The sequence below is a fragment of the Panthera uncia genome, chromosome A2, assembly GCF_023721935.1.
Source record: "Panthera uncia isolate 11264 chromosome A2, Puncia_PCG_1.0, whole genome shotgun sequence".
NCBI classification, from domain to species: domain Eukaryota; kingdom Metazoa; phylum Chordata; class Mammalia; order Carnivora; family Felidae; genus Panthera; species Panthera uncia.
This window is the reverse complement of record NC_064816.1, coordinates 17,832,079-17,897,164: the sequence shown is the minus strand read 5'-3', so window position 1 is coordinate 17,897,164 and position 65,086 is coordinate 17,832,079. Positions and strand designations below refer to the sequence as shown.

Here is a 65,086-nt window from a genome sequence, read left to right as displayed (position 1 = left end):
GCAGGCTCCAGGCTCTGAGCTGTCAGCACAGAGCCCAATGTAGGGCTGGAACCCACAAACTGTGGGATTGTGGCTTGAGCTGAAGTCAAACGCTTAACCAACTGAGCCATCCAGGAGCCCCAGAGTTTTACGAAATTTAGATCAAGGGGCCAGGTCCTTGTACTGGACATTAATAAGTCAGTGGTCATAGTGTGAGCTTGGGGGAGGCAGTTACTTTCTGTCTGGGGTAATTCCTAGGGAGGGCTTTAGCCAAGGGTCAGCAGCACCCACTGGGAGGATGAAGGGGGATCTGGGTGGACCATCACAGCATCCACTAGACCAGACCAAGTCTCTTTTCCACTTGAGGCCTCAGTTTCCTTATCTGTAAAGTTTGGATGATGACAGTACCACCCTCAGAGTCTGAGAATTATGAGATTATTGTGTGAAGGGCACTTAGTGTCATTTAAGGCAGAGGCAGCATTTCCAAGATGAAGAGGCATGTGTTGGGGCCCACCAGGTAAACCCACAGAAACAATGGCTGGGCATCCCACATGTCCATGTCTCAGGACTTTTAATCTCCATTTCACTGGACATGGGCTTCCTTCCTAGAAGACCTAAGATGATAACTGATAGCCTGTGAGCTGTGCCTTAAGCTAAGTAAGCGCTTCACAGGCATCCTCCCACCCTATGCCGCCACAGCTCTGTGATCAGAAGAGGATCCAGAGACACAGAGAGGTTAAGAATCTTGCCCAAGATCACACTGCTCAGGTCACACCGGGGCTCAGGAGTCCAAACTCTTAATCCCTGGGGCAATTCAACCTCTGCCACGGTGGGGAGGCAAGACTGGAACAGCAATCACAATGCTGAGAAGAGCTGCCTCTGACTGGGCAATGCTCTGCACTAGGCCCTGTTACCTGTTCTCATTCCTGTGCGGCCTGCCAGAGGATTAAGAGCAGGTGGGAAGCCCGGGATCTCTGGGTGGGGATGTGCCCTGCCTCTGACATGCCCCTCTCCCCACAGGTACGCAGTGATGCAGCGCTGCTGGGCTGCGGACCCTGCAGGGAGACCCACCTTCTCAGCGCTGGTGGAGGAAGTGGAGCACGTGGCGGCCAGGCTGCTTGGGGACCACTACGTCCAGCTGCCTGCAGCCTACGTGAACCTGGGTCCTGGTGCCTCGGATGAGGCGAACATGCACCCAGAACAGTCGCAGACCCCACCTGTGCACAGGATCGCACGTCGGCCCTGGCCTTCCTCAGAGCCACCACAGCCCACGTGACCTCCGCCCTAGGCAGGCCCCAGGGATTGGACCTGCCTAGCAGCCAGGGAGTTAATCCCAAACTGCCTCTAGTCCATGCCAGGCCAGGGGCAGCCTGAGCTGGCTTCTGCCCTGTCCCTGCCCCCTTAACTTTCAGGGGTGACAGGAGGGAGCAAGGCACTTGTCCCTTCACTCCAGAGAGGGAGCAGTGAGAATGATCCTTGATGCGAGGAGTATTTACGGCATACCTGGTGTGTGCTTGACCTTCTGGGCACAGGGGACTTAACAGTGACCGCACAGACACTGGCCCTTGAACTAGTAAATGAACCAACGAATCATCAAGTGCAAATTGTGGTCAATGCTATGAAAGAAAGACAGGCTGCTTTGAGGGAATGGAGGTCAGCTTTAGAGAGAGAATAGAGGTGAAAGAAGCCTCCCCAGGAGGTGACATTTCTGCTATAACCCTGTCAGGTAGGAACTGTGCCAGAAGCAGAGGTGGGGGAAGACAGTTTTGGGCAAAGTGAGCAGCACATGCAAAGACTCTGAGGCTGGAAAGGGGTTGGATCAGTAAGAAGGCTCCAGAGAACAGGAAGGGTAGGGCAAGGTGCTAATTCAGGTTACAGGGCCCTGGGGACTTCTTGATGGAACCAAGAGGGGTGGGTTGAGTACTCAGGCATGCCGTAGTCAGAATGGCTTCTCCCACTGCCCAGCCCATGTCTGTCCCTTTCCCCAGGCCCCAGCTGCTCTCAGGGCTCCCTGCTCTGCCTGCAGCCCCCCCCCCCCCCCACACACACACTGTCAGGACATAGAGACGGGCTCCCCTACCTCAAAGCCTACCAGCATTGCCCTTACAGCCTTGAGAGAGATGAGCCAGCAGCAAGGCCTCACCACACTTTTAAGGCACCAGCTTCAAGATGCTAGACTGCCCAGGCTATTTATACTCATCAAGACCACTGCACAATAGCCACTAGAGGGGCAGACTCCACTGGAGAGCGAGAACAGTTTCCTCCTTGTACCACTCTTCTCCCACACCCTTGATGCTAAGGGCACAGCTTGGATGTCAGTGACTGGGCCCAGGGCATGCATCATGGTGGTTCTTCTCTCTTACACAGGACCCCTATAGCCTCCCTCCCACCAGTTGGGAGACCCCAGCTCATCCTAAGGGGAGCAAGCTCCCTCTCCTGTGAGTTGCCAACTTTTTGCCCTGTCATACATGTAACACTGGGTTTGAAGCAAGAGCTCCCTGGTAAATAGAGTGGGGGTTTCCTTGGGACTGGAGCTGTCCAACTGTTCTCTACCCATAGGAGGCCCTGCCATGGGGAGACTAAGGACCCTGAGGACATGTGGGTAAAGCTTAAAAGGGGATCTTCTGCTCAAGTGCAGGGTTCCAAAGATCAGGGGTCTATGATCTGGAGAGATGGACTCTATCTGCCTGTTTACCACTGTACCTCTGATCCCTACTCAGTCATGGAGGATGTCTTATAGCCTTGCATGTTCAGCCAGAGACCCCTGGTCCCTGTGTGTGCGTGTTGTGTGTGTGTGGTGGGGGGAATCAATTGTGTCACCCTGAGGCTACAAGAGAGATGAGTGAAATGTCCTAGAGTACCCCTGACAGCCAGAGTCGCCATACTAGTTGGAAAGGTCTGTCTCCATCCCTCCAACTGGCAGTCCTCCTGCTTTGACCTCATGCTGGGGATCTGAAGGTCACCCAGAGCTCCCCGCCCTGGGTGGGGAGTGAGGAGAAGGCCCAGGGGCCTCTCTGAAGCTGGACTGAGGCTCCTTCTCCACTGAGCCCTTGAAACTCATGTACCACTGTCTCATCTCATAAGAGAGGGGCTTGGAGAAGAAGGGGTCTCTGCTTGGGAGGGGAGCTTAGCAGGAGAGGACTTTCAGAGAAGGCAGATGGAGGATAGCTCCAGGTATCAGCTCTCCCGTGCAGCCAGAATGTGGGGCTTTGGACATATTTCTGAGCCAAGGGCCTCTGGGCCTCTAGGCTTCCCAGGATTCTCCAGGGAAGGGGCCTAGTTAAGCAGGTGCTTGGGCTCCTGGATCATGGCACAGCTGCACCCCCTCCCAGTGCTGCAGCCCCCAAGCTCTGAGCTCCATTCTCAGAGCCACCCGAATAGTCACAATTTCAGCTGGAGTGTCAGAAACTGGAACTGTTTCAGGGTTTCAAATTCCTGACTGGGCCACCAGGGAGAAGAGGAAGGGAGGGTTAGTTCTAGGCCCCAGATGGGCTGGGGGAACTAGAACGTTTCTGAGTGGCTTCCAAGCCAGTGAAGGCTGAGCTGCCTTTCCCCTGGGGGAGGCCTGACTAGTATCTCAGGCATGGTGGCTGGCTGGTGCAAGGGGAAGTTTATTGGTGGCCATGGTGGGCCTAGGCCCGCCACTAGGATGGAATGGGGTGAGCAGAGGCTTCTTCTGGGGCTTTGGGAGTCCAGTCTTTCCACCATGAGCTGTGGAAAGAAGGTACCAGCTCCCCTGCCTCATCTCCCCCTATCACAGCCCAGGGGGGGCTGGGGGCAACAGGTGCCAGTAAAGGCTGGAGGGAGGCTAGGATGGGAGCTGGGGCTGAGGAAGCTGCAGATGACTCACAGCCTCTTGACTGCCCATTGGTGTCACTGTTGTCTGGCACCTGGAGAGCATGCATGGGGTAGACCGACCTGCTTTGATGGGGGACCATGAGTCTGGTCTAATGCCTCAGTCCCAGCCTTTCAGAGAATTTTCCCAGGGACCCAAAGGCCCTCTGGGGTCACACACAGGGGCCCCAGATATTGCCCCATTCCAAACTTTGGGATCTTCCTGGGACACTGGCCTCACCAGTCACTCCCTCAATGCAGCTCATGAGGCCACAGCTCCACCTACTTCAGAAATTAACTCCCTTTACCTGTAGAGTGGGTTGGGGGAAACATGGGCACTGCTGGGAGTGTCTGAGGCTCCGAGAGGCCCAGGCTGCATCTTACACTTACTGCCTCTGCCTGGGGATAAGCAGTCCCAGGAATCAGTAGCTGAGCACTGAGCCTTATCTCCCAGGCCCTAACAAGAAACACCTTTTACTCCATGTGGCGTTGGAAAACTCCCCTCTGTGAAGTCCCCAGGAACTGAGCGTCTCTTCACTCAGAGCCTCTGCTCTGCCCAGATGAGGGTCCTAGCCGAGAGGTAGGGCTACGCCAGCCCAGAGGAGTGGGGATGACTCCGTGAAGGGCCCCCGGTGTTCCCCATCTGGCACAGGGGCCTGCTGAGCCTCGTTCTCTCCTGCTACTCCTTTGGGGTTTGCTCTAGCTAGAGTTTCTAACCCAATGAGTGTAGATGCCAGGAGATCCTGGGCAGCTGTGACATTCACATCTGACTGAGGTGGCCTCCTGGCTGGGCCTGGGTTCTTCAGGTTTGAGGATGGTGACCTGGAGCATGAGCATGGCCTTCACAGTTGGTCCTCCCCTGGTGGGAGTCCTTGGCCCAAAACTTGGCAGGTGGTGCCCATCAGCTGGCGGAGCTTGCCTGACCCAGCTCAGAACATAGGTGTGGCACCTGGATCCCAGCCACCTCACACTGATATCCTCAGACCCCCTTAAAAATGACTGTTTCTCCTGAATCCTGCTCCCCACCCACCCAATCAGTCCGTCTCTGATAGGAACTCTCGGCTCCTGAGCCTCCCCGACAGCCTCTGCATCTTGTTCTCTATCCCCTCGGTGCCCCGAACATCTTCTGCCTCCAGTTCCAGGATATTCATGCTAGGTCTAGCAGGGATGGCAGTGCTGCCTGGAGAGGGAGGCAACACCACCACACTCTCCTCTTGTAGGATGAGGATCCCAGCACCTGTGTCTGCCCTACCATTGCTACTCATTCCCCTGCAACTTCTGCTCCTCCCATCTGGCAGCCCTGACCTTGTCAGGAAAGCAGAGGTACTTGTGGCCCTGACAGCCCAGACAGAGGGTCCTGACAGGAGGCCCTTATATTTAGCCCTCACCAGTCTCACTGTTGCTCAGTGGAAGCTCAGAGGCAAGGCCCGCGGTAGTGCCTATTTTGAACTCAGGTGGTGGGAGCTGAGGGAAGTTGCTCAGGAGAGGGAGCACCAGAGGCTCTCAATGCCGGGGGCATCCTTGCCTTCTCTCCTCTCTACTCCGTTTTAGGTTGGTTTAGCCACCTGCACACTTGTGGAATGTCTTGGACTGGGCACTTGGGATCTGGGAACATATCAGGAAAGGCAGGGGACTCAAAGCAGCTGGCAGCCAAGAGCACAGGATTCGGTCTGCTTGGAAGCCAGTGCTCACTTTCCCATGTCACAAGTCCCACCAGTGCAGCCTGGTCCCAAAGGTACCAAAGGAGTCAGCTTCACTCCTGGACTCTGTGCTAGTGCCAGCTCCAGCCAGGCATCGATTATGCTGACATTTCCTCCAAGCTGGGGAGCTCCCTCTTCAAAGGGGGGAAGGAATCCTTTGGGCAGCCCCAGTCACCCTTCCCACATGGCTCCTTGCCCATGGGCTCTGACCCAGCCATCTGTTCTTAAAGTTGCCCCCACCCTCCACTGGGCCCGGGTTCTCCAAGGACCCTGAGGGAGGGCAGATCTCACCTCCCCTCTGCAGATGTGGTTGGAGGTCTCTTCTCAATAGTCATGAAGTTATGCATGCTTCTGGCAGCACTTCCTCTGCCCCCACCTATGCTGGCTCCTGGCTGGGGGGCTGCTCCCAGGGACGGTGAGGAGCTTGCCCTGGCCCCGAAGCAGTCAGGGTGTCTCTGCCGTTGCCCTCCCTCCAGGCTGGTGCGGCTGGCCATCTTTCACGCAGAGTTACGTAAGCTTGAGTCAATTGGAGCTCAAGCAGTTCATTGTGGGCTATTTTTAAGCTGTAACACATCACAGCAGAGGGGTCACTGCACCGAGGCTTGCAGGGAAGGTTGTTTAAACATCTGTTATTTAAATTTCCCTGTGCCTTAGAGCTCAAAAGCCACATCCTCCCGGCACTCTTGGATCTGCATTCCACATCCCAGATTAGGAGTGGATTATCACCCCTCACCCCACCATTGGTTCCCCTAGGGCTGTTCTCTGAACCCTTGGCTGTCTCCCTTTGGGGTCAGGCATGGGGACCAGGGAGGAGGAGGGGTCAGCTATCTCTAGGGAATGGGTGAATTCTGGCCAGGAGAGACTTCAGGGAAGCCGGAAGTTAGTGCTCATGGGTCACTCGGACAGCTCCAGAGCAGAGGGTCAGGAGAGGAAAATACAGAGAAAGCACTGTGGAGCTGTTTGTGGAGCCAGGAGACCAAGAATGTCTCCTTCCTTTGTGGGGGTCTCGGTTTCCCATCACTACCCAGAGAGGGTTGGGTCAAAACATCCTTTTAGGTCTTTTCGGAAGCCTTCCTGTACCTGGGCTGTGCTCCTATGTGGAATGCCCTCCCTTCACAGGTCTAAATGCTACCTAGCTGCACCCTCTGGGGCAGAAGGGCTGGAGTATGAGACCCTGGACAGTGGGCATAAATCTCTCAGGAAACACGCCTTGCTTTTTACTCTATTTACCAAGTGGTTGCCTCCACTGGGAGCTCTCTAAGATTCCTTCTGATCCTAGATTTTCTGGTGATATCCAGAGTCTTCCCTGGGCACATGGAGGGGGAAGACAGGTAGACTGGAGGAGTGCAGGGCCAAGGATTTGACAGAGCTGTTTCCTGAGAGTACAAAGAAGCCAAAAATACATCTGCATTGGAGAATCAGGTCTGGGAGACCTGGCTAGTCCTGAAACCCTCCCTCTCCTCTTGGTGCCCTTTCTGCCCTCCACCCTCAAGACCTCCTAGGTGGGAGGGTTCTAGCCTGATCCACAAGAAAGAATGGTTTCTCAGAGCGTCCTGACTCCATCTCCTGAAATCTGACCCTGTCCACGGGAGTTGGGGCCTTTTCCCCAAAGTCTGCCCAGAGGGGGTCAGGTGAGGTGTGAGAAGAGGTAATGTCAGGACCTGCCCTCCAGAGGAGACTCCTTATGGCCTTGCCCTCAGACTAGGCTCCTTCCAGTTCTTTCTTGGCCCCTCCATCCTAGAGAGCCTTCAGCCTGGGGAATGGGCTCAGCCTCGAGGAGGGGCTCTCTAGTTTGCCATGGCAACATGTTGGCCCTCCTCACTTTCCAGAATCAGAAATAGAATTGGATGCCCTTCTTCGTGGGGAGAGACTGTTTAAAAACATGTAGGGGGGAGGGGTACAGTGGCAATGTCCCTGCCTGAACCCTGGGGGCTGGGCAGAAGGGGTCCAGCCTGGGAGCCTCTCTGGCTGCCCTGCTGCCCCTCCCTTTACCTGGATGAAATGCACTGGGCTTTGACCAGCCCAGAATTCTGAGTACAAAGGACTCAGCCTGCTTCAGCAGGGTGTGTAGCTGGCCCCTCTTCAGCACTGCCAGGCTCCTAGGAGGCCACTGGCTTAGAGGTGCCATTAGGGAAAACGGTCCTCCCAGGCTTAAGCCACCTGCTAAGCTATTGGGAGGAGGAGAAGGTTCATGTGGGACACAGCTTAGGTGGGGGCTTGGGGCTGCCGCACTCAGAAGGGAGGCATGTTGACTGCTTTCCAGCAGGGTCCATGCGTACAAGTCCTAGGTGTGGTAACCAGCGGTGGTACATAGATTTCTGAAGTGGGGGGCCAGAGCCTGGTGGTCTGGCTTCAGATTCTGGCTCTACTAATTAGCTAAGACCTCTGTGAATTCTTTCTCCTCTCTGTGCCTTGATTTCTTCATTCGTCAAATAGGGATGATAGTGCCCGGCTCATCAAATTATCATGAGGCTGGGTTACATGCGTTCAGCACCGCCTGGCTCGGAAGAAGAGCCCAATCGGTATCAGTCGTCGTTATTGTTGCTATAAGGGGGTGTTTGCTTCCCAGGAGGGGAAGAGCTTTCTCCTCTCTCAGGACTGCTTTCTTTGGGCCTTCCTTCATGGGCCCACATCCTTCAGCTGGCTCTGCTCCCTTCCCCAGGATACCTCAGAACAACCCCAGGTCAGTTGTTCGCAAAGCTCCCAGCCCTGGAAAGGAGGATTATGCCTCACTTCTGCAGGAGAAGAGGGATGGCTCTCAGGGCCTCCCTCCATGCCTCCCCAGCCCTCCCAGGTTCAGCCCAGCTCAAGGCCTGCACATGCGCCAGAGGCTGCTACCAGCATCTCTGTTGTTGGGGAAAAAGCAGTTTGCTCAGGGCAAGAGATGAATGAAGTTGATAGTGTTCAGCACGTATGTGTGTGTGCATGTATACACACGCAGGCCACAGACCCTTCGGCTCTGCCACCTTCCTGGGCCACAGTGTGTGGTGACACAGTAGTGTTCAGAGAAATCTGTCCCCATTCTTAACTGAAGGCAGCATCTGGGGAGAGGGGAGGGGGCCTGGGGGGCCTGAACGTGGCTGAGTCAGGCTTTGCCCCCTGCTGCGTCAAGAAGGTGTGGATGCAGCACAGTGCTAGCCTTAGTCCCCGGTCACATCGTTTCACACCCCACTGCCAACTGTAAGTACTATTTTTAACCTTTGTGAAAACACTGCTTCAGAGGACGAGCCTACAGCTGTATTCTCCACAAACCTGTTTCCTGGGCAGAAAGACTGAGGCCTGAAAGGACATAGCCCTGGGGCCCAGACAGAAGAGGTTCAGAGTTGACGGCTGGCAGGAGGAAGGAGAACTGACGCGGCCTCAGGTCAGAACCTCCAGACTAGGCCTGTGGTTAACAGGTGGTTCCCCAAACTGCTGCCTAGGCCTGTCTCATGTCGTAGTAGGTCACGTCTGGTGCTGGTGGTCCTGGCAGGTCCCACTCCTCCCTGCCTTATGTTTGCCCATCTAAGAAATGAAGGGTGAAAGTGCCCACCCAGTCTAATAGCTTACATTTCCTATGTGCCTACCCTATGTCCAGTCCTTTATCCAGCTTGTCCTCATTGTATATACAGCTGTGCCCACTGCATGCCCAGTCCTGCACCAACCATACCTCCACTCTGTAGCCAGCCCTGTGCCCCCTGTGTCCCTACTGTGCCCCATCTGTAATTGCCACTTGGCTGGCCTTGTGTCCACTGTGGCCTAGCCCTATGCCAAGTGCCCTGCCCCCTCATGGCCAAGGAGAAGTTGACACAATGTGACAAGAGCTAGAACATTCTGACTTGAGGATTCTGAACAAAGGCCCCACCCCACCCCTGTGGCTCCCATAGTCACCTCTGTGGGATACTGACTGGTTCTAGGCTTCAAAGACATGTGGCTCTGGGGAGGGGGCTCTGTGAGGCACAGGCAGAGGAGAACCATCTGGAGCAGAAAGACTGCCAAGGAGCTGCTGTCCCTGGAGTGGGAGCCAGGGAACATGGGGGAGAGGAGCATGGGCCTGAGCTGGGCCCCTCACCCTCTTCTGTCTCCCAGGACTGAGTGGTAAAGGGGCTTTGATCCACCAAAGTCCCTTGAGTCACATACTTGGAACTCATCCCTGGGTCAGGCCTTAAGCCTCAAGTTGACACCTGAGAAGTGAGGAGAAAGAACCAAGTCTGGCATCTGAGGTACACTAGGAATCCAGAGTCTCCCCTGCCTACCTTTCTCTGTTGGCTTTACACTGCCACTCCTAGGCCCTGCCGCAAGGGGCACTGTCCTCACTCTATGGCAGGCCTGGGTAGAGTAGTCACCTGGCTGGTAAGGGGAGAGGAGGGTGGCCTAGGGTTGGTGAAGAACTTCACTAAGGTTCCTGGGCCTTTCTGTTTCCCAAGGTTCCCTGGGCAGGCCGCATTCCTCAGGGGGGTGGGGCCCCTGGTTTCCCACACTCTGTCACCGCCCCCCCCGCCCCCAGGTCACTGGGGGCTGTGATGTGTGGGGTCGCCATGACAACGAAGTGGGGGCAGGGCACCTAGGGCATGGAGCAGGACTATGGAAGTCACCAAGAAGGTGGGGGGCCCTGATACATCCGGCCCCCAAGACCACTCCTTGGCCAGCAGCCAGCAGCCGGGGGGTGGCCTCAGAGGGTCCCAGGGACCATGGATAAACTCGGGATCTGCATACTTCAGGCAGGGGTTGTCATTGTCCCCCGAGGCCATCATTGATGGGACCTGTGGCCCTGCCTCCCAGGCCCATGCCCCTGAGCCCATTCACCAGCTACACCGGGACCCTGCTGAGGTTAGCTCCCAGTGTGGCTGTGAGCAGGCCTCCCAAGATACTCTGAGGCTCCCTTCTACTAGTCCGTTTCCAAGCTCCATCGTGGGAACCCAAACGCATCTCATCGTGGAGAACAGGACCCTGGCCCTACCCTTGTGCACACGCAGTGACAGCACCAGTGACATGGCCCAGGATGGATTCTGCCGCTCCCGGCTTCAGGTTCAGGTTGCAGAGCAGGGCAAGGCTCCAGCTAAAGTCCTGGTAGGCTGGGGCAAAGGCCCTTGCAGTCCTGACCAGAGAGCCCCTGTGGGCAGCAGAAAGAGCTGGTGGCTACCCTATTTCCTGTCAGGGGAGGATGGCTCAGTTGTAGCCCAAGATCCTCCTCTGGCTCCAACTCAAGGTCAGGGCCAGGGCAAGTGCCCGTGTCCAGCCCAGGCTCCTCCAACTCCATCTCAGGCAAATACTTCAGCTGTGGATACAACCCCAATGCCAGCAGCATCTGAACCTTACACCTCCAACCCTGACCACTCGACAGATACCCTTGCCATCACCAATGGCCTGTCCCAAGACCTTCTGCTCAGGGAGTGTGGCAATCGATGGTCAGTTGTCTTGGAGTCTTCCAAAGTGGTCACACCCTGCCAGGACAAAGTGGATTTTCATTTTCGGGAGGAGACTCCTGCCCCAGCTCCCACTCCAGAGGAGTCCTCAGACCATGTCCAGGAGCTTGAGGTTGCCAGAATGCTGGTGTTACCCAACCAGCCTGAGAACCCAGCAGAGAAGCCCCTGGTCTACACCTCCAGGCCAGGCAGCCCAACACCAGGCTCAGGACTCCCAGGGTCCCCCAAGTCCCAGAGGAGTAGCCATGAGATCTGCAGCTCTCAGCCAGACCAGCAGCCTCTCAATGTTTGCAACAATACCTGCTCCAATGTGCCAGCGTCTGCCTACCAAGTATCCTGCCACGAGCAGTCCCCAGTCCAGTCTCCCAGGGAAGCCATACAGATTCCCCCTTCCAGTGCCCCTACCTGCCAGCTCCGGGATGCTGTGGAAGACCATGTGCTGGTGTTTGATATAGCCACAGGCAACACCAGGATGGGGCTACTGTGCCATGACCCCATGGGTTCACGGGCAGTGCTCGTGGGCCTCATGCCCAGCCACCCATCCATCTATGTCCCTGAAAATGTGTTGTCCACTCGACCATTACCCGTGCCAATCCTTTCCCCTGACAACAATCGTTCCAGATTCTGGTCCACTTCACCCGTACTGTCCAGCCCTGTGCCCTCTAGCCTCTCGTCGGGAAGCTATAGAGAGGTGGCCCTGGTTCCCAAGGAGGGGAGTATCAACTTGGAGTCACGGGACTCCCCTGGTACTGAGACACCCATCAGACTGTTCACTGGGCCCATTCCACTGGGGATGCCCCTCCAATTTGGTGAGAGGATGTTGAGCCATGTTCATGAGTCTGGCTGGTCTAAACCTGATGCTGAAAAAAATGAAGCTAGTCACACCATCTGGATGCTGAATACAGCCAGGATGCAGGACACTTCCATGGTCCAGCCCAAGAAACTGCAGTGGGTGAACTCAGAGCTGATCCCCGAGCCTACGCCACAAGCGAAACCCCAGGTGATGCCCAGATCCCTACTCCAGGTGGATACAGGCAACCACAACCAGAAAGCGGTCCTTACTGCTCACCCTGACAACCTTAGGGCCGAAGGTGCTGGGCAGGCCTCCCTCAGTGGTCAGCCCCCACTAGCTGAGCAGTGTCCCCTGGCTGGACAGCCCCCTCCAACTGCTCAGCCTCCCTCTGCCGACCAGTGTCCCCTCACCAGGCAGACCCCCCTTTCTGGTCAGCCACTCCTGGCTGAGCAAGTCCCTTCTACCAAGCAGCTCCCCCTTCCTGGTCAGCCCCCTCTCACTGGAACCCCTCTTGCCAGGCAGCTTTCTCTCACCGGGAAGCATCCCTTTTCTCAAGAACCCCCCATTTCCAAAGAGCCCATCATCTCAGGAGGGACCCCCATCCCCAGGGAGCCTGGCCAGGCCTCCACCTTGCATCAGGAAGGAGAGCCCTTGGGCTTGCCGGCCCACGTAGGGCTACTTCAGGTGCCCCTGGCCCCTAAGGAGACCCGTGTCTACATGAGTAGAGAAAAGGTCGGTGTTGGTGCCACTCAAAGCTCCAGCACACATCAGCTCTCATCCTGGCAACCTGGCAGCTCCCCTGGGACCCAAGAGGAGCAGTTTTCCCTGGTCACATTATCTACACCTGGCACTGGGTGCAAGGTCTTGCCCGTGGCTATGGTGGGCAGTGACCCCCAGGGTCCCCGGTTCAAGCTGATGGCTGAGGACATTACACACTCACCAGTGGTTGCACACCTTGGCCTGCTCCGTGGGGCCTGCTATGAACTGGTGCCCGCCACGGATGCTCTGCCAGTGCAGTCCCCGGTGCTCTGCCGCCACTCACTGGGTCCCTACCAGGACATGGCGGCTGTGGTGATTGACACAGGCACGGGCTTCACCAAATGTGGACTGGCTGGAGAGGACCACGTCCTCAGTGTGGTGTCCTCACGTGTCCAACTGCTACAGCACCCAGCCCAGGACGAGCCTCGGTATGTGGTGCCCGAGGACCAAGAGGGCTCCTGTTCGTTGCTGAATCGAGGAGTGGTCTCTGACTGGGATGCATTGGAGGTGCTGTGGCAGCACTTGTTTTATTGCAGGCTGGGCGTGCGGCCGGAGGAGCTGGCTGTCCTCGTGGCTGACTCACCCATTTCACCGCGCACCAACCGAGAAAAGGTGGCTGAAATACTCTTTGAGCGTTTCCACGTGCCAGCCATGCAGACGGCGCATCAGGCCCTCCTGGCACTCTATGCTTACGGGCGCACCACTGGGCTGGTGCTGGGCAGTGGCCATGGTACCTCCTATGTGGCGCCTATCCTCACGGGGGATCTGGCCCCCCTCGACACCTACTGGCTGGACGTGGCTGGTGCTGACCTCACTGAATACCTGGCTCAGCTATTGCTGGCAGGTGGCCACTCGCCACCCAAGGCAGGGTTGCTCAACCAGATTAAAGAGGCCTGCTGCTATGTGGCCATGGACATGACAGCTGAGATGGCCCGCGCCCAGGCTCAGGCCCGAGTGGACTTCATGCTTCCAGACAAACAGGTCATCACACTGGGCTCTGAGCGTTTCTGCTGCCCTGAGGCCCTCTTCCAGCCCAATCTGCTAGGCCTCAACCACCCTGGCCTCCCACAACTAGCCCTCCTTAGCATTGGCCGGCTGGATGCCAAGCAGCAGGAGCAGCTACTGGCCAACGTGGTGCTGGAAGGTGGCACCACCCTGGTGAACGGCTTTCCTGAGCGCCTAAGTCAGGAGCTGGGCCCCCGAGCCACTGTGCTGGGCTCTTCCCACCGTGCTGTTGCTGCTTGGCTTGGAGGCTCCATCATGGCATCCCGGGACTCCTTCCAGAGTCTGTGGCTCAGCCGCCGTGAGTACGAGGAGGAAGGCCCTTGGGCCATCTACAAGTACCATCTGTGAGCATATAAAAGTTCTGGTTCTGCTTACTTCGAGCACTGTGGCATGTTTTAGACACAGAGTGGTGTGGGGAAGGACAGAGGTCCAGGCATGGAGTTAGAGATGGGGACCCTGGCACTCCCAAGGCACACCCTGCCTCTGCACAATGGAACTCCATGGGCCCTGGCAATCCTATCCTTTCCAGAGAACATCAGAGTCCCTTGGCTGGCATTGGCTCTGGTCTAGTCTGACCTTTACTGAACCCCAAGGGCAATCATAGACAGTGGCTGCTGTGGGTTTTGCCCCGTTGCCCTGGCGACAAGTGCAATTACCCTTGATTGCCAGCTGGTTGTCATGGCAATTTCAAACATAATGTAATAACCCACACAGCCTGGAGTGAGTCATGGGGGGGGGGGACAGCCCCCTCCCCTAGCTCCAGAGGAAAAGATGGCTTGCCCTCCTCCCTCCTCCATCTTGGGCCCTCTACGGGGGGCTAAGGACAGCAACATGGACAACAGCCTAACAGTTCCAAAGATGGCTGGGGACCTGGAACATTTGTTGCTTCCAAGAGAGGGTACCTATAAAAGTCTGGACTTCTTGGGGTAGCTGGCCTGGTGAAAAGTCTGAACTTTGCCTAAAGCTCTATGCTTCTGTGGCCAGTCAGAGTATGAGGGTATGGGAGTGCTGGCCTTTGGTGCCCTGGGGCAGGAAGTCAGGGTCATGCAGGTGTCAGATAAGTCCTGGATCTTGGGTGGGAGATACAACCTGAACTGGGCAATGAGGATCTGACTTGCTTTGTGGGCTCTGTGGATAGGTAGGCTCACACTTTATCCTGCCTCTCTGACTGTCTATCTCTGGTGAGAGCCAGAGCTGTCAACCTTGGGCTCCTTTCCCCTCCTCAGCCTCCCAACCTGGGCTTCCCTGCCCACTGGCCTAGGGTACTGGTTTCTTTAGGATATCTTCATAGAGGCTACTGGACAATGTCAATGCCAACTGCCCCTGCTCTTTTCCCAAACTCTGCCCTGTCCTAAAGGGCTTTCCACCATTCCTCTGGCCAGGGGGGTGGCTAGAAGCCATGGCCCCTGACCTTGTCTAGCTCTAAATAGTAGAGGTGGGAATAAAGTTCCACGTGGGCCCAGTCCATGGCCTGGCAGAGTTGAGAGGATGGCATTCAGTTGGTATTGCTACCTCCTGCCCGGAGGGTGGCTAGAGATTGAAGCCAAAACACTGAAGCCCTACCCTGTCTGTGTCTCCCTGGCTGGGGGCTGAGGGACAAGTGTGCTCCCATCCCAACACTGTGTTCTCATCTTTAGGTTGCTCTATCCACAAAGGGCAAAGACCTGGCTACCCGCCCCACCCCCCTGTGCCCCCCACCAAATGCCTGACAGTGAGGGGCTGTCCTGGGTGGGGAGACTGGAAATAGCTTGTGATGTAGGGTCATCACAGCCCCTACCAGCCCTCGGGCATGGCCCAGGCTCTTCCCACATCCTGCTCCCATATCCTGATTCAGCCTCCACAGTCCTGAGGCCTGTGTCAGGCAGGGAGGGGACCGGTGGCTCCAGGGACCAGTGGCTTCACAGACTAGCAACAGTGTCCATGTACATGTGCGAGCAAGCACGCCTGGGTGCACACAGAATGCAGATACACGTGCCACTGGGCACCACTGCACACACTGTGCTATTGCCGTCTCCTTCAGCAGAAGAGCTCACGCACACATACACTCACACGTGTACACACACACCCCACCACGTGCACTCACCCACAGGCACATGGAGTGTGCACACGACCAAGAAGAGGTGGAGCACTGCCAGCAGCAGGCAGGGCTCTAGCAAACCACCTCTTCCCCTGCCTCTAAATCCCCCATTCTATTTTCTCCTTAGCCCAGCTTCTTCATACCCAGAGAGCTATGACCTTCAGGAAAGCCAGAAAATGTATGTCACATGTGTGGGGTCAGCAAGCCATGGCTCAGCTGTACTATACAACTCAGAAAACCATTGTTTCAAGGACAGTGGGCAGACAGCAGGCAGGACCGAACACCAGGCCATTCATTCATTCTGCAGACGTGAACTGAGCATACTGAAATGAAACACAGCCTCTGCCCTGCTGATGCCTAGCCTGCCAGGAGATTCCTACACAGTGGTGGGGTTGGTGCTGTGACTGAGACCACCCAGAGCACAGAGGGCCCAGAGGTGGCATCAGCCTGGCCTGGAAGAGGTGACCCAAAGCCAGGGAAGGATGTAAAGAGCTCCTTGACACCTTTGTCTGGAGGAAGATATTGAGGGGCCTTGTTTGAGTGGTCATTTCCCAGGCTAGCCTTCCCAACTCCAGCCCCAACTTCCTCACTTGAGCAGTCACTCCTGTCAGCAGCCATGGGGGGCCATACAGGGAAGACTCACTCAAATCCAAGGGTTTGGAAATGACCTTACCCAGGATGGGGTCAGAAGGCTCACTGGGAGGTTTGGGGTGGGGTGGAACCCAGCTCCAGGCACCAAGAAGCCTGTCTGGCCTTCCGACATGGGCCTCAGGATGGTTCTCAGTGCTTGTGAGGGGGAAGGGGCAAGCATTGGGTCTATGTGCCTCCCTGACAAAGGACAAAGAAATGGCCAAGGACTTCCTTCAAATCTTCTTCCAGGCAGTTCTTAGCCTTTTCCCATCAGAGGACGGGACTGGTGGGACCCCTTGGTGCAATAGTTCTCCTGTATCCCCACATCCCAGCCTAGGCTGCTGGTGGTGATGCTGCTCATGAAGTGTTTGAGGGTGATTAAACTGGAAAGAAAGCACAATCCATACCATGTCATAGGTGACTTTTATAGGCTGGGAAATTCAGTGCTGCACAAGGAGGGGGGGCAGCCTTGTGGGCTGGGCTAGCCACCCTGGCTGGGACTTCGGAATGAGAAAGGCTGAACTGGGGTGGGGTGGGGTGGGGGAATAGGAGGTTCTGCCACCATGGTCTGGAGCCCTCACTGACCACTTGCCCACATACTCAACCATGTGCTTACTATTCTTAGCTAGAGGATGCCAGTCTGTAATGCAGCTTGCCCTAGCAACTGCACACTTTGTTCTTGTAAGTAGGTTCCACCCTTTGGGTCAGGTTTTGGGAGCTAGGCAGAGTGCTGGTCCCCTGGGGACTACTACCTGCCAAGAGATTCCTGTGCAGCTCCAGGACTCTGGCTTTCCCCACACCTCCTACTCCCCACTCCCTGCCATGTGTATAAGAAGGCCCCTCTGGCCCCTGTTGCCCAGTCAGTCCCAGGGCCTAAGGGAGTCTTTGAGAGCCAGGCCGGCGCCAGGCTGGCTAGTGCTCAACAACTCTTTACCGCTGGTCGTCCGCCCCCCTTCGAGTGGGTTTCTGGCCTCAAGCTCCTCAAGGGCCCGGGCGGAGCCGGTTGAGGGAGGCCCCGCCCCCCAGCCCGCCCCCGGCCCGGGGTGCGAATCCGGTGCCGGCGAGCGGCGGGAGATGCTGGAGGTTTGCGAGCCCAAGCGGCTGCAGCTGGCGCCGCGTCTGCCCCGCGTGCCCGGAGCGGATTCTGCCCGCCGCCCCCGGAACCCTCGGCGCCCCACTGAACCCGAGATCGCTTCCTCCGTGTGACCGACCGGCGCTGCAGGTGCGGGGCGGGCCGCGAGGTGGGGGGGCGCCCCCTGAACGCACGTTGTGGGGGTCTTGGGGGATTGGGTCTCTGACTCAAGATTCGGGTCGCTCAGTGCGCGGGGGCTCCGCGAGGGCTTGGGGTCTCAGTGGGGGCAGAGCACGAGGGTTCTGGAGATCCGGGGGTCGGAGAGCGGGGTTGGGCTTAAAGTTCCCCGTCACCTCTCACGGCTCGGGGTCCCAGGGGAAGCCTCTGAGACTCAAGTCAGGCGAATCTTTCTCCCCCCGACCCCCCTCCGCCCCCCTCGCCCCCCCCCCCCCCCCCCCCCCCCCGTCTTGCTGGGCTCCTAATTGTGAAAACCTTAACCCTCCAAGGTTCGTGGTGCCCCTTGGGGGTAGGGGCCGAGGGCTAAGCCGACCCTCCTGACTCCCAGAGCCGCCTTCAACCCCTCCCAACTGCCCCCGGGTCCCCTTCCTCCAGCTAGGCAGTCACTAATTTCCATGACAACGGAGAGTTCTTTATAGGCGACAACCTGAAGGGGGCTGGGCGGGGCTGCCGCGAGGTGGGGGAGGAGGCCCCAAGCCCCTGGGGGCCCGCAGCCCCCTAGCCAAGATTCAGCTTCCAAGCCTTAACATGGGGGCCAGTTGGGGGTTCAGGGCACCGACCCAGCGCTGCGCGGTGGGGGTAGGGGACGCACATGTTTCTGCTGGGAGGTGCGGGGCTTGGTGCTCACACGTGTGCCTCCCGCATGTGTGTTGCTGTGCCAGCGGGGGCGAGTCAGCAGCGCTGGGGAAGGGGGTCAGGGTGGCGCCACGTTGGGGAGCAGGGTCCCTGGCTGGTGTGTGTGTGGGGGCAGTGGACAATGAACAAATGAATTTCTGCCTTACCCAGCTTGTAGTGTCTGTCAGAGACCCTAGGCTCTCCCAGCCCCCCATAGCTGTGCCAAACTGCTTTTGTCCGCACCCCGTAGACAGAGCCTGCTCCACCAGGTTCTCTTCTGGGGAGCAGGGCCCTCTATCCTTCACCAAAAGCTTAGTCTGCAGCAGTCCAGCCCCTGTCCTGCTGCCCTCCTCCAAGGCCCAGACTCTGAGCCCCCCAGGACCACCTAGAGAGACCCGATTCTCCCCCTCCCCCCCACTCCACACCTCCTCAGTTGAATTTTAGCCACCTGATGGACCGCAGTTTTCTCCACTGGGAAATTGGTGTCTCTCCTCCCCTCAGTGTCAGGCTGGGCTCAGGGTGCGGCAGAGGTCTCTGCCCTTCTTTCACAGCATTTGATGTGAACCCCCAGGTGCCAAAGGCTGCCTTCCCCATATGTGCTGCTGGCCCTCCTCTCCAGCCCATGTCCTGGCCACCATTCCTTGCCCTGGAAGAAGGCCACAGACTTCATGATCTCCATCTAGGGAAATTGAGGCAGGGGGTTGGTGCTGTGCAGTTGTTATCCTGTTTCTGGGTTGTTTAGGGTGCTGTTTCTGGCCCCCCTGACGGGATCCACTGTTGGAAAGTGGGATGGCTGCAGCAGGGAATTAGGCTGAACTGCAAGAGGGGTCCTGGGGACCCAAGGCCTGGGGAGGATGGCAGGTAAAGGGGGCGTGGCTAGTTTAGGCTGGGCTGGGCCAGCTGAGAGAAGGGGCTACAAAGGGAAGCAGCCAGGTCTCTAAGCTTCATTCCAGCCCACTTCCCCAGGCATGCACCCTCCACCTGATGGACCTGCCTTACCTAAGCTGCCTAATGATTGGGAGAGGGGCTATGGAATTGTTGGGAGGGGACTGCAACAGCTGGCCTCTTCCCCCAGGCGTGGTTGTGCTTCCCACACCAAGTTCAGTGCATTTCTGAGGGATACAGGAGGGTTCAATGTCAAAGGTCCAGGCACCACGGGCAGCTCATGGCCCAGGTGTTCAGAGCATATGGCTGTGGAGGCCTTAGGGCTCTGCTGGGTGCCCATAGACCCCTTCAGAAACCCTACCCACCTTTCTTGCCTGTGTCATTGTGCCTGTGTCCTTTTTATTGTCACCCTTCCATCACTTTTTGCCATTGTCCCTCACTGTCCCTGCCCCCCTCTCTCTTTTCTAAAGTCTCTCAATTCCCCCTCCTCCCCTTCCTTGATGGGGCCAGGTGCCAGAACCCATGGGGAAGGAGTTGGGCCAAAATCTCAAGGAATTCTTAGAAAAGGGGTTGGCCAACACCTCTCCCCTTCCCCTTCCCTATGTTTCAAAACTTCCATCACCATAGCAATCCTTTACTCTGGGGCCTTCCCCTGCATTTCCCTCCTCCACCCACAGGGCAGCAGGGCTGCCAGTGGATTTTCCTTCAGGGGTTCAAAGACTGGGACCCCAGGTGCCTGGGAGGGTCCAGTTGGTTCTTAGCCCTGCCATGCCAAGTTCAAGGCTGAACTTCCTGGAGGCACCACTGGACTATATGCCCACTGCTGAGGCTGGAGAGGCCCCCTGTTCTTACTCCGTCAGACGGGAGAGTCAGCAGCAGGAACTATGGACCATGGTTTAGCTGGAGCCTGAGGCCCAGCCACAGCAGCCCCCTGCCCATGTCCCTGAAGCAGCTGGACAGTGGGCTAGAAGCTTGGCTGTGCCTTCTGACACCAGACCCTGAGGGTGAAGTCTCCATTTCCCCTGGTCCTTCTAGTGAGACCTCAGCTGTGAGAGCCAGGCAAGGCTTGGGCCTAGGCATGTCCTTTGCAGCAGGAAATGCAGCCCCAGTCCCTGAGAGAGGAGAGTAGGGGAGGGGAGGGGGTACCTGAAGGCTGGTGTTCACAGCTGCCACTAAATCGGGAGGTGTTGCCCACAGTTGTTGGGAGGTAGCGGGAGGCCTCTTGGGCCCCTCCTGGCCTCCCAGGATTTACTGCAAGCTCTGGAACTCCACATGGGAGAGGTCCAGGGCAGCGGGAAACTTGTTTATTGCTGTGAAAGGTGGGGCCTGAACCAGGCTGACCCCAGTGGAGGAGGGAACAAGACTCCAATGCAGGACCACAGGACCTCTGGAGCCAGACTTGCTTAAGGCTGCAGCAGGGCCCCTATGGGACCCTTTATTACCAGGGCACCAACAGGCAGAGTCTCCCTCAGGTTTCCCTGAGGCTCGATTGCCCAAGCCCAGGGGTCAGACCTGAGGAGCAGGCAGTAACTGGGAGTGCTTGGCCATCAGGCATCCTTAGAGTCAGCTGGAGGGCACTGGCAGTGCCAGGCTCCGCGCTTCCCCTAAGCTCCCTTTGGACAGCCCCCTGTGCACACCGTTTCTCTGCAGGAAATGGAAAGAGCCATGTCTCTAGGGAAATGGCCGTTATGGGGCTTCTGTGTCCTCCCATGTCCCAGTGTTGACCTGGGCTCTGCCCCTGTGTCAGTGGGAGGATAGTTCTCCACTGTTGGGTATTGGGTCTGGGCTGACTGGGCCGTGGGGGGTGAGAAATGCAAACCCCTTTCTGCCTGGCTTGTCACCATTCTTGAAGTTGTCCCTTGACTGCTCCCCTAGCTTCAGGACCAGGGCCTCCCTTGTTGCAAGCAGGTGCCAGGGGCTTGGTGCGCACACCAGCAACCTCCCAGGCAGCAGCAGTGGGCAGTAGATGGTGGAGAGGGTGGGGGTAGAGGGGACCCCTTTTCTCCTTTCTTCGCCCTGGGGCTAGAAAGGGGGTAGAGGCAAATGGGTACAGTTTGGTGAAGGAAGCAGTAACTGACTGAGATCAGGGCACCCACGGTAGGGAGAGAGGCCCATCTGTCCCTGCCCCATTCATGAGGTTTTAGGATCTAGATCCAGGCTGATGTGACTGTGAGCAGAGGCCTGGATTTCTGTGGTGGAGGAGACCACAAGACTAACCCTGGATCCTTGCGAGCACAAGAGAATATGTATGGCTGAAAGCTGGGCCAATATCAGGGATGGGCTTATACAGAATCTCCCACACCACGTAGCAGAGCAAGGAGCTGATAGGGTGGGAAAGTGGAGGTTGTGGAAAGTATCTCAGAGAAGGGCCATTTTGAGCCTGGAACATCAGAATCATTTTAGACAATTGGTTGCACAAACAACCTTATAATGTCAGAAATCACAACAAACCAAGAAAGAAATTAAGCACCGGTCTTGACACCTAGCTCATGTGGAGGCTGCTTCACAGGGAGGCCAAGGTGGGCAGTACCCTTGTCAGTGTCCACACTTCCTGCCATTGAATGGACACAGTTGAGCTGGTTAGTCACCTGTTGTTGGATTTTAGGTAGTTGCTGATTTTTTTTTACGTTATAAATAACTCTGCCGTGACAAATAGGATACTGATGGGAAGCTTTGGGGGAAGGGCATTCCTGCCACAGGGAACGGTGTAAGCAAAGCAACAGAGCTGGGACACAGGTCCCTCCCACCTCTCCTGGGGGGGCCCGCAGGCTGAGGTACCACCCTCCTGCCCAGTACATGGCTCTTGGATTCCAGCCCGGAAAGGGAATCACAGTGCGTTAGAGCCATTGAGGGACTGATGCAGGCCCCCTCCCCCAGATTGTTAGGGCACAGAGATGAGTGGCCGGCAGTGGTGGGTGGCTGTGCCTCTGCTGTCAGCTGTGAGTGTGGGATTCCAGCCACATGCTCCTCTCCGGCAGACGCAGGAGCAGGGCTGTGACCATGGTGGCAAAGACACACAGTCGGGGACAATCTTCAAAGCTTCTCTTGTTTGCCTCTGCAGTGCCTCACAAGATGGCTTAAGCCCTGGCTTAAATCACACCAGTGAAATGCATTTGCGTTTCCTGAGCCCAAATAACCCATATGAGGGAAGGATGAAATTTGTTTCCTAATGCTGAGGACAAATTTGAGGGAACACTTCCAGGACTGTGACCCCTGGGGAGGGAGTGGCCTCTGCCTGGAAGGAATCAAGCAAAAGCCAGGGCTAGCCATGGGACTTGTGTGGGTCCTGGCCTTTGACCCTGGCTGGCAGAGTCCCTGTGACCCAAGCGGCTTCCTCTGGGGATGGCTTCTTTCCTTCTCTACTACCGTGTAGTTGCAGTGAGTCCAGATAGGGGAGCATCTAGGTGCACAGCAAGTGCTAATTGGCGTGGAGGGACGGTATGCACAGCCAGCAGCAGCAGGGTCGTTTGCAGCCTCCATGCAGAGCTTTTGCCATGGCCTCAGTATCACATTAACCATGTGTTATGGAGGTCCAGACAGTCAGTAACTCCCCTCCTGAAGTTTACCTGTAGCAAGAGCTGAGTACATTTTCCTTTGGGTGCTGGAGCCAGTCCACCCACCACCGCAAGTGAGGATTGGGTTGGCAAGGTTGCAGACCCATGGGTGCCATGTCCCAGGTGCCAGAGTGCCTGGAGCCCACTGTAGTCAGCTGCATGTGGTCACCTTTGTGACACCCACCCCTGGCCAGGGTCTTATTCCCTGGACCTGACTGCCCAGATCTCCTGTGGGCCCTGGCAGTGAGGCCCTGGCAGGCTTGTCTAGTTTTTCTGGACCGTTTACCCCTGCACGCCTCCTGGCAAATCCTTCTCCTCTAAGGCTCAGCCCTGCTGCTGCTTCTCCCTCAAAGTCTTTCCTCACTTCCACCCAAATGGGGTCTCTCTGAGGAAACTCTCCAAGGACTGTGCCTGAATGCAACATTTATTAAATCAATAAAGGTAATCATAGTAAAAATTCTAACAGAAAATAATACAAGATATAAATCTGCCCCTTTAACACACAATTCTTTGCCCCAAAGAGCACTCTGATTTTCTTAGCTGTCTTTCCAGAATGGAGTTTGGAGTATACTGGAACATAAACTTTAAGAAATTTACCCAGGGGAGCCTGGGTGGCTCAGTTGGTTAAGCGTCCAACTTTGGCTGTGGCCACGATCTCATGGTCTATGAGTTTGAGTCCTGTGTCGGGTTCTGAGCTGAGAGCTCAGATCCTGGAGCCTGCTTCAGATTCTGTCTGTCTCTCTCTCTCCCTCTCCCTCTCTCTCTCTCTCTCTCTCTCTGCCCCTCCCTCACTCATGCTCATGCTCTCTCTCTCAAAAAACAAATAAACGTTTAAAAAATTGTTTTTAAATAAAAAATTTACCCAAATAGCAGCACCCTTGACCCAGCATTCTGTCCCTTGCTTTTCTACTTAACATATCTCAGAAACCGTCCAACAGCAGTGCATTTCCGTACTTTATTCTTTGTAATAGCTACCCAGTGTTCTTTTTAAAATTTTTTTTTAACATTTATTTATTTTTGAGAGACAGAGAGAGACAGAGCATGAGCAGGGGAGGGGCAGAGAGAGAGGGAGACACATATTCCGAAGTAGGCTCCAGGCTCCAAGCTGTCAGCACAGAGCCCGATGTGGGGCTCGAACTTGCAAACCACAAGATCATGACCTGAGCCGAAGTTGGACGCTTAACCAACTGAGCCACCCAGGCGCCCCTACCAAGTGTTCTTCCATATGGATGGCTATAATTTCTTTTTTGATTAAAAAATTTTTTGCGTGTTTATTTTATTTTTGAGAGAAAGAGACAGAGACAGAGAGAGAGACAGAGAGAGAACAGAGAGAACGAGTGGGGGAGGGGCAGAGACAGTGGGAGACACAGAATCTAAAGCAGGCTCCAGACTCTAAGCTGTCAGCACAGAGCCTGATGTGGGGCTCGAACTTGCAAACCACAAGATCATGACCTGAGCCGAAGTCTGTGTTTAACCGAAAGAGCCACCCAGGCACCCCCACGGATAGCTATAATTTTTATCAACATTTTAAAATTGTGAAATATATCGAAAATCTAGAAATGTGCCCCAAACTTGTATGTACATTTTTACAAATTGTTATAAAGCAAACACCTGTGAAAACCACCACTCAGGTTCAGAAATCAGCTCTCCAGAATCTCCCCGTGTCCTGACTCAATCGCAACTACTCTCTTTCTCGTGGAAGGACTTATGGTACTTATTTCCTAGCTCTTTATAAAAACAGTTTTACCAGAATGTTTGTATCCTTAGTACAAGTTAGTTCTGCCTGTTTTGAACTCTGAATCAATAGGATTATGCTGTATGTATTCTTTTGTGTCTATTTCACTCAACACTGTATTGGTGAGATTCACCATGTGGTTGGCTATAGCTATAGCTCCTTCATTTCCATTGCTGTGTAATATGAGTGTCCTGTGGCAAAAATGTATGCATTTCTGCTCAAGTCTTTGCTAACACTTGGTATCTTCAGACTTTCAGAGATGGCTATCTGCTGGGTGGGTGGTTATATTCCCCATCATCTGTGCAATAGCTGAAATTTAAAGAAATTGGTAAAAAAAAATTCTTAATGTACATAATAGAAAGTGATTCCCTGATATGTCGGTTTAATATGTTTTTCGTAAGTAGGGGCTGTTGTAGTTCAGGCAGCCAAGCTGAGTGGCAGGAGCTGTGGCCAGAAAAGCAGGGGTAGGAGGCTGACCACCCTCTAGCCCTTCCTAGTGCAGTCTCTGCCCCTTGCCTTGTCCTGAGCCATGCTGGGGTCTCCCAGAGCCAGCCTCCATACTGTGGGGAGAAGCCTCCATGTTGTGGTACAGCTGAGCCAGACTCCATCCTGTCTGCAGCTCAGAGACTGGCAATGCCGTTTGGGTGTGTGACTCTGGGCGATAAGAAGAACTATAACCAGCCGTCGGAGGTGACTGACAGATATGATTTGGGACAGGTCATCAAGACGTGAGTGCGGGGTCTTGTGGTCAAGGGTGGGTGGGCAAGGGCCTGGGAAAGGAGAGCAGAGGGCAGCCCACATTGAGGCCAGGGCTGAGTGGGGTGCTTGCTGGCTACAGTGAGGAGTTCTGTGAGATCTTCCGGGCCAAGGACAAGACGACGGGCAAGCTGCACACCTGCAAGAAGTTCCAGAAGCGGGACGGCCGCAAGGTGCGGAAGGCGGCCAAGAACGAAATAGGCATCCTCAAGATGTGAGTGTGAGGCCTCGGGGTGGGGTGGCATAGGAGGTAGCAGGGAATGGTTTCAAGGGCAGGTGACCTCAAGCAGTACCAGGCTCTGGCCAGTTAGTTTGCTGTGGCCCACAGTGGCAACCAGAGCCTCTCTTAGGGGTTTACCCAGCCCTAACTGTTGGCCCCTCTCTCCGCTGCCAGGGTGAAGCATCCCAACATCCTGCAACTGGTGGATGTGTTTGTGACCCGCAAGGAGTACTTCATCTTCCTGGAGCTGTGAGTGTGGGTCTGGGGTCCCCGGATTCCTCAGTCCCCAGGGCCTTTACCTGCTCTGCCCTCTGCAACCAGGGAAAGCCCCCTTTCTGGCCCCTTGGGGTGTTGGGTCCCCATGCCTTGCCCAGCTAGCTGCCTGGTGTAGGCAGCCTGCCCAAATACTCCTGCCCCACCCCCGATCCTGCCCACGTGGGCTCAGGGGCTGGTGTCCCTCAGGGCCACGGGGAGGGAGGTGTTTGACTGGATCCTGGACCAGGGCTACTACTCGGAGCGAGATACAAGCAATGTGGTGCGGCAGGTCCTGGAGGCCGTGGCCTACCTGCACTCACTCAAGATCGTGCACAGGAACCTCAAGGTGAGGCCAGGAGCCAGGTCTGTTGGCACCCGGCCTGGGGCTGAGGTGGACAGCACCTTGGGGTCTTGGTCTAGCCTCTGAGGTCCTCATGGAGTCTTTCTCTGCCCACCCACATGTCATTCCTGCCCGGAGCAGCTGGAGAACCTGGTTTACTATAATCGGTTGAAGAACTCAAAGATTGTCATCAGCGACTTCCACCTGGCTAAGCTAGAGAATGGCCTCATCAAGGAGCCCTGTGGGACTCCCGAGTACCTGGGCAAGCAGGGGGTGGGGCAGGGACAGGGTGGGGGACAGCCTTCAAGGAGTGGCTCTGGGTAGGGGGAAGGAAGTCTCCAGCCCAGGAAGTGGGTATGAGCGGTCCCAGGCTTGGCCAGGCCTGATATTGACCACCAGATGGACACTGTGTTTGCAGCCCCAGAGGTGGTAGGCCGGCAGCGGTATGGACGCCCCGTGGACTGCTGGGCCATTGGAGTCATCATGTACATCCTGTGAGTGAATGGGTTTGTAGCCAGGCCAGGTGGGGTTCTGTGTCCATGGCCTTCTTAAGTGACCCTGCCCTTTGGCCCCCATGTAGGCTTTCAGGGAACCCACCTTTCTATGAGGAGGTGGAGGAAGATGACTATGAGAACCATGACAAGAACCTCTTCCGCAAGATCCTAGCTGGCGACTACGAGTTTGACTCTCCATACTGGGATGACATTTCCCAGGCAGGTGAGGAGGTGCCCAGTGTGTGGGTAGCGGGAGGGTTGGTATGGGGGACCTGCTCTCAGCCTTCTCTGCTGGACTCTGCTCCTACCTCCCAGCCTATTCATCACCTCTAGACAGTGAGATGAGGTGCCAATGCCTCACCTCTCCTTGGCTTTGTCCCCAGCCAAAGACCTGGTCACAAGGCTGATGGAGGTGGAGCAAGACCAGCGCATCACTGCAGAAGAGGCCATCTCCCATGAGTGGTGAGCAGGGCCCACGGAGGACAGAAGGAGAGGCCAGATTTCCCTTGGCCTCTGTCCTCCTCACATCTAGTAGCCCCCATCCTTGAGGCTTTGAGTAGGGGTTGGGGGTGCCCAGAGCTCAGGCCCAGCCCAGAGGCCTGCCTGGTAACTTCTGGATCTTAAGAGAAAAGGACTGGGCAGTCTCCCTGAAGGCCTATACACCCTCAGATCCAGATGCATCTGTACCCTTTCTAGGATTTCTGGCAATGCTGCTTCTGATAAGAACATCAAGGATGGTGTCTGCGCCCAGATTGAAAAGAACTTTGCCAGGGCTAAGTGGAAGGTAAGGCTTGGATGACTCCCTTTCTTGGATTGATCCCAAGTGCTCCTTCTGGCACACACAGTTTCTTGCCTATATCATATCCCTGCAGCCACACACAGGCGTTTCTTCAGCTATCAGGTGTGATTGTAGCCACTGTCACTACCTTAAGTGGGTGTGTTGAACAGCTGGGTCCCTGGCCCTTGGGTGGTCAGAGGCAGCCAGGGACGCCATGGAATGGTCTGTGTTTGGCCTTTGTGAAGGAATGGATCCAGCTTCTGTGAGCCCCACTCTGAGCCTCTCTCCACTGCCCTCCTTTCAGAAGGCTGTCCGAGTGACCACCCTCATGAAACGGCTCCGGGCACCAGAGCAGTCCAGCACAGCTACAGCCCAGTCTGCCCCAGCCACAGACACTGCCACTGCTGGGGCTGCAGGTGGGGCCACAGCTGCAAGTGGAGCTGCCCCAGCCCTTGGGGGCAGTGCCACCTCAGCCACAGTGGGTGATGCTGCTCTTGCCACAAAGAGTGATAATACAGCCCCCGCAGACCGTAGTGCCACCCCAGCCACAGATGGCAGTGTCACCCCAGCCACTGATGGCAGTGTCACCCCAGCCACCGATGGGAGCATCACCCCAGCCACCGATGGGAGCATCACCCCAGCTACCGACAGGAGTGTTACTCCAGCCACTGATGGGAGAGCCACACCAGCCACAGAAGAGAGCATCATGCCCACCACTCAAAGCAGTGTCACACCGGCTACCAAGGCAGCTGCCACCCCTGAGCCGGCTTTGGCCCAGCCGGACAGCACAGCCCCCGGGGGCACAACAGGCCAGGCTCCACCCTCTAGTAAAGGGGAAGAGGCTGCTGGCTATGCCCAGGAGTCTCGGAGGGAGGAGACCAGCTGAGTGGGCAGTCTGGTGTGGGGCAGGGGATGGGCAGGAGGGTGGGAGAGTGGATGAGGGGCTTCTCACTGTACATAGAGTCATTGGCCTGATGCCCTTGCTCCCCCTGCCCCTGCCTCCCAGTGTGGGGCATGTCTGGGGGCCACGGGAGAGCAGTCTCATCTCCTGTGTGTATGTGCGTGAGTGGTGGGCAGGCCAGAGGCAGGACCGGCCCCAGCCCCTGCATGGATTCCTTGTGGCTTTTCTGTCTTTCGCTAGCTTCACCAGTTTCTGTTCCTTGCGGGATGCTGCTCTAGGGATACTCAGAAGGTCCCTGCTCCCTTCCCCTTCCCTTTTTGCCTCACAATTTCCCCAGGCAGGCCCTGCAGGTCCCATCCTTTCCCAGGCCCTAATCTTGGGTGGCCTTGCCCTGAGAGCTGGTCCTCCAGCGAGGCCCTGTCAGCGGTCTTAGGCTCCTGCACATGAAGGTATGTGCCTGTGGTATGTGGGCTGCTCTAAGAATGGACACAGGCTTGTATAGAGAATTCAAAAATCTAGGGCAGTATGCTTTAAGACAAGACTGGTCGCATGGTTGGGGGCACTGCTTGGTAGCTTTAGGGGTCCTCAGAAGTGAAAGAGAATGAGTGTGGCGGGGGGGGGGGGTAGAAGCTTCCATCTTTGTCCCTGGAAAGTTCTCACCAACACCCTTATGCTATTTCCTGCCCTCCTGGGTTCTGCAGTGGGTTGCCCTATGCCCTGAGCTTCATGAGCCTGTAAGGGGAAGGAGGAGCAGTTGGGATGTGGCAGTGAAAACTGGAAGGCAGAGTGCAGGCCCAGCTCGTCATGCACCAGCCTAGCTTGGTCCTTACCCTGAGCCAAACAGGGAGGGCTGGTATCCCCTGGCTCTTCTCTGATGGAGTCCCTTAGGTTCAGTCTACAGTCCTCTCCATTGAAGGGGGCCTGCTGCATGGCAGTGTCCCATAGTCTGATTTAGGGGGTTGCCCTTCATAGGGGCAGATTTCTGCCTTCCTAATCCAACAACAAAATAGAGAGGAACCCCCTCTACGTCTGTGACCCACTTCCCCTTCTATCATGGCTGAAACAGAGGCCCAGGTGCCTCTGAGCCATGCTGAGTTGCTTTTTCTGGGATGAGGAAGTGGAATAAGGCTTCCCCGTTTCCTGATCGAGGCTCCTGGCAGGTGCCCTTTGTCAGACCCCACCACAGCTTGGGCAGGCAGCCACACTGGTCCCGGCCTTTGCTCGGCACTCCAGTGTCAGTCCTGCCCTTCTCCCTGCATGCCTGTGGGTCTGCTCTGGTGTATGAAGGTTGGTAGGCTAACTGTGTGCCTGCTGAACCTGGCAAATAAATGTCACCCTGCCAAAGCCTCTGGCCATCCTCTTGCCGTTGCTTCCTCTGTCTTACTGGGGAGGGGCCCCTGGAAGGCAATGGGGAGGGAAGAGGCTGGGAGCAGGTTCACAGGTATTGGTCTGTGCTCAGTGCCATGAGGATTGCTTGGGCTGAGAGTGCAGATCATCCTTTACCACTGTGTGTTCCTTGATTGTGGCGGGTCCTCCGGACTCTAGAAATCCTTATGGATGGGGAGTCCTTTCCTGGGCTTGTGCCAAAGAATAACCTCTGGGCTGCTGTTCTAACAAGTCCTGTTGAACAAGAGCCCTTGTCTTGACTTAGGCATACAACTGGAGGCCACCATGGGGCAACCACCGTAGGTAGAGACCTTGCCCATGGCCGAAGTGGGCTTCCCAGAGTTGGGGAGAGGGTGCAGGGTGGGCATTGCACAAAGGTTCTATGCTGCCCTTTGTGTTGATTCCTCCTCCCTGTGAACAACACCTATGCTTTCCACATAGGCTCAAAGAACTTCACTCTGGGTCTACTTCAGGTGGAAAAATAAGCTTTATATCATGGGGCTTTACAGAAGGTTTCTTCTGGGGAGAGGGTATTAACACTGCTAAAAAAGAGTTAAGCATGAGAACTCATAGGAAGAATTGTTCCAGCCCTGACTTGCCTAGGTGAATTCACCAGGGATGCTGCTCTTACTCAGGGAGGACTCCAAAGGTAACTTCTCTGATGTGGAAATCAGAAAAAGGGTTTGTTAGTCACTGTTCTGTGAAGCATCTGGGCTTCTAAAATTCCAACCCTAGTACAGTTCAGAGGCATGCTGATCCTCTTGGGAGCTAAGAGCTAAAGTCAGGGTACAGGCCTTGCCACCTCCAAACTGAGGGATCATCATGACTTGCTTGAATAAAGCCAAGAGTGAGCTTAGGGTGTCCTGAGTGGTTAGACCTGTGTCGATCTTTCTAAGATCACTCAGAGCTGAGGGCTGAGAGGGGGGGAACTACATGCTTCCGGTGTACGGCTGAGCACTGCCCAGAACCCAGGGGACTGCTCTCCATCGTCCCATTCCCCTACAGCTTCGGTCTTCTCCACACTCCCGAAATGCAGAGAAGGCTGCCCTGAGAGAATAGCGCCGTGCCCGGCGCTCCTGGCACCAGATCTGGCTTAGGAGCATAATGCCGTGTCTTCCTCCAGAAAGGGGAACGGCTGGCGGCGTGGCTGCTGCCGCTACCTGCCAAATCCTTACGGGAACCACTAGATAGTTACCGCTGACAGACCCAGGTTCGCGCTCAGCCCCAGGATTCTCTACGGCCGTTAAGCCCTGCCCCCTATGGTTCGTCCAATCGGGACCCAGCCTCCAGGCTCCGCCTCTACGTTGCTGCCACCACTTCCGGTCCACTCCCGGAAGTCCCGCAGTGGAGCCAAATTTGAAGCCTGCGGAGAGGCGGGGACGGGGGTGGGGGCGCGGTCGCAAAGCTGGACCCGTCGAGGTTTCCTTGGCTGCCTGACCCCCTTAGGACCAATCATCATGCCTATCCGTGCGCTGTGCACCATCTGCTCCGACTTCTTCGACCACTCCCGAGATGTGGCCGCCATCCACTGCGGCCATACCTTCCACCTACAGTGGTGAGTGACTGCTGTGTCGGGGCTGGGCGCTCGGCCTAGTATGGCTACAGTACTGTGGGGTGTCGGGTCTCTGGGCGGAGCCCAAACAGGTGATTAAGACGGAACTAGATGGAGCCCCAAGGTAGATTCCCCACCTGGGCAGAGGCAGGTCAGGGCAGGCTTCCCAGAGGAGGTAACAACTGAGCTGAGTCCAGGGTAACAGAGTTGGCTCAGTGCGGATAGAGTAGAGGATTTCTTGGTCAGCTTGCAAGGTGATGTGACCTCAAAACTATTAGTCTGGTCGGGGGTGAATTTTTGCTGTTTTTTTATTAAAAAAAAAAAAAAGATTTAAAAAATTTTTATATATTTATTTTGAGAGAGAGAAAGCAAGCAGGAGAGGGGTAGTAGAGAGAGAATCCCAAGCCGACTATACGCTGTCAGCACAGAGCTGGGTGCTGGGCTTTATCTCCTGAACCGTGAGGTCATGACCTGAGCGGAAATCAAGAGTGGGACACTTCACTGACTGAGTAACCTAGGTGCCCAACTTTTGCCAAATTAATGAGCTCTTTTATTTGTTTGAGATAACCTGGTAGGCCTCTGGCTATCCGATTTGTTATGGTTTGCTTGATGGTTTGGGATGATTCTATCCAGAGTCATCTCCTTGGTCAGACACCCCAGAGTATTCATTGATGCCAGGTAACCCAAGTTAACATGGAAGGGCAAGGAGGTGCTCCCTGGTCAAGTCCTGCTGTCCCTATAGGACCGTTCTGTTGAATGTACAGCTGGTGAGGAAAGATTCCCCCAGCAGCTGTGAACTGGCTGATTCAGAACTCCTATTTAAAAATTGAAATATAATTGACATACTATATTATATTAGTTTCGGGTGTACAACATTTGGATCCAATAGTTGTATACATTACTTGATGCTTACCACGATAATCGTAGTAACCATATTTCACCATACAACAGTTATTACTGAGCATATTTCCTATGTTGTACTTTTCCATGACTTATTTATCTTATGACTGGAAATTTGTACCTCTTAATTCCCTTTATTTCACCCATCCCCCCGCCCACCTTACCTCTGGCAACCACCAGTTTGTTCCTTGTATTTAAGAGTCTGGTTTTTTGTTTGTTTTGTTTTTTAGATTCCACATAAAAGTGAAATCTCTGACTTATTTCATTTAGCATAATACCCTCTAGGTCCATCCATGTTGTCACCGATGGCAAGATCTCATTCTTTTCTATGGCTGAGTAACATTCCAGTGTGTGTGCCTGTGCACGTGTGTGTGCATGCGCACGTGTGCACAGGTATGCTACGCCTTCTTTGTGTATCTATCAGTGGACACTTGGGTTGCTTCCATACCTTGGCTATTGTAAAACCTTCTTTTTTTTTTATTGTGTTAAATTATACATCACATAAGATTTGCCATGTCAACTGTTTTTGACTATCGCAAAAGTGTATTTAACAAAGAATTTCAATATGAAAATGTACATGACCCAGTTTTTCTATTATAGTAAAATGGACCCTTTGGAGAGGCAACAAGTGGAAGCAGTTGATTTCTCTGGTGAACACAGCCTTTGTTTATACTCGTTCCAAGACTTCTAATATGATTATACTGTTCCCTCCTATTACCACCATTCCAGTATTGTTCTGTTGCCTGCTAGTTATCATCTGCACACATTTATCTATCACAAGATTCTTATAGGGATCAAATCCCTGCAGCATTCCTTGGACATATCTGCCACCATTTAATTTCAATGATAACTTCTTGTCCATAATTCTTTTTTTAATTTGGGAGGGTGAGCTTTGCTCATGATGTTTAATTGGTAAGCTCAAAGATGCCTTCCATTTTAACCATTTTTAAGCGTACAGTTCACTGATATTAAATACATTCACAATGCTGTGTAACCATTACCACTTTCTATTTCCAGAACTTTCCCATCATTCCAAACAGAAACACTGTACCAATTAAACAACAATTCTCCATTCCCTGCTCCCCACAGCTCCTGGAAACTTCTATTTCACCCTTTGTCTCTTTTTTTTTTTTAGTTTATTTATTTATTTAGGGATAGAGAGAGCAAGTGGGGGAGGGCAGAGAGAGAGAGAGAGAGAGAGCAAGCGAGCAAGAATCCCAAGCAGGCTCTATACTGTCAGCACAGAGCCCCATGTGGGGCTCCATCTTATGAACCATGAGATCATGACCTGAATTAATATCAGGTCAGAAGCTTAACCAACTGAGCCACCCAAGTGCCCCTTTACACTGTTTCCTTGAATTTTCCTATTCTAGGTACCTCATATAAGTGGAATCATACAATATTTGTTCTTTTGAGTTTTGGTTACTTCACCAAGCATAATGTCTTTAAGGTTAATCCATGTTGTAGCAGGCATCAGAATTTCATTCCTTTTATGACCAAATAATATTCAATTGTATGGAAATACCACATTTTGTTTTTCTCCTCATCTGTTAATGGACCTTGGGTTGTTTACATGTTTTGGCTAGTATGAGTAACGCTACTATGAATTAGTGTAGAAGTATCTGTTCGAGTCCCTGCTTTCGTTTATTTTGGGCTAAACCCAGAGGTGGAATGGCTGGATCAAATGGTAATTCTGTGTTTAATTTTTTGAGAAACTGCTTTACTGTTTTCCACATCAACTGCACCATTTTACATTCCCACCAACAATGCACAAGGGCCCTATTTCTCCACATCCTGGTCAACTCTTGTTATTTTCTGTTTTTGTTTTGTTTTTCATAATAGTTATCCTAATGGGTGTGTTTTTTGTTTGTTTGTTTTTGTTTTGTTTTGTTTAGTGTGTGTGTTTACAGCTATCTCTTCCCTCTTAGTATGCTTTCACTGTATTCTATAAATTTTGGTATGTTGTTTTCATTTTCATTCATCTCAAGGTATTTTCTGATTTCCCTGTGGTTTCTTCTTTGACCCATTGGTTGTTTAATAGTGTGTTGTTTAACTTCCACATATTTTGTGAATTTTCCATTTTTTTTCCTGTTACTTATTTTCAGTTTTGTTCCATTGTGATCAGAAAAGATACTTTGTGTAATTTCAACCTTTTAAAATTTATTAATACTTGTTTTATGACCCAACATATGGTCTATCCTGGAGAAATATTTCATGTGCACTTGAGAAAAATGTGTATTCTGCTATTATTGGGCGGAGTATTTGTCTGTTGGATCTAGTTGGTTTATAGTGTTGTCTAAGTCCTCTATTTCCTTATTGATTATCTGATTGTCCTACCCATTAGTAAAGGTGTGGGGTATTGACCTCCCCAAGTTTTATTGTAGAACTGTCTATTGTTCTCTTTAATTCTGTCCAGTTTTCTTTCTTATATTTTTGGTCTTTGTTGTTAGGTTCATATATGTTTATTATTTATTTATTTATTTATTTATTTTTGAAAGAGAGAGAGAGACAGAGAGAATGAATATAGGAGCAGGGGAGAAGGGCAGAGGCAGGGGGAAAGAGAGATCATTTATTTTGAGAGAAGGGAGGGCAGAGAGAGTGGGAGAGAGAGAATCCCAAGCAGGCTCTGCACTGCCAGTACCGAGACCAACACGGGGCTCTGTCTCACGAACCGTGATATCATGACTGGAGCTGCAATCAAGAGTTGGAGGCTTAACGAGCTGAGCCACCCAGGTGCCCCTTTTAATTAATTAATTTATTTTTGTTTTTGTTTTTTGTAACTTAAAAAAAATTGTTTTTAATGTTTATTCATTTTTGAGACAGAGGGAGACAGAGCGCAAGTCGGGAAGGGGCAGAGAGAGAGGGAGACGCAGAATCTGAAACAGGCTCCAGGCTCTGAGCTGTGAGCACAGAGCTCAATTCGGGGCTCGAACCCACAAAGTGTGAGATCGTGACCTGTGTAACTTTTTTTGATATAAAGTCTATTTTGCCTTACAGTAACATAGCCACTTCAGCTCTCTTTTTGTTACCATTTTTACTTATCCTGCTTGGGATTCATTATATTTCTTTAATTTATGGAATGGTTTCTTCAATTTTGGAAAGTTGTCAGCCATTATTATTATCTTCATGTATTGCCTCTATCCTATTATCTCTTTTCTTTTCATATTAGTTTCTTATTTCTGTTATAACAAATTACTACTAACTTAGTGGTCTAAAACAGCACAAATTTATTATGTTGTAGTTCCAGGGGTCAGAAGTCCAAAATGGGTTTACTGGGTTATAGTCATTGTGGGAATATACCTTTCTTGGCTTATAGCCCTGTTCTCCCCATCTTCAAAGCCAGCAGGGTTACATCTTCAAATCTCTCTGTATGACTCTGACACTTAACTTAAGGACTCTTGTGATTACATGGGGGCACACCTGGATAATCTCCCCATCTCAAGATCCTTAATCACATCTGCAAAATTACTCTTGTCATGTGTGGTAACATATTCACAGGTTTGAGAAATTAGGACATAGACTTCTTGGGGAAAAGGCATAATTCTACCTAATACTTTCTTTTTGAAGCTCCTTATCATATGTATGCTAGATCTTCTCACAGTATCTTCTATATCTTTTATAATCTCTTATATATTTTTCTATCTTGAGGCTCCATGCTCAACATGGAGCTTGAACTCATGACCCTGGGATCAAGAGTTGCACACTCTACCGACTGAACCAGCTTGGCACCCCCATTTTTCCATCTTTTTAATTCTCAATGTTTTCTCTAACCTATCTTTTTGTTTTACTAATTCTTCAACTATGCCTAAACTGCCATTAAACTGATCCATTTAATTATTGATTTTGGCCACTTTTTTGTTTTAGAATTTCTTTGGTTCTTATTAAATTCTGCCATGTCACCTTTTATTTTGTAGTTCTCTACTGATATTTTCTTTGTTTCCCACTGATTGATTGATTGATTGATTTTTAATTTATTTATTTATTCTTGGGACAGAGAGAGAGAGCATGTATAAATGGGAGAGGGGCAGAAAGAGAGGAGGAGAGGGAGAATCCCAAACAGGCTCCACACTGTCAGCGAAGAGCCCAATGTGGGGCTCAAACCCATGAACTGTGAGATCATGACCTGAGCTGAAATCAGTAGTCAGGCACTTAACCAACTAAGCCAGGTGCCCTGTTTTTTTCTTTTTTTAATTTTCTTAATGTTTATTTATTTTTGAGAGACAGAGAGAGAGCAAGCAGGGGAGAGGCAGAGAGAGAGGGAAACACAGAATCTGAAGCAGGCTCCAGGCTCTGAGCTGTAAGCACAGAGCCTAACGTGGGGCTCAAACTCACGAACCGTGAGATCATGCCCTGAGCCAAAGTTGGATGCTTAACTGATCAAGCCACCAAGGCACCCCCTTTTTTTCCTTTTTTAAAGTAAACTCTACCCCCAACATGGGGCTCTAACTCACAACCCTAAGATCAAGAATCACATGCTCTACTGACTGAGCCAGACAGGTACCCCTCTAATGATATTTTCAGTTTTGATTTTTATTTCTTTAGTATAATGTGTTATGTTGTATATGACAATTCCCATATCTGAAGTCTTGCTGGATATGTTCTGGTTTGCACTTGTAATGCTCTTTTCCTTGTATGACTTTACTTTGAGAAAACTAAAGCATTTACTTTATGTAAATGGAGTCATATGCAGTATACCTTTTTTGTATCTGGTTTGTCTTCCTCAATGTTGTGTATATGTGATTCATCTGTAATATTGTTCTTAGTTGTAGACTCATTCTTTCTCGTTGCCGTATAGTATTCCATTGCGCATGGCTAGCTTTGATTATATCTTGTACATAGCATATGAATTTTTTTTTTTTAAGAGAGAGTGAATGAGCAGGGGAGAGGGGCAGAGAGAGAGAATCTTAAGCGGGCTCCACATTCAGCATGGAACCTGACGTGGGGCTCGATCCCATGACCCTGGGATCATGACCTGAGCCGAAGTCAAGAGTCAGATGCTCAACCAACTGAGCCACCCAGACACCCCTATGAAAAATTATTTATAGAAAAACTTTGAGGCCTGGGATGATGGTATCCCAGAAACAGAAAGACCTCTGTTTCTCCCTGTTCTCTGGTGGGAGAGTCTACTAGTAGGAGACTAATTAAAGTTTAAGGCTTGAGGTTTTGTTGGACCACTCAGATAGATGATGCAAAGCTGGACAGTATTTTACTTTTACCACTACTTGCATTTACTTCTAGTTTACCCTTACTCTGAAAGTGTAGCCCTTGGGAATTCTAGCTTAAAGTGGGTGTGTTATTAGAATCCCTATCTCTGAGGGATCCTGTGCTTTGACTGCTGCTCTTTAGTCCAAGCCTAGAATGTTGACAAAAGAGCAGCTGAGGGGTAAGGAGGGCCACACCAACAGGGCCAAAAAAAAAGGACTCGTCCCAGAGTGCTTGTCCCAGTCAGGCCTTATGGGATGTGCTGTACCCCCTGTGGTAACCGCCCTCCTATGTGGGCAGGCTCTGGGTCAAGAAAGAACAAGTCAGACCCTGCTGTGGTTGGGGTGGCTACCTGCTCTATGTGTCTCTACCCAAGCAAAGGCTCACCAGTCTGCTTTTCTGCTTCTCATTCCAGCCTAATTCAGTGGTTTGAGACAGCACCAAGTCGGACCTGCCCACAGTGCCGAATCCAGGTGAGGGTGGTGGGGTGAAAACACTTCAGCTGAAGATATCTTTTACTTGCCAGGAAGCAGAAATAAGGAAAGATCTCTGAAACTGAGCAATATCTTTGCCCTTTTTGGACCTTCATGGTTTGAGGCTGATCAAACCTTACTTGTGCTTTTGAGTGGCTCAGGAGGCCTGCTTATGCCTATGAGTAGCTAGCAGGTGGACTTATTGCCTGGGCTAGTCTTCACCTAGGTATATCTGGCCTCCTTCTCTACCTTTCCCCATTTCCTCAAAGCACTTAGAGCTGGGGTATCTTTTGAGTAATTACCACATGGGTTTGTGGTGACATGACTTTAGTAACCACCAAAGTGGTGGCGCCAGCTTAGGGAAACTATAGGGTTACAGAGTTCATCTGATTCCAAGGGAAGTGTTGTGAAAAGTTGGGCCTGAGAATAGGCCTGGCTGCACGTTAGGTTGCATGTATATCCCTGTCCTTGCACGTGACCCAGCTATATACTCACACTCTATCTTGTCCTTCCATCCAGGTTGGCAAAAGAACCATTATCAATAAGCTCTTCTTTGACCTTGCCCAAGAGGAGGAGAGTGTCTTAGATGCAGAATTCTTAAAGGTACCTGGGATTTATGTCATTCTACTGAACTCCAAGCCCCTTGAGAATTTACTTTCTGCTCCCACCCAGGGTGGGTACCTAGAGTGTCACGATGGAGTCTGGAGGGAGATTTTGTAGAGGTTTCAAGGCAGAGGGGAGGAGAGCAGAGGAGAAGTGATGATAAGACCCAGTCATTAGAGAAATACACTGTTAGGGAAGAAGGAAGCCTGTTTTCTTTAAAAAAAAAAAAAAAAAGTATTTTTTTTAACGTTTATTCATTTTTGCAAGACAGAGAGTGAGTGGAGAAGGGCAGAGAGTGGAGACACAGCATCTGAAGCAAGATCTAGGCTCTGAGCTGTCAGCACAGAGCCTGACGCAGGGCTTGAACTCACAAACTGTGAGATCATGACCTGAGCCGAAGTCAGACACTTAACCAGTTGAGCCACCAGGCGCCCCTGAAGGAAGGGAGCCTCTTGACTGTGAACCTTCCCTTTGGGATTTTAGAGTAATTCCCAACAAAGGCCAAAATATCTGTCCTGAGTTTCTCTCACCTTGCAGAGGTTCTACAGCCATCCTTCCCAGCCCACTTTGCTGCTTGGACAGATTAGAAAACTCTTCTAGTCCACACAGAGAAGATGTGTGGACCCACTATTCACAAACATGGCTGTGCCTCAAAACTGTGAGAAAGCTTGGTGTATATCCAGGTGACTGAGTCTTTCCCAGATCAGGAATAGAGGGCAGAACCCCTGGAATCAGGATGTGAGCCAGGGTAGAAACCCACACTGCTGGGGAGAATGGGTGGATTCCCTCCTACACGTATTCCCCCAAGTCCAAGATTTAGCTTTCTTTGTGTACCAGAGGGCTAGATTAGTAGAAATCTCTCAAGAAAGTGGGATTGGGGTTCACAATGAACCTGGACTCTGAGGGTTAACTTGCTGGGGCATCTGTCAGTCCTGGGTTCATTTGGCTTTGGCCCCGGTGGGGGGGGGGGGGGGGGGGGGGGGGGGGGGTGGATACCGTGATGTCCTTGGAACCTTACTGCTTCAAGAAGGTAGAGCTTTGTGCTTAAAGCCAACATGTTCATTGTCATGGTAACTGCTCCTGGTTTTAAGCCGCATCCTCCCTGCGATAAAGACAACAAAGGCAGCTTCGTTTCTTTCTGGCTTTCAAAGCCACATCTAGGAGAGGGAGAGGCAATGTCTTGAGTAGTTTGGAGCATGGGCTTGGAAGGTACCCTGCCAGGTATAAAAAAAAAAGAAAAAAAGAAAAAAAAAAAAGCCAGGGGACTTGGGGGAGCTTTGGGTTGGTGTCTGTCCTCTGCAGCCCGTGCATGCCCTTCTCTACCCACCACTTGCACTCTAGGATGTTCTTCCCACAGTGACCAGTCCAGCTACCAAAAGCTTTTGCCCCAGAGTCCTGGGTGGGGATTTTGACACTAGGGGGCTTATCCACCCACTGGGGCTGGGCTTTAGTATTGGTCACATGTAAAATTCTGAGTCTTGTATTGACCCGGGAAAGGTGATCTGGAGGAAGATTTGCCTGGATTCCATCCAGCTACCATCCTGAACCCTTGGCCAAGCCTTTCAGTTCTGCAGAGCCTGGTTTTCCTGCTTATGCAGTAGGTACTTCTCTTGCCTATGGGGGTGTTGAGTGCTTTAAATTCCTGAATGGAGTCTGGGCTCAGTTCTGCCCCAGCCTCTCAGTGGTTCTACGGTAGTGGCTGTGTAACTTATGCACAGGCTTTGAGAGGTTCATTTGACCCTCAGAATAGTCTGGTTAGAGCCTAGCACATGTGAGGTTTCATCCAGAGATACAAAGTTGTCCCAGCTCACCTACCTTATTAGGGTTGGGAGATTCATGGTATACAGAGCCAGCTTAGAGCTTGAAGAGAAGTAGATTGTGAAGCAAGGGTGGAGGGAAGGAGTGATGACCCAAGGTCCCTGGGCATCCCAACTCTGTGTCCCTGGTGAGTGCAGCTAAAGCCTGGAGAGGGGAAGGGCCAGGCCAACACAGGGCCAAGGAAATGATGGAATCCTTTGCTGTGAGACTGATCACACAGGTCCAACTTCACTTCTCTTGCCCCTCTTCTGCCTCTCTCCCTGTCCCAGGGTCTTCTACCCGAGATTATTTTTCTCCACCTCACCTACTTTTCAGAAAAGTACAGAGATAAAGCAAGATATATCTCTACACTGTTGGCTTAGCTTGGCTGTGACATACAGCAGGGTCTGTGCCTCCCTGGACCTACAGACCTCATTGTCCCTTCCTGGATCTCCCTGCATGCCTTTTGGGGTGCTGTGTGGAAGCCAGCTATGATGCCTTTCTATTGCTTATTGTGGCTATTGCCTTACAGAATGAACTGGATAATATCAGAGCCCAGCTTTCCCAGAAAGGTGAGTTAGTAGGAGATAGGTGGCCCTGGGAAGTCCCTGACCCAGGTCCTGAAGGGAGAGATCCTTGGGAGGAAGGCCTCCAGTCTTCTGGTGAAGCTAGGGGCTCTCCCTGCTTTGTATTTGCAAGAGTTTTGCCAGGTCTTGTGATTGGCAGGAAAGGAAAGGAAAAGGAGGTGCCTAAAGCTGTCCACCTAGATTAGGTGAGCTTCTTCTTTTTGTCTGAGGCTTCCTGCCCAGGACCCAGGCCGGGAGGGAGCTACCTAATGGGACAGAGTATTTGTAGGAGAGGGTTTGGCTGGAAACCTGATTGAGTTCTGAGATGATGAATTAATTCTACCCATGGGAGTGGGGAGCAGTGAAATCTTTACTCAAGTAGTTCCAAGCAGCAGAAAGAGGGTCTCATCCCCTGAATGAAGAAACTCTGGCTCAGCTTCCCTGGTTTGGTGCATGCCAGAGAGAGAAGCGGGCCACCCAATTGCTGACCTGAGACTTTTCCTTACTTGGCTCTGGGGTGGGGGGCTGGAACCTAAGGTCTAAGGTTCTTATGCTGATGGGTGAATGGGCCTTCCCCTCCCCCACCCCCCACTCCAGAGAAGGAGAAAAGGGATAGCCAGGTCATCATCGACACTCTGCGGGACACCTTGGAAGAGCGCAACGCCACTGTGGAATCTCTGCAGAAGGCTTTAGACAAGGCCGAAATGCTATGCTCCACCCTCAAGGTTGGTCCCCAGGTTCTGTGGGCACAAGTTGGTTGGGAGATATAGCCTGGTCCTGAGCTCACCACTCTGGGCTTATCTTCTGGTTCTGCCTTTGTCATTACCTTCATTTATACAGTTGTAAAATGGAGGCAAATCCCTTTTCCCCCAGGCCTCCCATATTGTGCCCATCCAGCCTATAAACAAAGAGCCATACTGGCTACACTTCTGGATTTTGTACTAGGTAGTTCGGACAGGTGAGGATTTCCCAGGGCTTCTTGGAGGGGCTGCTCAGCCAAGACCTAGGTGAGGCTGGACCTTGTTTCCAAAAGTGGTTTGTACTCCACTGATGAAGCCAGACCAAAGAACCTTCCATTAGCACTCTAGTCCTTGGCTGGGTTGCTCTCTGGAGCCAGATCAAACAGCATCCCAGGGAGGAGCAGGGGCCCTTTGAAGTCGGCTGTGCTGAGCTGACCAGGCAGATCAAAGCCTGCAGAGCAAGCAGCTCTAGACCCAGATGAATTTTGTATCAGCCTGGGTTGGTGAGCCTCTTGCTCTCTAAGGGGCATGAGGTGATTGATCTGAACCCACAATTGATATGCTGGCCTCGTAGGAAGGAGCAGTCCTTGCTGGATGCCATTTGTAAGGGAAAGGGAGCCATCTTTGTGAACAGATAGGGCCCCAGGTGTTCGTTGTCTCTGTTCCTGCTTGGTGGCTGGGCTGGATCACATGGCCTGGCCAGTGGGAGGGAAGGAGTGAATCAGTACCTAGCTGCACAGCAGGAGTCTTTGATGGCATTCCCAGGTCAGAGATGGAGTGGTTTGTGCTGAGGACAGCCTGGCCAGCTGCCTCTGTCTCGGCTCTTCTATCCTGGTAACTGTCCGTGGGTCTAGATGGTGGATAGCGAGGCCTGGATCTGTGTTTCTTCACCTTCCTATATGACATGCACCATAAGCCCTTAAGTCACAGGACCTTGGCAGCCCACAATGGGCCTGTAGATGGTGGCAGTGGGCTGTGCCTGTGATAATATATCTCAGGAGGAAGCAAGCAGAGAGGTAAGGAAACAGTTGGCCTAAGGCCTCATAGCAGAAAAAGCACAAACAGAGGGGCCCAGGCGCCTTCCTCCCTGGGGGCTGGGGACACATGGTTATCAGCATTTTGAAAAGGAGACAGTTCTCCTGATGACTTTAGCCATCGTCCCTGGGATTGTCCAAGCAACAGGTATGTATGGATGTGTGTGCTCTTCAGAAGCAGATGAAGTACTTGGAGCAGCAGCAGGATGAAACCAAACAAGCACAGGAGGAGGCCCGCCGGCTCAGGACCAAGATGAAGACCATGGAGAGGTGAGCTTGGAGCTAGGGACTGCCCTCTGCCCTTGCTCCTGTGGCTCCCAGGTGGCACAACTCTCAGGACTACAGGGGGATTGGGTCACCTCTGTGGTTCAAATCTCTCCATAGGTCACATGGGGCTCAGGCCAGCTGGGTACGGGCACAGGTCTCCTTGCTTGACCTCTGCTTCTCATGGGGGCCCTTGCCTCACTCCTCCCTGTTCTGTTGCCTGTGGCCTGACAACCTGGCAGGTTTTTTGCTCCAAAAACCTTTCTCTACGGATTCCTGACCTTGAGGAGCTGTCAGCACCCATTCTTCCCCAGCAGCATCCCTACAGCTGTGTTCAGCTCTGCTGTGGGGCCTTTCTTTGGATAGACCCGCCTGCTAGAGCATGCTGGCAGCTCAGCCTGTTACCATAGCAACAGCAGCAAAGGGAAGCAGAGCTGTACTGGGTACCTACCCATCAACCTCCAGATTTTAAATGCCGTGGGCTGGGTGTTTTTCAGGATTGAGCTCCTACTCCAGAGCCAGCGGCCCGAGGTGGAGGAGATGATCCGAGACATGGGTGTGGGACAGTCAGCGGTGGAGCAGCTGGCTGTGTACTGCGTGTCCCTCAAGAAGTGTGTACTCTGCCCCTCTGACCCAGCCCAGGAGCTAAGCCACGGCACCCAATCTGTCTGCTCTCCATCTCTTGCAAAGCAGAGCAGGCAGAGTTAAGGGGCAAGCTCAGGAGCTATGCTGCCTCAGTTTGCACCTTGACCCCCCCTCTCACAATGTGGCCAGGAGCCAGTCTCTTAGCCTCTGACCCACAGTTTCCTGAATGGAGATAGTAATAATTTGCCTCATAGGGCTATTGAAAGAATGAGTGTGCATTATAAGTGTTATTTCTTTTTATTTATTTATTTTCTTAACGTTTATTTATTTTTGAGACAGAGAGAGACAGAGCATGAATGGGGGAGGGTCAGAGAGAGAGGGGGACACAGAATCCGAAACAGGCTCCAGGCTCTGAGCGGTCAGCACAGAGCCCGACGCGGGGCTCGAACCCACGGACTGCGAGATCATGACCTGAGCCGAAGTCGGACGCCTAACCAACTGAGCCACCCAGGCGCCCCTATAAGTGTTATTTCTAAGAGGGTTGGCACCACTCTCTGAGCTATATAAACCCCATCATGATAAATGGAGCCTATTTCCCATCAGCATTTGCTGACTCTGCCTGATTTGCATCAGAAATTTGGCTCAGATTCTCCACTATCATGGAGGTGAGACTGGGGGAAAGGGACAACTTGGCTGACAGGCATGGGATCCCAGATATCTCCTGTGAGACCCAGATGAGGTAGGGAGCCTCTTTGTGAGACCTTAACGAGGGCAGGGCTTGCTGCACATCCTCTCAAATCACCGGTGCCTGAACGACAGGCAGGGGATAGAGACTCCCCAGCTCTCCTTGCAGGACCCCCCAAAACATTACCCTGTTGCGCTCAGGTGTCAGAGTAGGAATGAGAACCGGCCTAGGGGACAGCCTGGGCTTTGTGTTTGCTTGGTGCTGTGGCTCATTCTGACCAGCAGCATGTCCTATTCTGACATCTCTTTTCCTGGCCCCCTTGTAGAGAGTATGAGAATCTAAAAGAGGCACGGAAGGCCTCAGGGGAGCTGGCTGACAAACTGAAGAAGGACTTATTTTCTTCCAAAAGCAAGGTAACAGTGGGGAACAGAAGATGAGGGGAGAGGTGGCTGTCCTTTTGTCATGCTCGTTCCTGTCTCCTGAGCAAAGCCATGGGGCTGGATGGCACAATGGACTCCATGGGGCTATTGGGTGACTCACAGAGACTGGTTACTGGCCTTACTGGGCTCTGGCTCTGGCTCTGTGGCTGGCCCACCAAGGCTGGCAGCTCACACAGGGCTCTCCCCCAGTATGCGCACGGTTACACTCCCCTCTATTCTTCCTGGTTCCTAGGCACCTCTTAGCTGGCTGGAGAGCACAGATCCCTAAGGTGCCAGTGTCCGAGGCCTATTTTTGTACCAGGCAAAGTAGGAGGAACCTACTTGGAACCTGGTTCAGTCAGCACAGCTGTTTTATTTCTGGGCCCCGTGCATCCATGGACTATTGGGCATAGAACGAAGCCCTTGTTCCTGGGGCAGCTCCAGATGGACATTGATGGATTAAAGCCCTGCCCCACAAGGCCAGGGTCTCTCCTTGTGTCCTCAGACTCTTCTGGACCCTGGGCTCCTACGAGCGTGCACTAGGTAGCAGCAGGTGGAGGCAGAGCACAGGGCCACCTGTTGGCTTGTCCTTTACTCTCTACACTTTCTTACAGTTGCAGACAGTCTACTCTGAACTAGACCAGACAAGGTTGGAGCTGAGGTCAGCGCAGAAGGACTTACAGAGTGCTGACAAGGAAATCACGGTAAGTGACATCCCTGGCCAGACGGGAATGAGGAGTATTTTGTGTGTGCTCCAAGAGCCTGGGAACCTGTGCCCCAGTCAGTGGCAGTGGTTGTGGGTTCCCTTTATCTTCCTGGGTCAGAGTGGGTCAGGATATGCACTTTGACCCTGATTTGGAGCCTGGGCCTTCTCAGTAGGGGACAGACAGCACCTGTCCTGTACCTATGTCCCCAGGGTCACCAGAGGGGAGGCTTCCCCAGAGAGGGGTTCTGAGGCTGGGTATTCCTGGCCTCTTGAGCCTGATGTTGGGGTTCAGATCTTAGTCTGTTCCCAGGATGCATGTTGCTCATGTCCTTGGCAGTCTCTCCAGTCTTGCTGCCTCAGCCTCCCTTTCACACTCTTCTCTTTCCTTTCCCAAGAGCCTGAAAAAAAAGCTAACGATGCTGCAGGAAACCCTGAACCTGCCACCAGTGGACAGTGAGACTGTCAACCGCCTGGTTTTAGAGAGGTTTGTTGACCTTCTGGGGTGGTCATAAGCTGGAAGAACTCTTTGGTAAGGGTCTTCACTACTCCTGGCTTTGGTCGGGTGGGTGGTCCATGTGGGCCTGTAGGCTGTGGGCCTCCTGCCCTGGGACACAGCCAAGATTTGGTGGGAAAACAGCTTTGAGGCAAGTTCTGGGGTCTAACGAGAGGCCAGGGTAGGCCATAGGGGACCTAGGGATGGGCGGGGAAGGGGAAGGGGAAGGAGCATGGACTGTCTTCAGGAATCCTGTTTATGGAATGCTTACTGAATGCATCTGTCCACCCAGATTCTGAAACAAACACGAAACCAGTCACCAAAATAATTCCCCTAGGGTCTCAGGAATGTGTGCATTAAAGCTTCCAGCAGAGGGAGCCAAGAGGCAGGGGGATGGGTGTCCCTGCCAGGACTGGCTGCCCATTCCTCTCTGGGTGTTTCACAGAAGCCAACTAGGTGAGAGCATCAGGGAAGTCCTACCTAGTTGCCCAGCTGATGGCCCAGACAGAAAGCATGTAACCCAGCGACCCAGCCTTGTATTTGAGCCACTTTTCAATGTCCTTTGGAAAATCATTATGCTCCTTCCCCATATCTGATGAGTTGCTGGAGTCTGCCCATTTAACCTCCGGGGTACTTCCTGATCTTACCCCTTACCACCACCCCCACGTAAGGATTGTGACCCATCTTCCTGCTCCTCTTGTCTGCCCAGCTTATCAGCCCCTGGGTATCACATCATTCCTCCCCCACCAAACACTCCCAGACCTTCTTGCACTATGCCAACGCACTCTTACAGCCAGCCTGGGAGCTATAGTAGATCTTTAGGCTTCAGCCAAATAATACTGTCAAACCAAGCAGAATATCCCTTGCCTTCCCATTTCTGGGCCTTTCTGTATGTCAGCTCCTGTCCACACTGATGGGTCAGTTGCCCTGCAGAGCCTTCCCTAGCCTCCTCAGCAGGAGTAAGCTCATCCTCCTCTGCACAGGTAGTATTTATTTAGATGTTGTGTCAGGTGCCATGGGCCACAGAGGTGCTCTAGAGTCTTGCCAGAGCCTGGACCACTCAATACATACACACCCAGCTATGAGTAGACTGGGAGCCACATCTTAATCTGTGTCCCTCACCACCAGCCTCCTTACATGCACCATGTTTTCCCTACACTGTAGCATCTGCACGGAGGAGTGAGTGCCAACAAGCCAGCTTCTCATTCTCATTGGACCTTTAGTTCTTCAACCTTTGCTTTCTTTCTTACCTCAGACCTTCCATGTCTCTTTATGGAGCCAGAGCTGCCTGCCCACCCCAGCTTGGGTTGGACTGAGAAATGGCTGTGGGGATGTGATGGGCACATGACTGACTGTGAAGTCCAGTGTGTGGCTGATTTTGATGAACTAGCCTGTGTGTCTGGTTCTTCCTCTGCACTTCACCCTCAGAGCCCATTGGCCATGCCAGCTTGGACCCCCAGGTAGCACAAGGGCCCTGTCAGAAGCTTGACAGTTAGGGAGCTGATAGTCTCAAAGACCATCTCATGTGCTCAAACATTTAGAATTTAAGCTTTCTCAGCAGGAAGTAAAAATTCTTTTGCTGCTCAAGGCTATCTATCAAGGCTGCTATCTACAAGCTCCACGGTGCTCCCTACACTTCCCATTTGATGGTCCTCAGGGTGTTTCCACATGCTTGTCCTCTGTATCCAGCATCCACAGTGAGGCACGCCTCCAGGCTCCCAGAGGCTTTGCATACTTGCTTTTGCTTACTTTCTTTACCACTCCAGGCTGGAGTGAGGCCTAAACTTCTATAACAGGTTCTTACTGAGTGCATGCTGCATGTCTGGCCCTCTTGGTTCTCTTGGAGCTTGTGTTCTGGTGGGATAGGCAAGCTGGGGGCTTAGATGGCTAAGCCCCAAACCCCCCTGACCACATACTACTACTGGCCAAATCCCATGACAAGAAAAATGGCGCTTGTGCCATTTGTATCTAGAAGCTTCAGTGAGGGGTGAGCCCTGGCTCAGGGATGAGGCACACAGGAGCCACCAGGGCATGCAGCTCGGGCTGGCAGGGGGTTGTAGCATGGCTGCGGAGAGCAGGGTGTGATGAGGTTTATTGACCCTCTGGGGTGGTAGATAGTGGCAGAGGACTTGCTGGGGTTGGTAGATATTGGCAGAATAACAGATACTACAAAAACGTTGTCATGAGTGCTCCTGGCTGCTGCTTTATGCTGTGGATCCCAGTGGGGGAAGCAAAACAACCGGCATGGCGTTGGTTTGAGGTGCATTTGTGCAACCTTTGTTTTCACTTGCAGGCAAGAGAGGGTAGAGCATTCAGGGACCTGGCCAGGGAAAGGAAGAGAGAATCTAATCTTCCCACATTGCTTACCCATCCAAATCAGTGTAGGTAATTCCCTTTTCTCCAATCTGCATGCCCCATTGGGCTCCTGGCCAGTGACTAATACCCTCACAGTGCATCTCCTTGTCCTTGAGCGATGGGCGTAGGGCTTTGGGCAGCCCTGAAAAGGTTCCTTCCTAAGGGAAGGAAATAGGGATGTTCTTGGGGCTGTCCTGCCATTCCCCAGAGTTTTCTGACCACAGAAACGCCACCAGGCCTGGATGGGCTAGAAAAATCCTATTGGCTGCAATTTTCTTTTTTTCTTTCTCTCTCTTTTTTATTTTATTTTTTTTTAATTTGTTTTCATGTTTATTTATTTTTGAGAGAGACAGAGACAGAACGTGAGTGGGTTAGGGGCAGAGAAAGAGGGAGACACAGAATCTGAAGCAGGCTCCAGGCTCCAAGCCGTTAACACAGAGCCCTTTGGGGGCTCGAACTCACAGAGCTGTGAGATCATGACCTGAGCCGAAGTCAGACGCTCAACGAACTGAGCCATCCAGGCGCCCCTCTCTCTCTCTTTTTTTAAAGTTTATTTATTTATAGAGCAAGCGCAGGAGGGGCAGAGAGAGAGAAGGGGAGAGACAGAATCCCACGTAGGTTCCACACTGTCAGCACAGAGCCTGATGTTGGGTTCGAACTCATGAACTGTGAGACCATGACCTGAGCCAACACCACGAGTCACTTAACACTTAACTGACTGAGCCACCCAGGTGTCCCAGAGTTCTATATTACTTTTTATTATTTTATTACTATTATTTTTTTTTTTAGAGAGAGTGCACAAGTTGGGGAGAGCAGCAGAGGGAGGGAGGGAGGGAGAGAGAGACAGAGAGAGAGAGAGAGAGAGAGAGAGAGAGAGAGACTGACTCTTAAGCAGGCTCCACGCTCAGCACAGAGCCTGACACGGGACTCGATCCCATACCCTAGGATCATGACTTGAGCCAAAATCAAGAGTTGGATGTTCAACAAACTGAACCACACAGGTACCCCTCATATTACTTTATAAATGCAACATATGAGCATTTCCCCATGTTACTTAGTTTACTTTCCAGAAACACTACTATAATATCTGTATCATAGTCAAGCTATGAAAGTGCCAGCTCCCTAGAAGAGTCATTTTGACCATTTCCAATATTGGGCTATGTGCCATCTACATCAATCTGTGGTCACATCTCTGGCCCCTTGCACTGCATTCTGAGAGATGAGGTTGTTTGGTCAAAAGGCAGTAACCTTTTGTTTGTACACTTGGGTTTTGTGTGTGGTTTTGCTTGCTTCCTTCCATGTCTTGAAGACTTTCACTGGTCCCACTATGGTGTGAAGCACTAAGCCAAGTGGTTTTTTTTCTGTAGAGATTCAGGCTTCCTTGCAAGGTGGCCCTGGGCCATGTGTGGGCTCCAGACCCCTGGAACCAAGCCATCTCTGATGCTGCAGGGACTGTTGTCCTTCTGAACTGCCGCGGTGGTCCAGAGTAACCAGGCCATCTCTGCTTATAGCCCAGCCCCTTTGGAAATGCTGAACCTGAAGCTTCGCCGACCAGCCTTCGGTGATGATATTGACCTCAATGCCACCTTTGATGTGGACACCCCTCCAGCCCAGCCTGCCAGCATCCAGCAGGGCCGTGCCAAGAAGCTCTGCCAAGAGATAGCACAGTAAGTGGTAGTGCCTGGCCATGTCCACAGCCTGGAGGCAGGATGACCAAGAGGTCTCTGTAGGCCCTGCCATAGTTGCTCTGAGTGGCTGACAGGGCAGTGAGGGTCACCTGGGGTTGACTATTACTTTGGTTCTAGCCACCTCTTCTTCCCTTTCCTGAGTACTCACTGTGGGCAAAGCCCTTCTCGCTTCTTTCAGTCATCACTATCACCCTTCAATCAAAGGTGTTGGGATGTGAGTTGGAGAGAACACAGGGGTCCCAGTAGGGGCAGGTCTAGGTTGATGGTGTTGGGGTATATGTGTACTCCCCATATCTTGAATGCCTGCCCACCAGAGTCCTGAGCCAGGGACTCTGAAGTTCTTCCATTGTGTGCCTCTTGGGCTCATGCTTGAGGACCATCTCAGATCATGGTGCCCAGGGCCCCATCATCTAAAGGGGTAGCCCACAGGGGCAGGCTTGAGAAGCTGTGGGGAGCTGTAGTGGGATGGGCAGGACCTGCACAAGGGACCCAGTGGGACTGGGAATGGGGAGGTTGTCTCCTTGGCCACACAGGGCGAGTATAGTTCATCAGGAAGACAAGAACTACTCCCCTACGTACGTGTAGGTTTATGCTACTCAGGTGAGGGGGTCAAGGGCTGAGCGGTTTCCTCCTAATCAAAACCTTTGGACATGAGAGAAAGAAATTGAGGTGTTAAGCAGTGAAAATGGAAGAGGCCCAGGGAGAGAGCAAAAGGGAGAGCCAGCTGAGCTCTTCACCTCTCCCCACCCTCAGGGGTGGAGGTACCTGTGCTGTACAGGGCCAGGCCTGGTAGCAGTGGGAAGCAAGCCTTGGGCATGTGGCCTGTAGTCACAGGGCCTGTTAGTGCCTGCTGCACACCCTGGCTTCTTCATGTTGTCTTTTCTCTAGCTGTAAAGGGTGAAAGTGGACACCTGGGGCCTGCAGACTGCCAGGCCTTTTAGAGACATTTTTATCATCTTGAGGGCCTGCAGTGAGTGTGAGGGAGTCCAGGATGCTTCCCCCTTGGATCAGCCTCCCCAGAGCCAAACTTGCAGCAAGTGGAGAATCTTCCCATGGCTTTCATGTAGCCTCACCACAGGCTATAGGGACAGGAATGAAGGGATCCAGAGTTGACAAGACTGACCCTGCCCTTGTCCTCATGGCTATGAGAAACCACAGGGTCAGCCTTTAGGTCACCCTCCTGCTACCCGCCCTGGGAAAATATCAGGAGAGGGTATTCAGCTGTTAGTGTCCCCGGGGATTGGGTGGAAACACTGTGTCTAGCTCTGGAGCTATGAGTGAAGGGCCGGGGCTTGGGGCCATAATTCATTATGCCCCAGACTGTGCCTGCACAGATTACCTAAGAAGATGGCCTAGCCCTGTGTTGTGAGAGTACTTGATAGACTATCTACTGAGGGTATTGTGGAGATGGTAGCCCCTCTCTGGGCAGACAAGGCTAAGTCTGAGATCACGAGGTGCCCTCTGCCTATATCAGGACATGACTGGCTTTCCCCCTGTGGTTGGTGAATCAGCTGGGCCTCCAGCCACACATAGAACCCAGGACATAGGCACTTGAGGCCTTGGGGAGGATTGGAATTGGCTTGGCCCCGAGTGGAAGCCACAAAATTGAAAAATGGTCCAACTTCCCATTCCTCCTCCACTCTGGCAGCTGTGACTGACAGCTGTTCACAGACCTGCACTTGGGGTGGGGCTCACTGAGGTGCCTTGCCCAGCACAGCCATTACAGCAGCAATGCCACATGGTGGTTCCCCAAGGGCCATGTGCTGAGCCTGGCTCGCCAGGCCCTGTATCTTGCTCACCTGCCTCTTGTCTTGGTGTCTTGCTCTCACAGCTCTCCTGTTCAGGACATCCCCAAGAAGATGCCCAATGACCCCAAGCAGGTAAGGTTTCCCTGAAGAAGTCAGGCAGTCACCATCCAACCCTTGCCAGAACTGAGTGTAAAGCGGGACTTCTGAAAGGGCAGGGTGTTGCCAGAGGCCTCTGACTCCTGGCCTGGGGCTAAGACACTATGGAGCCACCCTGGGAACTCTATTCATTATCCTATCTGCCTCCTGGTGAAGCATCAGAGATCCTGGTCCTGCTCCACCACCCCTACCCGCCCCCTCCTTTGCTGCCATCTCTCTCGTCAAGTCTGCCTTTGGGAACTCCCCCACCCCAGGAGTCCCAGCTCTTGCTGGGCGGCCAGCGCTGTATGGGAGAGCCAGATGAGGAGCTGGCTAGTGCCTTTCCTGTCTTCATCCGGAATGCTGTCCTAGGCCAGAAACAGCCCAAGAGGGCCAAAGCAGAGCCCCGTCGCAGCACAGATGCCGTGAGTATGGCTTCCCACAAGTGGCAAATGCCAGCCCTCTCGGGGGGGAGGGGGACAGTGGGGGCCAGCTTCCTAGCTTCTTAACCTGGCCCACTCACTTCTTCCTTCCGTTTTAGGTAAGGACTGGCTTCGATGGTCTTGGAGGTCGGACAAAATTCATCCAACCTGTATCCTTGTTCTGTAGCACTGGGCTGAGCTGAGCTACCCACACCATCCCTCAACTGTACCCTCAGACCCTAGCCTGGCAGTGGCTGCAGCCTCAGGTGTGCAGAGCCTGACCTCGCTCAGTATAGCAGAGCTTCCCCCCTCCAAGTCTGAGCCTTTGCTGCCCTGCATTCAGTCTCTTCTTTAGGCCTCTTCCTTGACATCTTCTTCAGACTGACACAACTATGATCCGCCCACTGCCTGTTAAGCCCAAGCCCAAGGCTAAGCAGAGAGTCAAGGCAAGGACAGTGCTCCCTCCCTCCCAGGCCAAACTGGACACCTTCTTGTGGTAGTGAGAACAGTGAGTCTGATCAGTGGCCAGATATATGCCTCCAACTTATAGGCCAGGACTGGCTCAGCAGGAGGTTTTGGGGGCACGGCCCCTCCTCCGGGACCAGCCCTGAGGGCAAGGGTAGACGAAAAGATGGGGATGAGGGTGAGGCCCAGGAACTGTGCTTTTCCTGAACTTGTCCTGCCCACCCCCACCATACTGGGTCTACCGTACTGGGCCTACATGTGGTTACCGATGTGAGACCAGCAGGACCTGCTGTCTGTTAAAGGCTCTTGTTTATAGCCAGATGTAGCCGGGCTGCTTCTGGTTCTCCAGGTCTTTTGTTGACTGTATGGACCAAAGTGCTTGAGGCTTCTCAGGCAATTTCAGCCTGCCCCATGCTTCTGCCAGCTTCTGACTTGCTGCTAGGCATGGCCGGAGCCAAGCAGGGTGGGGAGCGAGGGGATGGTGGTGGGAGAGGATAGGGGGGAAGACTTCTATGTAAAATAAAAAAGATAGAATACTTTCTTCCTGGCTCTGGGAGTGTAAATTTGCACCAACACTTTAGAAAACCATTTCGCATAAGTTTGTAAAGTGGGACCTTCACCTTGGCTCACACTGAGAAATCCTATCCTTAGGCATGTGTCCCCTCATAGGACACAGGGAGACTCCAGCAGGAATGCTATCACTGCAGTTTTGTTCACAGCCTCTAGCCTAGGCACAGCCCAAATGCCATAGGCAGGAAAGCAAATGGGTAAACAGGTATAGCCATACAGGGGACTCACAGCAAGCAAGACAAATAATCAGCGACCTTTGGGTCTTAACTTCAAGAGCACTTTCTCCTAGAAGACTTCCTTTCTTGACCTCTAGCTTGGGTGAGGCCTCCTAAACTTCCCTCTCTGACTACTGCATGGGAGTTCATCTGCCTCTGCAGGGCCCACCATGGGCCTGGCACAGAGAATGAGGGTGAGTGCCCTCATGCTTCAGGCTGAGCATGCCCAGCTGCCCCCGGGACATCTGGAGGAGTGAGCCTCACAGGGAGGAAGTAATGCTCTTGGTTATGGGATCTGGACCCCTTTGCTGCTGCCTTGAACCAAGGAGGTTTGGTGAGGGGAAGTGCAGCACCAAGTTAAGGGTGCAGCCAGCGGCTGACCAATAGCGCTCCTTATCAGCTGAGTGATCTTAGGCAAATTACTCAGCCTTTCTGTGTCCAACTTCTTTAAAGTAGGGACAATAGCACTAAACTCCCAGTTGTGGGAACCTAATGAGTCAGCGTTACAGGTTAGGAACTTATGACCCCTGAGGGAAATAAGTCAGACACAAAAGACAAATATTGTATGATTCCACTCAAATGAGGTATCTAGAATAGACAAATTCGTAGAGACCAAAGTAGAATATAATAGAAGTTGCCAGGGGCTAGAGTAAGGAGAAAATGGAGTTGTTGCTTAATGGTTATAGAGTTTTTGTCTGAGGTGACTTGTTTTCTCTCTACATAAACTTTTTTTTCCCTTTTTAAAAAAATTCCAGTGTAGTTAACATACAATGTTATGTTACTTTCAGGTGTACAATATAGTGATTCAACACTTCTGTACATTACTCAGTGCTCACCACGATAAAGGGTACTCTTGATCCCCTTCACCTATTTCACCCATCCCCCTCTGCCTGGAGTGATTTTAAAGTTTTAGAAATTGGGGCAAGCTGGCTGGCTCGGTCAGTAGAGCATGTGACTCCCGATCTTGGGGTGATGAGTTTGAACCCCACATTGGGTGTAGAGATTACTTAAAAATAAAATCTTAAAAAATAAAGTTTTTGAAACAGTGGTGATGGTTACAAAACAACAATAAAACAACTAAGACAGACCTAAATACAAAGAGCTGGAAAAAGCGATCGTCATCAACTATTTCAGAACTCTGGTACCGGATCAGACAACAAGGAAAGTACTTGATGAAGGAAGAGCGGGGCTTGAACCAGCCACCATCCCCCATTCCTCAGGGTTATGGGGATAGCAGCTCCCCAAAAGCGGCTGACTGATTTCAAGGCAGGCAGTGGATCTGATGCTGTCTCCAGGTAGTTTCAGAATTGAGTTGAATTGTCAGACTCCCAGTTAGTGTTGGAGAACTGCTTGGTGGTGTGGAATAAATGCACACATTGGAATTGGTGTCAGAATCCTAAAAAACAGAGAAAACCAAGAGCTGCTTCTCTGAAAAGGCCAACAACATTGGCAAACTTTTAAATAAATTGGCTAAGAGAAAAAAGACAAATTATTAAAATCAGAAATGAAAATGGGGACATTGTTACCAATTTTACAAAAATAGAAAGGATTGTGAACAATTGTACACCAACAAATTGGATAGCCTAATTAAAATGTACAAATTTCTAGAAACACAGAAACTAACAACACTGACTGACTCAAAGAAGAGAAAGAAAACATGAATAGACCTACAACTAGTAAGGGGATTGAATCAGTATTCAAAAAACTCCCAGGGTGCCTGGTTGGCTCAGTTGGTTGAGTGTTGGGCTCCTGATTTCGGCTCAGGTCATGATCCCAGGGTTGTAGGGTGGAGCCCCACATAAGGCTCTGCACTGAGCATGGAGTCTGCTTAAGATTCTCTCTCTTCCGGGGTGCCTGGGTGGCTTAGTCGGTTAAGTGACCAGCTCAGGTCATGATCTCATGGTCTGTGAGTTCGAGCCCCTCATCAGGCTCTGTGCTGACAGCTCGGAGCCTGGAGCCTGCTTCAGATTCTGTGTCTCCCTCTCTCTCTGACCCTCCCCCGTTCACTCTCTGTCTCTCTCTGTCTCAAAAATAAACATTAAAAAAAATTTTTTTAAAAAGATTCTCTCCCTCTGCCCTTCTTCCACTCACACCTTCTCTCTCTCTCTCTCTCTCTCTCTCTCTCAAAATAAGTCTTAAAAGAAAGAAAAGCCCAGGACCACATAGCTTCACTGGTATTTCTACAAAACATTAAAAAAAAGACTGGGATGCCTGGGTAGCTCAGTGGGTTAATTGTCCCAATTTGTGATTTCAGCTCAGGTCGTGATATAACAATTTGTGAGATAGAGCCCAGCTCCGAGCTCTGTGCTGACAGCGTGGAGCCTGCTTGGGACTCTCTCTCTCTCTCTCTCTCTCTCTCACACACACACACACACACACACACGCACACACACACAGCAAACAAACATTTAAAAAAAATAAAACTTAAAGACTCACACCAAAAGACACTATCTGCATAGTAAAAAGGCAACCACAGAAGGGAGAAAGCATTTTCAAGCCATATATCTGATAAGGGATAATATCCAGAATACGTAGAGAACTTCTAAAACTCAACAACAAAAATCCAATTCAAAAATAGACAAAAGACTTGAACAGACGTTTCTCCAAAGAAGATATCTGAGTGGCCAATAAGCCCATTAAAAGATGCTCAATATCAGGGCGCTTGGGTGGCTCAGTCAGTTAAGCATCCAACTCTTGATATCAGCCCAGGTCATGATCTCTCAGTTTGTGGGATCAAGCCCCACATTGGGCTCTGTGCTGTCAGCCCAGAGTCTGCTTGGGGTTCTCTCTCTCCCTTTCTCTCTTCCTCTCCTCCCTCCCCCCCCCCCAAATAAGTAAACTGTAAAAAAAGGTTGTTGTTTTTTTTTTAATTAAAGATGCTCAATACCATTGATCATTGGGGAAGTGCAAATCAAAACTACCATGAGATACCACCTCACACCCACTGGGATGGCTACTATCTAAAAAACAAAACAAGGGCTAGGGAGGATTTGGACAAATAGGAACTCTTGTGTACTGTTGGTGGGAATGTAAAATGGTACATCCACTGTGTAAAACAATATGGTGGCTCCTCAAAAAATTAAAAATAGAATTACCATATGATCCAGCAATTCCACTTCTCTGTGTATATCCAAAAGAACTGGAAGCAGGATCTCAAAGAGATATTTGTACACACCCATGTTCATAACACCAATATTCACAATAGCCCAAAAATGGAAGCCACCCAATAGCCATCCATTAATGAATGGATAAGCGAAATGTATATACATGTAAGGACTATTATGTGGCCTTAAAAAGGAAGGAAATTCTGTAATATGTTACAATATGGATGGACCTTGGAGATAGTTGCTAAGTGAAATAAACCAGTCACAAAAAGACACTCTAGCCCTAATTTCTATACCTAGTACATATGACACACTCAGTAAATGTTTACTGAGTGAAAAGAAAACTGCATACTACTTCATATTCATTATGATGGGTATAAGTTTTTTTTTTTTTTTAAGTTTACTTATTTTGAGAGAGAGAGAGAGGAAGAGGAAGAGGAAGAGAGAGAATCCCAAGCAGGCTCTGCACTGGCAGTGCAGAGCCCAACTCAGGGCTTGAATCCATGAATAGTGAGATCATGACCTGAGTTGAAGTCGGACACTTAACCAACTGAGCCACCCAGGCAGTCCAGGTATAAGGTTTTTTTTAAAGGAAAAACCAGCATTGAGTACAATGTGGAGAAATAGGAATTTTGTACGCTGCTGGTGGAAAACAGCTGTTGGTCTCTCAAAAAAAGTAAACATTACTGTACAACCCAGCAATTCTACTCCTAGGTATTTCCCCAAAGAATTGAAAACAAATACTCAAATACATTTTCAAGAATGATCATAGCAGCCTATTCATAATATCCTAAAGGTGGAATCAACTCAAATGTCCATCAACAGGTGACTGGATAAACGATTCATGATATATGCATGTGATGGAATATTATTCAGCCATAAAAAAGGAATGTAGTACCGGAGCGCCTGGGTGGCTCAGTTGGTTGAGCGTCTGACTCTTGGTTTATGGCTCAGGTCATGATCTCACGGTTTGTGGGTTCAGCACCTGTGTTGGGCTCTGTGCTGACAATGTGGAGCCTGTTTGGGATTCTCTCTCTCTCTCTCTCTCTCTCTCTGCCCTTCCCTGACTCGCTCTCTCTGTCTCTCTCTCAAAAATAAATAAATTAAAAAAAAAAGGAATGAAGTACCAATACATGCTACAGTCTGGATGAACCTCAAAAATACACTAAGTGAAAGCAGATATCAAAGGTCACATTTTGTATGATTCCTTTCACAGAAATATCCAGAATATGCAAATCTCTAGAGACAGAAAGAATCTAAGTGTTTGCCAGAGGATTGGGGTAGGGGATAAGTAGTGATTATTTAATGTGGTGGGGGTGTTCTTCAGTGGGTTATGAAAAAGTTTTGCAGGGTGCCTGGGTGGCTCAGTTGGTTAAGCGTCTGACTTCGGCTCAGATCGTGATCTCACGGTTTGTGAGTTCGAGCCCTGCGTCCAGCTCTGTGCTGACAGCTCAGAGCCTGAAGCCTGCTTAGGATCCTGTGTCTCCCTCTCTCTCTGTTCCTCCCCTGCTCTGACTCTGTCTCTCTCAAAAATAAATAAAGATTAAAAAAAATTTTTTTTTAATAAAAAGTTTTGAAACTAGAGAGAGGTGGTGGCTGTACAACATTGTGAGTACACTAAATGCCACTTTACAATGGTTATTTTAACATTATATGAATGTTACCTCAATTTAAAAAATTAACTTATGGGGCACCTGGGTGGGTCAGTTGGATGAGCGTCCTACTTCGGCTCAGGTCATGATCTCATGGTTTATGAATTTGAGCCCTGCATCGGGCTCTGTGCTGACAGCTCAGAGCCCACTTCGGATCCTCTGTCCCCCTCTCTCTCTTCACCTTCCCCTCTCACACTCTCTCTCTTTCTCAAAAATAAATAAACATTAAAAAAAAAAAAAGAACTTATGACCACATCTGGTTTAGCTACTGTGCAGTTTTGTGGGGAACTATGGTCTGTCGTCTGGAGAACTGGCCCCTGGTTCCTAAAGAAGGCAGAAGGACACATCGTGGGTGAGGGGTACACAGGACCTCTACGTTTTTTGCAACTTCCTTGGAGTCTATAATTATTTCAAAATAAAAATTCAAATGAAAAGTAAGGACACATGTGATCATGGCTGCCACTCTTAGGTCTGGCACTCAGAGACCGACCACCCTCTTTGAGTCCTAAGACTCATCCCTGACTGGTCACCTAGGACTGCCATCTGTCCTAGGCTGGCAGCTGTGGGCAAGGGGGAATCCTTATCCTCTGAGGAGTTGGCCCAGGGCCAAGCAGGTGGGTATTCCCAAAGATGCCAGGCTCCACCTGGGTCTGTGGTTTGGGCCCCGGGGGCAGGACAATGTAATTTCATAAGCTCCCACAGCCCCTGGGATGGGACTGGCTCTACCCTGTGTGGTGGACAAGGTGAGTCCTCAGGACACGGGGGTTCCTGCCAGCACTCTGTGGGCAGGAAGCCCATTCAGGCAGCCACAGTGGGGGGGATGGGGCCTGAGGTTTGGGACATCTAGAGAGCCACAGGAGACCATCGCCTCCAGCCCACATGGATCCCTCCCGTGGCTTCCTTCCTCAAGAAAGATACCTGCTCTCACAGCGGCCAAATAGACCCAGGAGTTCTGTCCCACTTTGCCTGTGACTTACAGCTGCCAGAACCATTCAGGATGGTCTGGAGGCAGGACTAGCAGGACTAAGCCAGCTCAGTCTAGTTTTACTTTCACTTTCATTTCCCCTGAAATGACGGAGGAGCCAGGAAGAAAGCTATGACTGGTATCGTCCTTCAGTCCCGTAGACAAAGTGCCTGTGTGCACTAGCCACAGTGAGGCACTGGCCTCTGCTAGCACAGCCTCCCACGCAGTGACCGCGTCTATAAGCGCTGCAGCCTGTTGTCCAGCCGCAGGATGGCTGTCCCAGAGACCTCCAAGTTGCTGGATAAGGAGCGATACTCACGGCAGCTGTGAGGCCCGAGGCGGGGAAGGGAATGGGGTGGCTTTCTGACTTCTGGTCGCCGATCGCCTACCTTCTTTTTCCCCATCCGCAGGTATGTGCTGGACTTGCCGGCCATGCAGAAGATTCAGGGAGCGAAGGTCCTGCTGTCAGGCCTTCAGGGCCTGGGGGCTGAGGTGGCCAAAAACCTGGTCCTGATGGGTGTGGGCAGCCTCACTCTGCATGATCCCCACCCTACCTCTTGGTCTGACCTGGCTGCCCAGGTGAGAGTCAGCCGGGGTGGTGGGGTGGGTGGCTATGCTTCCCAGACCAAGGACCCAAGAGAAATCTCCGTGCTCAAGCCAGACTACTGTGTCCCTCTCTAGTTTTTCCTCTCAGAGCAGGACTTGGAAAGAAGCAGGGCTGAGGCATCTCAAGAACTTGTGGCTAAGCTTAACAGAGCTGTCCAGGTACGCATCCACACAGGTGACATCACCGAGGAGCTGCTGCTGGACTTCCAGGTACCCTCCCTGCCCCCCTCTCCATGTGAGCCCAGTCCCTTCCTCTAGCCCTGAGCTGAGCAGCGGTTCTGGCCCTGCTGATCACGGGGTCCATCCAGGTAGTGGTGCTGACCACCTCGAAGCTGGAGGAGCAGCTGAAGTTGGGCACTTTATGCCACAAGCTCGGAGTCTGCTTTCTGGTGGCCGATACCCGGGGCCTTGTGGGGTGAGCAAGGCTACCTGCCTGGCCTACCACATCACAGGCAGCAACTGGTCCCAGTGCTATTCCTAGCTCCAGGCTTGCCCCAGTGCCCCTCCACCCAGCCCCAGGCCTGTCCCAGCATCCCCTTCTGGTTCTGGTCCCCAGTCCCACCCCTCTGCTTCTTCCACCCCAGCCTCCAGACCCGCTCCAGTGAGTCCCTCAAACTCTAGCTTCCAAGCCTCTCCCAGTATCCCTTCCCAGTGCTGGCTCTCTGAGCTTGCCCTAGCGTCTCCCACGCTTCACCACAAGCATGGCGATTAACCACTGAGCCGTCTCAGTGACCCCTGCCACCACACCACAGGCAGTTGTTCTGTGACTTTGGTGAGGACTTCACTGTGCAGGATCCTACAGAGGCAGAACCCCTGACAGCTGCTATCCAGCACATCTCCCAGGTGGGTGTTGAAGTGTGGGTGCTCACCTGCTGACCAAGGAGGGCACCCCTGAACCAAGCCTCCTCTTCTCCAGGGCTCCCCTGGAATTCTTACTCTGAAAAAAGAGGCCCACAACTTCTGCGATGGGGATTTGGTGACTTTCTCGGGCATTAAGGGCATGGTGGAGCTCAATGGCTGTGATCCCCGGCCTATCCACGTGCACGGTAAGCCAACCCTCTCCACTTCCAGGCCCAGCACCCAAGCCCCAACTGGGGGCACACACAGCCTGGCTCTGGTCCTTGGGGGTGGGTTCTCTTCCACCTTCCTCAGCATGGAGCAAGGTCAAGGACACAGATGCAAGACAGGGTAGAGTATAAAGAACTACTCCGGTTCAGAGATCATACCGACGAGGCTGGATCTCCCCTAGGGGACAGAACCTTGGAGATTGGGGACACAGCAAATTTCTCCTGTTACTTGAGTGGTGGGACTGTCACTGAGGTCAAGAGGCCCAAGACTGTGAGCCATGTGAGTGCAAGTGCATCTGACGTAGGGGAGCTTGGGAGCCTCAAGGGGCCCACAGTCTTCTGAACCTGACCCTGAGCTAAGTACCTGCTACAGAAACCCATGGATGTAGCTCTGCTCCAGCCCCGTGTGGTGGCCCAGAGTTCCCAGGAAGCTCGCCGCGCCCGCTGCCTACATCAGGCCTTCCGTGCCCTGCACCAGTCCCAGCACCTCAATGGCCGCCTGCCCCGGCCCTGGGATCCTGTGAGTGGCCCCTCTGCTCTTCCTTGAGCCTCTGTCTTATTGGGGTCTCACCTGCCAGGAGGCAACAATGATTATCTCACAGACCCAAGTTATAATCCCAGAAGCATTTTCCCACTTACATATAGGAAATGATAACACTGTCTCTAGGCCAGAGAGAGGGTCCCTGAAAGTACCAGGCACAAAGGCTGGGGACCCCGCCACCTCCTAACCACTCAGTTCTGAGGTGAAATCTCTACCCATGTTGGTGAAGCCCTCAAGGGCATTGTCTAGGCGTTCTCTGGTGGTGCTGCACAGTCTGGCAACTGGTTTGGGCCTTCACACTTAGGCTCTGCTTCCACTTCTCTGGAAATGGGGGGTGGCGGCATGAAGGGTTTGAGCAGGGAATGGAGCTCAGGCCAGGGCTGCCGTGCCCACAGAGTTCTACCCCACAGGTTGACGCAGAGATGGTGGTGGGCCTGGCCCAGTCCCTGGAACCACTGAAGGGGACAGAAGGAGAGCCACTGGAAGAGCCTCTGGATGAGGCTCTCGTGCAGACAGTCGCCCTGAGTAGTGCTGGTGGCTTGAGCCCCATGGCAGCCATGTTGGGTGCGGTGGCCGCCCAGGAAGTGCTGAAAGTGAGCACAGGCACAGGCAGGGTGGGACTGGGAAGGGTGTGGAGGTAAGTGTGGGTGCCAGAGAGTGCCCAGTACCAGACAGTGGCCTTGGAGGCTTCGCCAATCTGGTGAAGCCCAGCCAGGATCCTAGGGGCTCTGGAGCTGGCAGGAGTCCCTACGCTAAAATGCTGGCCTCTAGGCAATCTCCGGGAAGTTCATGCCCCTGGACCAGTGGCTTTACTTTGATGCCCTCGATTGCCTTCCAGAAGACGGGGAGCCCCATCCCAAACCAGAGGACTGTGCTCCGGTAAGAACCTGGGGTAGGGGTGCAAGCTTTCTCCAAATTCAGAACTAGGGAAGGAACAGGAAGAACGATCCAGAGATCCTGACCTGGAAAAGTTAGCGTAAGACGGAGACACAGCACAGGCCAGTGGCCATCACTGACCCCTGTCTGTGTCTCCTAGAGACATTGTCGCTATGATGGGCAAATTGCAGTGTTTGGGGCTGGTTTTCAGGAGAAGCTGAGCCGCCAGCACTACCTCCTGGTGAGCTTTGTGGTCCAGTTGGGAGATGTCTGTGGGAGGGCCGGGCCAGGCCCTCTGGCTAAGGCTGCTCCTGCTGGCAGGTGGGTGCTGGAGCTATCGGTTGTGAGTTGCTCAAAGGTTTTGCCCTAGTGGGCCTCGGGGCTGGCGCCAGCGGGGGAGTGACTGTTGCCGACATGGACCACATAGAGCGCTCCAATCTCAGCCGTCAGTTCCTCTTCAGGACCCAGGACATTGGTGTGAGTGCCGGCCCCTACCCACACCTAGCATCCTGGACGGTCCTCCCACAGTGCCCCCCAACACCCCCAGCATCTTCCTGCTCTCTTTTCAGAGGCCTAAGGCAGAGGTAGCTGCAGAGGCTGCTCGCCGCCTGAACTCAGACTTGCAGGTGACCCCACTCATCTACCCACTGGATCCCACTACAGAGCACATCTATGGGAACAACTTCTTCTCCCGTGTGGACGGTGTGGCTGCTGCCCTGGACAGTTTCCAGGCCCGTAAGCACTCGCCCTTGAAACTCAGCCCCTTGGTCAAGGCAGTGCCAGCCCCACTCCTGCCCCTCTGCCCCTCTTACTAGGGCACTATGTGGCTGCTCGCTGCACCCACTATCTGAAGCCACTGCTGGAGGCGGGGACACATGGTACCTTGGGACATGCTTCAGTGTTCATGCCGTGTGTGACTGAGACCTACAGAGCCCCTGCCTCAGCTATAGCTTCTGAGGATGCTACCTACCCTGTCTGCACCCTGCGGCACTTCCCCAGCACAGTCGAGCACACCGTGCAGGTAGGATGCACCCCAGAAAGCCCTAGCCCACCCAGCTCAGTCCTCAGCTGTAGACTGATTCCCTGTGTGACACCTCATGGTTCCTCTCTCCCCCACAGTGGGCCCGGGATGAGTTTGAGGGGCTCTTCCGTCTGTCTGCTGAGACCATCAACCGCCACCAACAGTAAGGCCACCAAGATGGGTGGACGGGAGGGGCGCCTGGGTGGCTCAGTCGGTTAAGCATCCGACTCTTGGTTTTGCTCAGGTCATGATCTCATGGATCTTGAGTTGGGGCCCCTTGTTGGGCTCTGTGCTGACAGCATAGAACCCACTTGGTATCCTCTCTCTCCCTCTCTCTCTCTGGCCCTCCCATGTACTCTCTCTCTCTCTCAAAATAAATAACTTAAAAAAATAAAAAAATAAAATAAGAGGGGTGGACGGGAGCCCTCTAGCACCAGAGGGCTACCCCTAGCTAGCCCCTACCACCAGAATCTTCAGGGCTTTAGCCTCGAAACCCTTCCTCTGTCCGCAGGGCACCCACTTCTCTGGCAGAACCAGATGGGCTAAAGGTGCTGACCCTGCTGCAGGAGGTGCTGGGTGTCCTAAGAGAGCGTCCACAGACCTGGCAAGACTGTGTGGTGTGGGCTCTTGGCCACTGGCAACTATGCTTCCGTGATGGCATCATGCAGCTCCTGAATCGTTTCCCACCTGATAAAGTGGGTAGCTAGTGATTGGGAGGCTGAGGGCTCAGGGGAACCAGATCGAGCCCAGCAGCCTCCATTTCCTTAGGTGCTTGAGGATGGAACTCTTTTCTGGCCAGATTCCAAACAGTGTCCGCAGCCCTTGCAGTTTGATGCCAGCCAAGTAAGTGGGGTCCCTTAGGAACCCCAAGATGGGGATGTGACCCCTCAGAGCAGAAGTAGGCCCCTGTTCTTCAGAGATAAGCAGATGCTGAGGGAGATTGCTGTGTTTGTGCGCATGTGGGTGTCCACGTGTGACACAGAGGCAGACACTCAAACAGATCCACAAATGGGTGGTGACCCCTAGCCCATGTACCTGTACATGCTCGCTCTACCCATGCATCTTCCCATGCTCTTGCTCTGACTGCAGGACACACACCTCCTCTATGTGCTGGCGGCCGCTAACCTGTATGCCCAGATGCATGGACTGCCTGGCTCGCGGGACCAGACTGCACTCAGGGAACTACTGAAGTTGCTGCCACTGCCCGTCCCCCAGAACCTGGTCCCCATCTTTCCTAACGACCTGGAGCTAGCTCGGGCTTCTGCTGAGTTTGGTGAGGCTCCTGACCTCTGGCCCCCTATGCTGCCATCCAAAGGCATAGCCCTGTCCTCAGCTTATGCTGCAGAAGGAAGATGGGGCCTGGGGACCCTGCAGCCAAATCACTATCTCTCAGGCCCTCTGATTTTGCTTCTCTCAAGGCTTGGGCTCATCCTCTAGCCCCTCAGTAGGCACTCTCCCTGCTACCCATACCCCTGCACCTCTATTCCCATGGCAGATTCTCAGCAAACCCCCCCCCCCCAAACCTAGTTATGTTCCCCAGGTGAGGACGGAGATAATTGGTACATGCATGCAGGCACACACACACACACACAAGTAGGGCTGGGGCTGCTTGAGAGGAGACTGCACTATCATTCAGGGGGTCTCCCTGAAAGTGGCAATTTAGTCTTAGGAGAGACCAAGAATAGGCACCAGGCTCCAGGGAGAACACAGAAGGTAGGGGCTAAGAACTTCCACCCCCTTCCTCTGACAGGCCCTGAGCAATTGAAGAAACTGCACAAAGTCCTGGAAGTCTGGAGCGGGAGCCCTCCCCTCGAGCCCCTGAAGTTTGAGAAGGTGGGAGTCCAAGTAGGGGTGAAGGGACAAGTTGGGGAAGATTGTTGGGGAAGTTCAAGAGCTAGGAAAGTAGCTTTGAAGTCCCTTGGCCTGAATCCTCCTCCCAGGAGGACCCCAAAAGCAGATCACCTTCCCTGAGCCTCAGCTTCCTTACCTGATAAGTGGGGAGAGGTAAGCATCCATCCCACAGAATTATGGGAAGACCTGTACAGTGACACGTGGTCAGCCATGGCTAGGGACTCTGGGGCAGTGTTAACATGACTGTGACTTGAGCCTCACAGGACAATGATAGCAACTTCCATGTGGACTTTGTGGCAGCGGCAGCAAGCCTGCGAGCTCAGAACTATGGGATCCCCCCTGCCAACCACGCCCAGGTAACTCTGCCCTTTGGGGCT

The 65,086-nt window shown here is 52.5% G+C and overlaps 6 protein-coding genes across 7 annotated transcripts in view; 5 read left to right on the top strand and 1 right to left on the bottom strand.

Moving 5' to 3' along the window:
- MST1R (macrophage stimulating 1 receptor) overlaps positions 1 to 1,682 on the top strand; it is a 14,462-nt gene extending 12,780 nt beyond the window's left edge. For both annotated transcript variants that reach the window (XM_049640497.1, XM_049640496.1), the window contains one exon: positions 1,000 to 1,682. In XM_049640497.1, the coding sequence (XP_049496454.1) occupies positions 1,000 to 1,255 (256 nt within the window). In that variant the 3' untranslated portion in view covers positions 1,256 to 1,682. The remainder of the gene's footprint in view (positions 1 to 999) is intronic.
- Positions 1,683 to 9,413: 7,731 nt separating this feature from the next.
- Positions 9,414 to 13,849, top strand: LOC125929368 (uncharacterized). Its single transcript, XM_049640495.1, has one exon. It carries the CDS (start codon positions 10,077 to 10,079, stop codon positions 13,821 to 13,823), a length of 3,747 nt encoding a protein of 1,248 aa, XP_049496452.1. The 5' UTR covers positions 9,414 to 10,076; the 3' UTR covers positions 13,824 to 13,849.
- A 3,391-nt stretch (positions 13,850 to 17,240) lies between these two features.
- On the top strand, positions 17,241 to 29,368 carry CAMKV (CaM kinase like vesicle associated). The gene is made up of 11 exons (XM_049640493.1): positions 17,241 to 17,404; positions 24,900 to 25,008; positions 25,119 to 25,250; positions 25,431 to 25,505; positions 25,719 to 25,857; positions 25,993 to 26,113; positions 26,270 to 26,345; positions 26,432 to 26,568; positions 26,729 to 26,807; positions 27,042 to 27,129; positions 27,428 to 29,368. Exons 2-11 carry the CDS (start codon positions 24,914 to 24,916, stop codon positions 28,007 to 28,009), a joined length of 1,524 nt encoding a protein of 507 aa, XP_049496450.1. The 5' UTR covers positions 17,241 to 17,404; positions 24,900 to 24,913; the 3' UTR covers positions 28,010 to 29,368.
- Positions 29,369 to 30,702: 1,334 nt separating this feature from the next.
- Positions 30,703 to 52,862, top strand: TRAIP (TRAF interacting protein). Its single transcript, XM_049640492.1, has 15 exons — positions 30,703 to 30,965; positions 37,480 to 37,537; positions 38,057 to 38,140; positions 40,470 to 40,509; positions 41,101 to 41,228; positions 42,453 to 42,547; positions 43,039 to 43,152; positions 44,137 to 44,224; positions 44,845 to 44,934; positions 45,332 to 45,420; positions 49,296 to 49,451; positions 51,304 to 51,352; positions 51,631 to 51,780; positions 51,897 to 51,947; positions 52,158 to 52,862. The coding sequence occupies exons 1-15, from the start codon at positions 30,868 to 30,870 to the stop codon at positions 52,275 to 52,277; spliced, it is 1,410 nt and encodes a 469-aa protein (XP_049496449.1). The 5' UTR covers positions 30,703 to 30,867; the 3' UTR covers positions 52,278 to 52,862.
- Positions 32,401 to 32,767, bottom strand: LOC125929367 (small nuclear ribonucleoprotein G-like). The gene has a single exon (XM_049640494.1). It carries the CDS (start codon positions 32,722 to 32,724, stop codon positions 32,530 to 32,532), a length of 195 nt encoding a protein of 64 aa, XP_049496451.1. The 5' UTR covers positions 32,725 to 32,767; the 3' UTR covers positions 32,401 to 32,529.
- Positions 52,863 to 58,841: 5,979 nt separating the features above from the next.
- The window catches only part of UBA7 (ubiquitin like modifier activating enzyme 7), a 9,261-nt gene continuing 3,016 nt past the window's right edge, over positions 58,842 to 65,086 (top strand). The window contains exons 1-20 of the mRNA XM_049640485.1: positions 58,842 to 59,073; positions 59,158 to 59,326; positions 59,429 to 59,563; positions 59,662 to 59,768; positions 60,106 to 60,196; positions 60,270 to 60,399; positions 60,603 to 60,700; positions 60,794 to 60,940; positions 61,372 to 61,554; positions 61,733 to 61,840; positions 61,998 to 62,078; positions 62,159 to 62,314; positions 62,407 to 62,572; positions 62,653 to 62,858; positions 62,957 to 63,021; positions 63,370 to 63,553; positions 63,627 to 63,701; positions 63,948 to 64,131; positions 64,609 to 64,691; positions 64,973 to 65,065. Coding sequence (XP_049496442.1) covers positions 59,018 to 59,073; positions 59,158 to 59,326; positions 59,429 to 59,563; positions 59,662 to 59,768; positions 60,106 to 60,196; positions 60,270 to 60,399; positions 60,603 to 60,700; positions 60,794 to 60,940; positions 61,372 to 61,554; positions 61,733 to 61,840; positions 61,998 to 62,078; positions 62,159 to 62,314; positions 62,407 to 62,572; positions 62,653 to 62,858; positions 62,957 to 63,021; positions 63,370 to 63,553; positions 63,627 to 63,701; positions 63,948 to 64,131; positions 64,609 to 64,691; positions 64,973 to 65,065 — 2,517 coding nt within the window. The 5' untranslated portion in view covers positions 58,842 to 59,017. The remainder of the gene's footprint in view (positions 59,074 to 59,157; positions 59,327 to 59,428; positions 59,564 to 59,661; positions 59,769 to 60,105; positions 60,197 to 60,269; positions 60,400 to 60,602; positions 60,701 to 60,793; positions 60,941 to 61,371; positions 61,555 to 61,732; positions 61,841 to 61,997; positions 62,079 to 62,158; positions 62,315 to 62,406; positions 62,573 to 62,652; positions 62,859 to 62,956; positions 63,022 to 63,369; positions 63,554 to 63,626; positions 63,702 to 63,947; positions 64,132 to 64,608; positions 64,692 to 64,972; positions 65,066 to 65,086) is intronic.

Excerpts from the sequence above, each read along its gene's own strand:
- TRAIP (XM_049640492.1), top strand. The coding sequence starts at position 30,868 with ATGCCTATCCGTGCGCTGTGCACCATCTGCTCCGACTTCTTCGACCAC. Across the intron at positions 30,966-37,479 it reads CATACCTTCCACCTACAGTG|CCTAATTCAGTGGTTTGAGA; the intron begins GTGAGTGACTGC and ends TTCTCATTCCAG. Across the intron at positions 42,548-43,038 it reads AAGATGAAGACCATGGAGAG|GATTGAGCTCCTACTCCAGA; the intron begins GTGAGCTTGGAG and ends GGTGTTTTTCAG.
- LOC125929367 (XM_049640494.1), bottom strand. The coding sequence starts at position 32,724 with ATGGACAAGAAGTTATCATTGAAATTAAATGGTGGCAGATATGTCCAA.
- CAMKV (XM_049640493.1), top strand. The coding sequence starts at position 24,914 with ATGCCGTTTGGGTGTGTGACTCTGGGCGATAAGAAGAACTATAACCAG. Across the intron at positions 25,009-25,118 it reads TTGGGACAGGTCATCAAGAC|TGAGGAGTTCTGTGAGATCT; the intron begins GTGAGTGCGGGG and ends TGCTGGCTACAG. Across the intron at positions 26,808-27,041 it reads GAGGCCATCTCCCATGAGTG|GATTTCTGGCAATGCTGCTT; the intron begins GTGAGCAGGGCC and ends TACCCTTTCTAG.
- LOC125929368 (XM_049640495.1), top strand. The coding sequence starts at position 10,077 with ATGGAAGTCACCAAGAAGGTGGGGGGCCCTGATACATCCGGCCCCCAA.